Below are 69,235 nucleotides of genomic sequence, written 5' to 3'. Positions count from 1 at the left end.
AGCTTGGACGCTATGAGTCATACCAAAGCAAGGGAAGAGTTTAAGGTAGACGGGGACCCAGCTACTGAGCTAAGTGGCCGAGTAGCGAAAGCCTAGGAAGACCGGGTATGAGGGCGAACAAGTTCTCGGGGGTTAAGTTGCTCCGGTTTGGTCTGGGTTTCTTTGGCGGGAAAGGTTTAAAGGGGAAAGACAATGGTTTGGAAGGTGAGCTCGCTTCCCCTTGATTCTATAAATGACCTAAATGTAACAGTATTTGGAAAGGAGGGAGTCCAGTATTGTCACTCTACCTGCCTGAGCAAACCTCAAAGGCCTGAGAAGAGAACTGGCCTTTAAAGAGATTATTAATCAGCTGGGAGCGAGAACGACTGAAATTTACAGTGATAATCTCAGTAAACATAAAGGAGATGCCAAGAAGGACTTTACTTATGCTTTAATAATAGCATTATGCTCATTTCAGCATTGAGTTAGACTTTAAATTCCTCATCAAATTGAAGGTTTTTTGAAAGCAGAAGCCTTGCTTTAGTCAATCTATATCCCTAGGAGTTTACGTAGTCCTGTACTATGGAGGGTACTAAAGGGATGCCTTTAGGAAATGTTCAGTGGCGTTAGTAAAAGTTGCTTACTAGCTTCTAGTAAGAAACACCCATAAAATGTTAAGGTAGTAATGCATTTCCCACCTTGATATGTGGCTTTTTAATTGTTCCTAAGTCATTCTTTGGATGTGTCTTTTCTACCTTTGCTTAGAGTTTGTTCAAGATGGTATGTTTTTCCCCAGGTTGCTTATATTCTAAACTTTCCTGCTTTCCAGCCAGTCCTGGTGACTCAGTCCATAGCTGTAGTTCCAGTGAGAACTAAAAAACGTTTCACACCTCCTACTTATGAACCCAAATACAAATCAGAAAAGGAGTTTGTAGAATATTCCCGGAAAGCAGGAGTGATCATTCCTCCAGAACGTTTGGAGCGTCCCATACATCTGGCATGTACAGGTGAGGCATGGTATTTCTGAGACCTTGATGCATTCTCCTTCTGTCAGAGATAATTTGGAAAGTGGAATGATTTGGACTATGATTGACAGTATTTAACCTCAAAATCAGTTGAGCCTCAGTAATGATGTACTTTGTATACACAATATTTTATGAGGTCATCTTTGATCTTCTTTTCACACTATTCCTAGAAGGCAAAGGTGAAACTTCCCCCTTTTGTAAAAGAAGAAACTGAGGCTCTGAGAGAAGACTTAAATTATCTTATTCTGTTTTTCCTAATGTAACATGATTCCCTCTACGTGGAAGTTTAGTTCATTAGTCTAATTTACCCAGGATCCCTCTCAATTTTATATGACCTCAAGATGACTTTTTGTCAGTCTTTCAGTGCTTTGTTAATTTTCTCCTTCTCTCATCACAGCTGGTATCTTTGACGCCTATGTTCCTCCAGAGGGTGATGCTCGGGTGTCATCTCTTTCAAAGGAAGGACTGGCAGAGAAAACTGAGCGATTGAAAAAGAATGTGGCATCACAGTTGTCGTAGGTGTCTGAAACAACTAGGAGTTAATATTAGAATAAAAATTTCTTGTTACTGCTTTATTCCAGAGAGATCATCTTGCGTTAATTGGGTTGGATATGACTCCCTTAACAACTTGACAGTATTTTCTTCTCTGTAATAGAGTCCATAGCTAATACAGAATAATATGGGCATTCTGATGCTTAGCATCTCAGCCTTTTTTGGTTGTTTTTGTCACATCAATTAGGGAGTTGATTATGAAGTTTGTAGGATTTTTTGATAACATTTTTAAATTTAAAGTAATAATAAAAGAGAGCATATATGAAAAGCAGGTATTAGAATTTAAATTTCAGAGAGTAAGAAAAGCCAAAAAAGGGTCAAGAAAACAAACCTGTTCTTGGGAGCTAACTGGGCCTTAGTTGAGAAGCAAAAGCAAAAACCCTCTTCTGAGTCCCTCTTTTAGTTGAAAGGACATTTAGTAATTGTCACGCAAAGGTTCTTCAGGCTCATATGTAGATTCATTTGCACAAGTATATTGAGTTGGTGTTAATTCTTAATGTGACCATAATTTATTTTTTTCTTACAGATCTTATCACATCACCTTTCCTGCTTAAAACTCTTTTGTAGCTTCCTATTACCTAAAAAATAAAATACCAGATTTCTTCAGTGCTACTCAAGGCTTTTTGTAATCTAGCTCTTGCCTTCCTCTCCATCATCTCTTTATTTCATTTTTTTCATCCTGAACTTTAGCATGTCCAAACTAATTGCCAGTTCCTTGACAGTACTGTGCTATGCTTCTGTGTCTTTGCACATCTTTTTCTTTGCCCAAAAATATCTTTTCCCCCCTTTTTTACCTGGTAACTCCGACTCATTCCTCAGGAACCAGTTCAGCATTGTGTCTGCTTTTAAGCCTTCCCTGACTCTTTTTGGAGCTGCCTTTGCTATAATTGTACCTGTACACTTATACAAACTACTTCTAATAACTCTATTCTGTGATGATTTCCTTTTGTGTATTATCTCTCCTGGGCTGTGTATGAACTCTTTGGTGTTTGGGTACGTGATAATGATGAACAAAACACGTGGTGTTATCATGGAGTTATCTAGGATAGGGAAACATCCATGAAATAGTGATTGCACACAATTAAATAATTAGAGGTATGATGAATATATGACAAGAAAGATAATTTGGTCTGGGAGTTCAGGGAAGGCTTCCCAGAGGAACTGACATTTAAAGATGGGACCTAAAGAATTGCTTGGAGTTAGGTGGGTAGACGGATGTAGTAAGAAATAGCATTCTAGGGAGACAAAACAGTATAAGCAAGACTCTAAGGTGAAAAGAGTATAAAGGGGTGTCTTGATTTTGTCAGATGCCTTTACTGTGTCTATTGAGATGATCATGTGATATTTGTCCTTTATTAATAAGTTGTAGTACATTAATTGACTCTTGAATATTAAGCCAACCTTGCATTCCTGGGATAAATTCCTCTTAGTTACGGTGTCTCTGATTCTCTTACTGTACTTATATTAACACTTTGATCAGATTGGAACTCCCTGTTTACATTAGTATAACTAGAAGATGGTATTGACAGCTGAGGACATTTTAATGATTTTTTTCCTTTTTTACATAATATATATTTTCTTGGATTAAGTTCCTTTTTTATTTTATTTGCTTACAGAACCCCTGGTTGTATAAGTTTCCTCTCAGTACATTGAAAACATTAAATACTTTATCAGTTTCACCTTCAAGAGGAAATCCCTTCTGGAGCCTTCTTACCTGTTTTAATCTATACTCATTGCTGTTTAGGGCCACTGTACGTCTTGGGATCTACTTTTGTCATCATCCTAATATTCCTTTTGCCTTGCTTTGGTGTTGTATTCCCTTTTTCCTGGATTTTATAACTTTCTCTTTTTTGGTTTATTCTGTTATTTTGGTGGAGCATATTTTCCAACAGCTTTCTGAGAAAGGCTGCATAGTAGATAAAATGAGATCATGCAAGTCTAAGAAAAAGTTTTTCTTTTACTCTCCCACTTCATTTATAATTTACTCAGGTATAGAATTCTGGGCTAGAAATTCTTTTTTCCCCTCATAATTAAAAGCACTGCTACATTGTCTTTCCGACATCTAATGTTGCTGTAAAGAAGCCCGATATCAATCTCTTTTTTCTTTGGATTTGAGAGAGAGAGAAACATCAATTTGTTCCACTTATTTGTGCATTCATTGGTTGATTCTTGTATGTGCCCTCCCCGGGATCAAACTCACAACCTTGGTGTATCGGGACGGTGCTCTAACCAACTGAGGTACACAGCTGGGCTTATTGTGACTCTTGAGCCTTTGTATGAAATGTGTTTTTTGTTTCTTAGTGCTTATAGGATGTTTTCTTTGATGCCAGAAGTCTGAACTTTTACTGTGAGAAACCTTGGTCTGTCTTTAGAATGTTTAAGCGAGAGAAGGTTCGGTTTTACAGGACTTGACACATTAAAAAATACTGAATAAGTAGATAGACATTAACGGAAGTTAACATAAGCTGAGTTATAGAATTGAACAAAATCTTTAAAAATGATTATCATACTTTTTACAGAATACGGAAGATAAGAACATATGATGCTAATTTTAAAGTAAAAGACTTCCCTGAAAAAGCTAAGGATATCTTCATTGAAGCTCACCTTTGTCTAAACAAGTAAGTGAACTCTATCTTTTTTTTTTTAAATCCTCACCCAAGGATACATTTATTTATTTATTTAGTTTTTTTATCCTAGAGTAAGAGAGAGAGAAACATCGATTGGTTGCCTCTCATACGCACCCCAACTGGGGACTGAAACCCGCAACTTGGGTATGTGCGGTGACCGGGAATCATACCCATGACCTTTCAATGTACAGGACGATGTTCCAACTGAGCCACCCAGCCCAGGCATGAACTCCCTGTCTTACACCCATATGTTCTTCAGCAGCTATTATTCTAGGCACAGATTTATTTTTTCCCTTCAGGTAAGAGTTTTATAGTGGAGGAACTTCCTGTGTGGGAAATAATTGGACCCTAGAGCTGTCCTTGACCCTTCTCCCTGCTGTTGGGAGTTTCACCATTTGGTCTGGCTCAACTCCACCTACAGGTGTTGGGAGACTCTGCTGAATGGCTGCTGTTTTCACCCCACCTGATCCCTAATTCTTTCTGACTCTTTTTGTGTGTTTGTCATATGTATGTACATTTCCCTTTTCTTGGTTATTTTGTATAAGTTTCTTTTTTTTTTTTTAAATATATCTTTATTGATTTCAGGCAGAGGAAAGGAGAGGGGGAGAGAGAGGTAGAAATATCAATGATGAGAGAGTCATTGATTGAGCCCACAACCTGGGCATGTGCCCTGACCGGGAATCGAACCCTGATCGCCTGGATCCCAGGTCGACGCTGAACTGCTGAGCCACGCCTGGCCCGGCTGTATAAGTTTCTTTTGAAATTTTTCAACTTTTTATTGATTCACCAAGGAAAATGTCAAGGTTGCTAGGGAGATGAAAAACTATTGAGGGGCCTGGAATAATTTTAAACGCCAGTCCTTGGACTGTTGTTGACATTCTTGAGCTGTCGCTGCTATGGCTAGGCTTCCGGTAGGTCCCCAAATCTGTACTCTAAATTTAATTATTTAGTTTTACTTTTATTCCCTCCCTCCCCTCCCCTCCCCTCCCTCCCCTCCTTCCCTCCCTCCCACTCCCCTCCCCACTCCCTTCCCCTTCCCCCCTCCCCTCCCCTCTCCCCTCCCCTCCCTCCCTCCCTCCCTCCCTCCCTCCCTCCCTCCCTCCCTCCCTCCCTCCCTCCCTCCCTTCCTTCCTTCCTTCCTTCCTTCCTTCCTTCCTTCCTTCCTTCCTTCCTTCCTTCCTTCCTTCCTTCCTTCCTTCCTTCCTTTTCTCTGTGCCATTGAGTGATGCTGCCACTGGCACAGTCCCAGAACAAGGACAAAATCGAGGGTTTCAGCACCAGCTACCAAATCCTGGCCCCGCTGCCTGTGTTGCCTTATTTCTTAAATTGTTTTTTAAATTGAAAAATATTTCAAACATATTTTAAAAAGTACCATTCATGTTAATAGATGTTTATATTTTATTATATTTGCTTCGGGGTCATTTTCAGCTTTCATACAGGGTATCCTAAAAGCAGGAGTCAGAGATATATGTCTCTTTCTTTTTTAGCTCAGACCATGATCGACTTCATACCTTGGCAACTGAAAACTGTTTTCCGGTAGGTTCTCATCCTTAGAATTGTGGGATGCTGAATGGGCATATTGTAGACATCACCTTTGGTTTTCTTAAGAAGGATCCGTTTTGAAAGTGCAGGAAGTTTAAAGTAAAAGCTGAAGTTCCATTGTTTTTGGCTGAATGATAACGACTTGACATGGGCTCTGGTAAAGGCCATGCAAATGAGGAAAGAGGAAGTCCCTCAGCAAGCAGTACTGAAACCTCAGGAATGGATCCTGAGGTCAGGGTATGGGCCCCATTAGGCCAGCCTACACTTGCCTACTCTATAATAAAGGATTTAACAAGAATTCACAAGGCTTACATTGTGTGGTAACAGAGGTACTGGGTACTTTGGGAGACCCCCAAGGAGGGGGACTTTGTGATTCAAGAATAAGAACTTCCATTTCTATCAGTTCAGCCTTATCTCCCTAGGGACAGGGATAACTAACCTAGTCTTAGCAGTTTAGCCTTTATATCCCTGTAAATCCCACTCTTCTCAGCTAAAAAGGGATGGGGGGCAACATATATGCAGTCAGCAGCAATACATGCAATAATTAGCACAGTATGAAAGTGTACGGGAGGTTGGGGTGGTGAATACACAATACAATATACAGATAATGTATTATAGAGTTGTACATCTGAAACCTATATAATTTTATTAACCAATGTCACCCCAATAAATTCAATAAAAAAGTTTTTTTAAAAAGCTGGCAGTTTGGAATGTGGTTTTCATTGATTTGGAGAAGGGTCCTCAAGGAGGTAGGTTAGTCCTGAGTTGTGATTTAAATGAAAAGAGAGTTGTTGTGAGGTGGGCTTGAGCAACAGATTAATCAAAACTTGGGACAGTGAGAAAGAAGGCACAAGAAAGCATTTGGTGAGAAATGGTGCATGTTGGCTGTAATATTGCAAGAAGTGAGGGCAGGTGTGGAAGGAAGCACTAGCTTCCCTAAAGGGAGGGAAAAACTCAGTAGAACTTGCTGTCTTCTGCCCTCAGGACATGGTCTACGACATCCAATATAAGACTGTCCGCTGGAGCTTCGTAGAGTCTTTAGAGCCAGCCCAAGTGGTTCAGGTTCGCTGTTCAAGTATGGTGAATGAGGGCAACGTATATGGCCAGGTCACCGTCCGCATGCATACCCGGCAGGTAAAGGCACTAGTTTACTTTCCTTCCAGCTTTTTTTACTCTCAGGTTGGGCACCCACCTCTGGAATTCTGGCTGCAGCTGCCCAGGACTGTGGGTTCTAAGGAAAGGTTCACTGTGGTCTTCCTTGCTCTTTCACTACGCCCTTTCTACTGCTAGAAGTTAGCTCTACTAAGACAGGTGCAAGGATGTTCTCTCCCACCGTTCCTGGTCTCGACTTCCTCCCTCTTCCCCTCCCCAGTCAAAAAAACTTGTAAGAGTAAAGTGTTAGTAGTTGACCAGTTAGTCTAGGTTCAGAATTCTGAGATATTTTTTTCTACCCAATTAAAATGTTTTGTTATGGTTGTTTTAAAAATGGTTGTGTAAAAAAATAAAAAGGGGAAACAAATCAAAACAACTCTGATGACTAACAGGCCAGACTTGCTCTCATCCTTGTAGACTTTGGCCATCTATGACCGGTTTGGCAGATTGATGTATGGACAAGAAGATGTGCCCAAGGATGTCCTGGAATATGTTGTCTTTGAAAAGCACCTAACAAACCCCTATGGGAGCTGGAGAATGCACGGCAAGATTATTCCTCCATGGGCACCCCCTAAGCAGCCTATCCTTAAGGTAAGGCAACTATGTGATTTAAGAGAGCTGAGGCCATACTAAGCCAGTGGAACCCTAAGCCAGTCCTGTTGGGCGCCACCTAGTGGAGAGGGGGTGATGCAGCACCAGTGAAGGAATCCTATTGGGGTGGGCATGAAGGTGAGGGTGAATCTCCTGGGTGAGCCATGGGCTTGAATGGTGGATAACTCACCTTCCTGCTTTTCAGACGGTGATGATCCCTGGCCCCCAGCTGAAACCCGGGGAAGACTATGAAGAGCCACAAGGAGAGGCCCATAAGCCTCAGCTAGCCTGATGGCAAAAATGACTCCTGGGGTGAAGTATGGGTGATGAGGTGGCTGGGAGATGTGAAGTCATCCATCTCCATCATGCTGTGGCAAGAACTACCTTTGTCTCTCCTGTCCTTCTTGGGTCTTTACAGCAGTCTCATCCTCAATAACCACAGCTGATGGCTGGGCCCAGGTCGGTGACTGCTGTGCACAGCCCTGGACCCACTCCTTTTTTAAATTTTATATTTACTTTCTGGGCCTCAGAACATCTGACACCAGTTTTTCCTGCATCAGGGACTGTCAAGAGCAAACTGGCAGAATTTTCTTTCTATCACAGGGCAGGGATCAGAGACTGAAATAAAACATTCTTGGGGTGTTGGATCATTTGTGGTTGGTTCTGTCCATGTGCCCTGGTTCAGGCTAGAAGTAGACCAGCCTTCAAATGGCAGAAATGGAATACAGGCTTAATTGTGACTTCCAGGAAATCCAGACTTGGGGAAAATAATTGGTGTTTATAAAAGATGGTATCATTTAAGAGGGTTTTTTCTCATACACTGACTCACTGAATCAGCGTTTGTATTTCACAGAAGAACATAAATCCAAAGAAATCATTTATCCCTCGGTCTTTGGATTGTGTTCTTAATTATTAGCTGCATCCTGGTGTGATTCCAGGAAGCCTGGGGTGGGGGAAGGCAGGAGCCATGGAGAAGTTCATACATTTGGGTAATCCATCTGAAAGACTTGGTTCCCTGATTTCTGTTACCTTTTATAGAAGGCGACTATTCTTTCTAGCCGAACACTTCTTAGCCAGAAGGCAAAGGTACCAGAATATGAACCTGTGTAGAGTGAAATGGCCCAGCCCTCCTTGTTCCTTAGCTCCAGCTAGGTTGTCAGGAGGAAGAAGTGGGACTTTCACATGGCCATGTGTCCCGGGTCATCGGAAGTAGCGAATGGGAAATCATTCTGTATCAGCAACAAGCTTGGCTTATGGTACTATTGCTTTCACCAACCCAGTGTGGCCTTCCCTTAAAAAACAGTATTTAATTCTCATACTTTGTATTTTTCAAGCCTAGAATTTTCTTGTAAGGAGCCTGTAAGTTAGGGTAAGGATTAATCTGCTCTGACCTTGTCCTGAGAGTAGAATTCAAAGAAAAGAGTTGGTTGAGAATAACCTAACTCCTCAGTCTTTCTAAAATTACCATCTCAGCAGAGCAGCAAACAGACCAGGCCTCACTGGGGGAAATGGTTGTCTTTATAATGCTGCTGGCTATGGAAACAAGACGTGTATGCTTAGGGAAGAGGCAGCACTGATGGGTTAATCCAAAGCAGCCACTCTCATCATGCGACTTAGTTTCAACCCCTTTGGTTTAAAATGTACATTTTGCAGCCCGAGTGAGGTTTGGTGATAGCCTATTTGTGTGATCCCCGGATTAAGGCAAAATGAAATGGGAAGTGCTTTGAGCAGGATCCACAACAGCAAGGAGTAAAGGGAGGTAATCCAGATTGGGTAGGGAAGCAGAGAAAGCACACTTACTGGGCAAATGATACATTGATTTCCCTAAATATGTGAAAACAGAGTTTTAAATAAGCTGTTTCGCCCCATTCCCCCAGATCTGTCTCCAGGGTCTCTAGATAATCCTGAATAGCAGCTAAGCAATAGCTGCCAGCAGGGAGCCAGAGGATAAGTGCAGTTTTCATTTCCCCTTGAGATCAAATCCAGCTGAGCGAATGGCCCAGATGTAGAGGATTGGCTAGAAGGACCAGGCAGAGACCATCTGCAATGCCAGCCACAGAGCTGATGGCCTGAAAGCTAAAGTTTGTTACCTTGGGCTTTAGAGCAGGCATTGTTTTTCTTCCTGTTCTTGTTTAAAAACATTGAAAAAAGAACATCACCATGATGAATAAAGCTAGAACCAACCGCCAAGAAAAAACAGTCTTTACTTTTTCTCCAGGTTTTATTTCATGGCAGTGGGTATAGGGACATTTTTGTTCCCAGCTAGACCAGACCCAATAGGATTATTCTAAGGTGCGCAGTTAGCAAAATACACATTGGCTCTGAAGCTGTGGGGTTAACCAGCCGGAGCCCAGAGCAACAACACACTTCAGATACTTCTCTGAGAGGCCAGGGCAAGGGACCTTGGTAAGTGACAGGGCCTAGATATGGGAACAAGCGTATTCAGTCCCTGAAAATGGGGGTACTCTGTTCCTTTTTCTACTTTACAGGAATAGAGCACTTGTTACTTCTGTGATGTGCTGTGTCTGCCCAGAGTATTCACATGCACGCTCATTTCTTCCCCATTGGGTATTTGGTCTTGTTTTGCCTTCCCTCCCGGTAAATGGCATCAGTATCTATTTAGTTAGCAGGTGGGCTTACTGCCATCTTTAGAGCAGGGGCACATTTAGTTTGCTTGCTTCCACCCCCACTCACTTCTGCCATTCCTGGGACGTCTTTGACCAGTGTTTTTCTCTTTCCTCATTTCCCTCTGGTAGTATCATCTAATTCCAGCATTCTGTTATCTGGATTGCTTAAGTAAGGGTAGCCTGAACTGATTTAAGAGAATAGAGCCCAGCTAAGAATGAGAGAGCTCCTTAAGAAAGAAGGCTTTGTATTTACATGATGCCCTTTCCCCAGCCCCCAGGCCTCTAACCTGCCCCGTAGCACTACCCTTTCTGAGGGTAGTTACAGTGCTGACTGTAAACAGGACCTCCTTTCTTTCTCAGGCTTCTCAGGAAGGAGACTGATGTGGGCCTCTTGTTACTGAGCAAGTAATTTGGAGTGGTTCTCACATCAGAACCAGAGACTCACCCTGGCTCCAGTTGCATTGACAGGAGAGGGGTCCCTTTGATGTCAGCACTGAAAGGCTAGGACAGGGAGAATGAGCATGTGAGATGAACTCTGGAGACTGGCAGAAGATGGGGCAGGAGGCAGGAGAGGCCATCGGAAAAAGCTAGCAAGAAGCACACTGCTTAAGCTGGGAGACAGGGTGTCTGGAAAGGAGAACTGGACCTTGGCCAGCGTGGGGAGGACCCGGAGTTATTGCCTTTCCTCCTCTGCTCTGTCTCTGTTACTGCTTTGGGTGCCAGATGATACGGATGTAAGATGCTTGGTTGGCTCCGCTTCAGCAGTCAAGCAAGGCAGGTCTGAGGATCAATTAATCAGAAACTGGAGATCCAAAGTCAAAATGACAAGGTCTTAAAGTATTTCAGGCACCCCTTTTGAACCATTTAGGTTTTTCCTCTTTTAATTTGAATTAAGTGGCTTCTTAAGCTTCCTATGGTGACCTGTACAGCCTTCTGTGACCCTCAGTCCCTATGTAGCCAGTGCCTTGTGTGGTTTAGTTTCTTCTAAAAAAAAAAAAAAAAAGTACTTTGTAGACTTCAGAGAAGAATAGGGTCTCCCCATGAGAAAATGTGGGCAGGGCACTGCTGACTTCCTTTCATCCTTAACATTGGCTTTTCAAGTGAGTAGACAGAGACGGCTTATGTTGAGTACTCTAGCTGGAGAGGAGGATTCATTAGAAGCAGAGGGTCTGGCCTTTGTTCCCTACAGCAGGAAGAATTGGAAGTAAAGAGAGGGTACTACTTCCTGTTGGGGTTCGAGCTGCACTCTTCATGTACAGTTTGTCTTTGAGTGAGTTGACTTCTGGCCTTCCTGGAGAGGAGTGGTCAAGTGTCTTTGTTTCAGTTCTTTGGGAGCACCTAGGACTTGGAAAGGACCTTAGCTCCTGAAAGCCAGCCCCCCAATGTTTGACCTCACCTGAGTTGAAACTGGGAATTGTTACTCCCAGTCCCAAGGATAAACAGTTGGAGGGGCACATTCTTCATGTGGAGCTTTGGAAGCCACTTCTCCTTGGTCTTCAGTTAGGGAAGAATTCTGAGCCTCAGCTTCTTGGAGACTTGGCCCAAGTCCTGAAGGTCTTTCCAAAGTAAAAGAACTGCCTGGCTTGCTCACCTTGGGGCGGGGGCATTTGCTTTCTGGAAGGAAGCCACCCAGAGGTCTCTGGACCAAAAGGCATGGTGGGTTCTCAGGGACTCTGGGAAAAAATATTTCTGTCTCACTTGCTCTTAAAGCCAGGAGGCCAGATTCCTTAGATAGGGCTCCAGTTTCCTCCCAAGGACAGATGTCTGCCATGGTGCCCTTAATTTTATTTCCTTCTGGATCTGTGACTTCCCATTGACACAGCTCTGCCATCCTGCTCCCCACACTATTTGGTCCGTGGGGACTGACTTTGGCTTGGTCAGTGTCCAAAGCATCAAGCTGGGGGAAGAGCCCCCCTGAACCCGTGCCTTCCCAGGGGCAGACTGTCTCCTGATCTCTGCTGCCTTTTCCTGCTGCCTTTGACAAGTGTTCTTCATTCCCTCCAGACCCTGCCTTTTGAAGGAACAGCTCTCCTTGCCCTTGGAGGTCTCTGTCCACCTCCTGTTCTGGCCCCGCTTCCTCTGCTGCTCTTTTACACATCTCCCAAGGGCAGATTTCTGCTCTCTTGGCAGAGGAAACCTCTGCCGCTTTCCACGGACACACTTCTACTACCCTGGCCTCCGCATTGCCTGCTGCCTCACAAGTGCCTTTGCTTCTGTCAGAAGCCTGTGGGGCTGGTTGTGGAGACAGACCTCCACTATCTTGACCCTCCTGGGGACACACGGCCTCTTGCTTACCATCTGCCTTCTCTGGCTTTCCCTGAACTGCCCCAGTTTTGGACTCTGGTTTTTCTGGGGCTTTCCCCTCCTCCTCTTGAGGTTCCCCTTTTCTATTCTGTATTGACACTCCGTCAGGGATTCTTTCAGTCACCTCCCAGGGACAGACTTCCGCTTTGATGCTGCTGTCAGGCTGATGAGCATCTGGGGCAGGAGTATCCCATGGGCACACCTCAGCATGCCTGCTTCCATTGCTGACCAGTCTCTGAGAGCCAGCTTTGAGTTGGTCGGGGCACTGACTTTTAGGATGAGAGGAAGAGACTGCCAGGGCCATGCTCTCCCATGGACAGATAGACTGTAGCTCGTTTGCTTTCCCCCCTTCTTCAGTAGTGATTTCTGCCTTTGAAGATGGAGCTTTTTCTTGGGTTATGTGTTCTTGGAGGGAACCCATTTTTGGGTCTTGTATCAGGTCCCCTTTCTCTGGCACCTCATCATTGACTTCCAAGGTGACTTCTGCCACTTTGTTATTCATGCTGCTGGATGAGCCTGAGATCCTAGGGACCTGAGCAGAGGGTTCCCTCAAGTCCTTCTCCCAAGGACAAGTAGTTTCCTGCTCTTGACTCAGTTTTGTCTTCCCTTTTGATATGTCTTCCAGGGGGGTAAATCTCCCTCTTTCTGGGGTTTTGTCCCTCTGCCCTGCTGAATCACTCCCCATCTCTTGTTCCTGTCCCTTCCCTGTAGCTCCTTCATTCACCTCCCAGGGGCAGATCTTGGCTTTTTCACTGATACACGCTTCCTCCACTTCCCAGGGACACACCTCAGCTGGCCTGCAGCCTACATGGTCCAGTTCCTTGAATCCAGTTTTCGGTCTGTCAGTATCTACAGTGTCTGAATGCTGAGAGGAGCCCCCTGGATCTGTGCTCTCCCAGGGACAGGCCACCTCCCTCTCCTGGCCTGGCCTCTCTGGCTTCTTTGGAGCAGTAACAGCTATCTTGCTGGGTCTAGGATCTACAGAATCCTTTCCTGTAATGTTTGGCAATTTCCTAATGGCCTCAGTTCCCAAAGTTTGTTCCTCCCCTGCTCCAGCACTCACCTCCCAGGGACAAATCTCTTCCTTCTTAGCAGATATGGTATCCTCCACGTCCCATGGACAGATTGTGGCAGTTTGGCTTCGCATACTGCCTGACACCTGGAAACTGGCTTTGGATCTGTCTGTGTCTTGAGGACCTGGTTGTTGGGGGAAGCTCCCAGGTTCCACACTCTCCCAAGGACAGACTGCTGCCAGCTTTTGGAGCTGTCCCTCAGGTTTCTCCCAAGCTGTGACATCTTTGATCCCTGATGTTTCAGGCATTCTCTCCATGTCTTTTTGAGAGCCTCTTCCTTTGGGTGCCTGTCCTGATGTCCAGTCCTCTGTTTCATTTACTTCCCAGGGACAAATTTCTGCCTTAGCAGGTGTTACTGCCTTTACCTCTGGCCTGAGGTTTTCCCATGGATACACCTGCATAGCTCTGCTTCCTCCGTTGCTGAGGAGTTGGCCACCAGCTCTGGATGAGGAATTGTCCAGACACGGGCTGGAGTGCCCAGGGGCTGTGCTCTCCCAGGGACACACTGACTCCTGCTGTGGACTAGATGCCTGCACTGCTTTCCCAGTTTGTTCGCCCATCTCTCCAAAGAGCCCTTTCCTGAAGGTTTGACCCTCTTGGACAGATTCTCCACTGGCCCCCTGACTCAGCATTTCCTTCCCCACCACCTCATTGCCCAGCTCCCAGGGACAGATCTCTGTTTTCCTGATAGCAGAAGCCTCTCCTGCCTCCCATGGACACACCTCTGCAAGGCTCCCCAAGCACTCCGGGGTTCCTGGGGCCTCGGTAGAGATTGCTAAGGGGCCGCGGAAATCAGTCCTCTCCCATGAACAAAGAGACTCCAAGTCTCTGCCCAATTTCTGTTCTTTCCAGGAAGTTGCTTTCTTGTGATTTTTCTGCTTTTCCTGGGGGAGCTTCTTGACTCCCTCCTGGAACAGTTTCTCATTCTCTCCTCCTTCAGTTGCCTCCCAGGGACAGAGCTCTGCCTTGGCAATGTCAGGTGTACATGCTTCTGGGCCTGTGACTTTCTGCGGACACTTCTCCACCTCTCTAGCCTCCATACTTCCCCCTGCCTCAGATCTGCCCTTGATTCTCTCAGAGTCCTGAGGGGACAGATCCCTGGGATTGGCATTCTCCCAGAGACACACTGCCTCCTGCCCCCTGACCAGTTTCTCTGGCTTTTTCCAAGCAAGGGCAGCCACATCTTTGGGCTCTGATTCTTCTGGAGCTTCCCCCCTCTCTTCCTGGGAGTCATCTAGATCTTGCCTTAATGCTCCCCTCTCGGGACCTCCTTCACTTACCTCCCAGGGGCAGATTTCAGCCTTGTTGCTGTCAGGCAGACTTGTTTCTGACTTAGGGACTTCCCAGGGGCATACCTCTGCCACCCTGCAGTCAGCACTGACCAGGTGCTGGAGGCCAGCTTTGAGCAGTTCCTGCCTCCCTGCAAAGGCTTCTTTTGCTTGCTCAGTATTTTTATCCCCAACTGTGCCCTGCCTGACTTGCCTCAGTGGGGCAGGCCCTGTTTTACCTGCTCTCTCGACCTCCCCCTCCCCTTGACCCTGGAATGTCCTCTTGGCTCTGTCTTGTTCCCTGCTGCCCTCTTGGTAACAGACATGGAGCATTCTGCTGGTGTGTGCGTTCTGTTGGTTCTGGAGGGACTCCTCATCTTCACAGGGGGCTAGGGCAGCCTGCTTACTCACCGCCTTGCGCCCGCCTAGCCTGGGGGATCTGGGGCATGCCCCCACACCCTCTCCTGAAGCCCCACCCTTCTCCATCTCAGAACTCCCTTCCCCACTCTCCTTTTCTCTGTGTGTGCTCCGAGAACGGGTCAAAGCTTTGATAGCCAGTCCCAGGCTGCGCACAGAACCCTGCTGAACAGGGGTCTTGAGGCTTTGGGATTTAGAGAAGATCTTGGACCTGTCCTCATCCACATCATCAGCTTCCCGCTGGAGACGCCTGTCCTCCATGTCCATCCCATTCTCCCCAGCACCCCTTTTCTCTACAGCAACAGAGAGGGCCCTCCAGAGCCTGGCCCTAGCTGGGGCAGGGGAGTGGTTGCCTCGATCTGGCCCTGCGGGGCCTTGAGCCACGTTTTCTTTCCTGACTGGCAGTTCTGCATTTTCCCAGGGACAGATGAAGGTGAGTAAGCTGGGGCTTTGGGGGAGTATTGGGACTGGTGCTAGGGCAGGGACTGGGGCCAGAACCGGGACGGGACCTGGTATCAGAGCTGGAGCCAAGGTGGAAGTGGGAGACAGCATCCTTGGCTCTCCCAGGCAGGCCCCAGACAGGGCCATGATGGGTGTGGAGATCTGGTGCTGGATGGGTGGGTGAGGCAGCCTTCTTGCAGCCTCCTGAAGCTTCCCAGAGGTGTAGGAGCTGTCCATGCTGCTCCTGCTCTTGGCAGGGGAAGGTGGGGCTGACAGAGGGGCTCCTCGAGCTCCCTCCAGCCTCCTAGCTGATGGCCTCCGAGCTGGGCTCGCCAAGGCTGCCTCGGCCTTCTTTCTCTCCTCTCGCTCCTTTGCCTGCTGATAGGTCTCCTCCAGATAGGCCTGGCTGGCCACAAGCAGGGCCTTTTCCCTGGAGCCAGCCATGACACTAAGCGACTTCTGCAAGGAGGCTGGCCGGGCTCTGGGGAGCCTCTCTCCCACTGTTAGGTTGTGGGCGCTGGCTGACCTAAAGCCCAGGGCAGGGGGCCCCTCCACCAACTCCTGGCTCTCTGCCCGTGAGACCCTTTTGGCCAGCTTCCTCCTCAGCAGTGAGTCAAGGAGAGGTGAGTCCTGCTCCCTGTGGTAGTTGTGGTCGTAGGTGCTGCGGGACTTATGCAGGGCTTGTGGCCTCTCCGGTTTTTGGAGGCTGGAGCTGAGGAGCCTGTGGCGGGAGGAGCCGGGCAGGCTGCTGCGGCCTGGGGAGCCCAAGTCCCGGGAGTGCTGTCCGGCCAGGGCCTCGGGGAACTCAGCCAGATACCTCATGAAGGAGCGGCCCAGGCCCTGGTGCAAGTTGCCCCGCTTCTTGGGCAGGTGGGGGTTGTTAGCAGCCATTTCCTTGGTCTTGTGGACCTCTAGCTGGGCATAGAGCTTCTTCAACTCATCCTGGGGGAAGGGAGGAGTGAGGAGAGCAGAGCTCACATATGGACAAATGGGCTAGTCTTTCCATCCCCTGCCTGTACCTGTTATCCCCCCCCCACCTTTATTTAGACCATTTTCTCTGGGAGAGTCTCTTCCCCGCCAAGCTGTGTCCCTTCCTTGCTTTTAAACCTCTCAGAATTTACTACTCCATTCCTACAAGACCGATGCCAACCTGGTTCCCGGCAGACCCCCTCAGCTCTGAGGATGCAGCCCCAACTGACACTAGAGTCACCAGCTGCCTCAGTGTGCTGGAGACTCACGGGCTTCTTAGTCTGCCTTTGTGATGCCCTGCTGCATGGGAGTGGGGGACACGGGGAATGAGAGCCCTACTGATGGCTCTGCTCTGATTAACTTGTCCCTGAATGTCCTTGAACCTACCCGAATGTCTCCAGGGTCCAGGCTGCGCTCGCTCCAAGCTGAGGCGGTGCTGCTGTTGAAGTAGGAGCCTGAGCGCTGCAGGCCCAGCTCGTCTTCATACACCTCTTCCACCATCTCCTCTCGAGAAGGAGCCCCTGGCTTCCGGAACTGGCCGGGGGAAATGGGCGTGGTTGAGAAAAAGACTAACCTTGGGTCCCTGTTCACTACTCCTCCACCTGCCCCATGGATTAAGTCTTTACTTCATGAATCTTCACCACCCCCTTCTCTGATTCGGAATTCCAGGGTCCAAAGACTTTTGCTCCCTCTCACCCCCCTTGATTTTCTCAAACTTAGAGACCAGGGAGTCTCAACCTCCTGCCCCCGCAACTCTTAGCCATATCCTCAGCTCCCCACCTCTCTCTGTAACTGCTTCTGAGTTGATTTTCAGAGTCCTCCAACCTTATAGTTTTGTTACAAAGACCCCTCCAGTCCTACCCTTTATTTCCCTTGCCCAGGGGTTGGAGGTAGCTTCCTCCCCCAAGTGGGCTCCTTGCGAAGGGCCCCTGTTGATCAGAACCCACACACCTGCAGGGTGTCATCCTCACCCTGACCTAGAGAGGCACTGCTGCTACTGCAGATCCACTGTGTCCCTGACAAAGGGGCTGGGGGCGTCTACCTTACATCCAGGAGGAGGAGGACCTCACCTTAGGGATGAAGAGCAGAGCCAGGGTGGCGGTGACTGTGCAGTGAGTGTGGAAGAAGCAGAGGAGGAGGGTCCAGTCCGGGTGCAGGGAGGGAACCAGCACAAACCTGAGTGTGATGGGAGGGAGATTATCTGTAGGTGGGAGTGGCCCCTTTCCCCTTACCAGTCACACTCGTCCCAGCCCCAGTCCTGATCTCCATGGAGGTGCTGGTGGGGTGAGGAGGGCACTCCTCCTCCTTGCCCTCTCTGGGATGTAGGTCCTACCTCAAGGCTCACGTTAACACCCACCTGAGAAGCCCCCCCATACTACTACAGCCTACCTTCTCTGGCTGCCTATAGTACAGACTTGTGTGTCACAACTCTATTACAGACCATCCTGTGGATGGATTCTGCCTCCACCACAGGGCCAGGTCCTTATGGACACAGCAGGCATGCTGCTGGGACAGCTGAGGTGCGAGGTGGGACAAGGCAGAACTGAGCAAGTGTGGGAGGGCACTTCTTCTTGGGTGCTGGGTGAGACATGAGTGTAAGAAGGGTATCTATGGGGTAGGGAGAGAGCTACAGGTGGGGGGCCTTGCCCACCTTCCTGATGCATAGCAATGTTGTGAGGATGGCCGTGGGAAGGGTGTGCCCTCATCTGGGAGAAGCGAGGAGTAGTGTTAGGTGGGGAGGAGTCACGGGTAGGTGGGCCAGCCCTCACCTGGCTGCATGGAAGGCAGCAGAGAGCAGCAGCTCGTTGTGCAGGGCGATGCCCATGTAGCGCGGCTCATGGAAGGCTGAGGGCACAGCTCGGGTGGCGTAGCAGAGGAAGCTGCCCCAGCATAGGAGCAGCATCTCGGCTGTGGGGAAGCAGTGAGGGACAGAGCCGGCAGCACCTCAGCAGCCAGGCCACCCCTTTCTGTAGGGCTTGCTGTGGTGAACCTGGGCTAGGGGTCAGGGAGCAGGACCCGAGGACCCGTGGAAATGCAGAGCCGGGGCCAGGGCGAGACTGGACTCACCCACAACCATTATGTAGTCCCAGCGGTCGTGGTGGCAGAGGTAGAAGTGGCGGCCCATGGGCGTGTGGCCTCGGGTCACCAGGGGCGTGTACAGGATGCCTCGCTCCAGGACCCTCACTGTCCACACAGCCAGGAAGCCCAGTACTAGTAGCAGGAGCAGCGCCAGCCACCGCAGCTGCTGCCCACTGCTTAGATAGGGGCCCCGCTGGGCCATTCGAGACAGAAACAGCTGGAGCACTCTACAGGGGTATAGATGATGGATGGGGGAGGGGGGAGGGCCAAGGAGAGGGGGGCAGGGCTCTGTCCTCTGATAATTGCTCCCCTCCCCTCCACATCTACCTGTTTTCCCATCCCTTCCATGGTTTGCTGCCTCCTTACTCCCAGAAAAGTTATGTGGAGGGGAGGATTATAGTGATGGGGGCAGGCCTTGGGGACAAGGGAGTAGAGCTGGTAAGGATCCTACTGTGAAGAATTCCACTCCATCAATGAGCTGGGATGGCCAGAAGTGAGTAGTCTGAGAGCAAGGTCTGCTCCAGGCCCCACCTGTAAAGCTTGAGTATAATGGTGCCGTAGACAACGGCAAAACCTAGCAGCCGGACCCAGCGGAGAGCGATGCAGCGGAATACACTGGGCTTGAAGTACAGGATGAAGACCTGGTGAGGAGAGGGCAAAAGTGGCTGCTTTCCACTGCACTCCTATTATGTGCCAGGCCTATGCTAAGCACGTTATTGATCCTCCTAAGAGCAATAGAAGCATCATCTCCTCCATTCTGCATGTGAGCAGCTTAAGAATCAGAGGTGCCCTGGCCAGTAGAGATCAGCTGGTTGAGTGTAGTCCTGTGCACCAAAAGGTTGCCAGTTCAGTTCTCGATCAGGGCACATGCCCAGGTTGTGGGCTTGATCCACGGTAGGTGTTTTGCAGGAGGCAACTGATCGATCCATGTTATGTTCTCACATAGATGTTTCTCTCTCTCCCTCTCCCATCCCCTCTCTCTAAAAAAAAATAATAAAAATCAATAATAAAAAAGTGTTTAAAAAAAAAGACTCAGATTAGGTAACTTGTCCTAAGTCTTACAGTGGGTCATAGAGCTCTTTTAAGCCTGGACTGTTTGCTTCCAGAGCTCATTAGGCAAACCTGCCATTTGTCGATCTGAGTAGGGGGATTTGGAGGTCTCTGAATCCCCCCAGGAGGGCAGAGAAGAGGAAGCATTCTGGGGTTTGAAGGGCACACATTGGTACTGCGGAGGCCCTGGCAGATGGAGGTCAGCCTCTGGCTACAAACTCACAGGGAAGTAAAGCAGCAGAGATCCAAAAAGGATGGTTTCCAGCAGGACAACTCCAGATGCCCGGATTCTCTGTGAACCCAGGAACAAGAGAGGTGGGTAAGCAGGGCAGACAGAGCCTGGATGATGATGCAGGAGGGTCTCAGGCCTGTTTTAGGGGTGACTCAGTGGCCCTGGGCTAAGACTGCCCCATAACATTAGCTCCACCCTCCATCCACAGCCACGCCCCTACTCCCACCACAGGCTCTCAGCTCCCCTGGCACTAAGCCAGCTAAGGCCCAGGTTTCAGCCCCCACCAGCCTAGCCCCATTCTCCTCCCAACCCCAGCCTGGGCCCTGCTGCAGACCTGGGTTCAGATCAGAGGCTGCTGGAGCTAGAAGGTACCTCATGTATTCCTCCAAGCTTTGGTTTAAGCTGCTCCCCTTCTCTGCCCGGTAAACACCTGGTCGACTTTCTAGCCTGGCTCAGATGTCACATTCTCCAGAAAGTCTTCCCCATGCCAGCTCAGACAGGACAACTGGGTCCTTTCTCTGAGCTGCCACAGAAACGGACACACAACTCCATCCTTGCCTCTGTCTTGCTGCGCTGTCATTTTGTTTACATGTCTGCTTCCTCCATTCACTTGGGAGCTCCCTAAGGGTCCAGATCACTTCCCCTAGTTCCTATGCATTATTTTGAATCAAGTCCAGTGTCTTCATTTTACAGGTGAGGAAACAGGTCTAAGTGGTGAGGGAGGTCACTTGCCTAATGTCACATAGTGTGTTAGATTCAAGACCAGAACCGGTTTCTCCCAAATTCTAGTCTTGGGTAGCCTCTGGTCTCCAGCTGATGCTAGGGACCCAAGATGGGTAGGAAGTGTGTGCAGAAGGGAGGTGGGGAGCCTTGCTTACCTTGCTCTGGCGGCAGCGGTAGGAGACCAGCATGCTCAGGAAGACAGCCAACATGCAGCAGGCCTGGCAGGCCAACACTGCTCCCCGCAGCGCCGGGGCCTCCTCCACCAGGCACGGTGTGGCATCCATGCAGCTGGTGCAGCCCTCGGCACATGGCTGGCAATGAAGCAGCCTCCCAGAGCTGCCTTGCGGGGATCCAAATTGCCCGGTAGGCTGGGTCGCACTCTCCTCTAACCCTGTAAAGAACAAGGTGGGTGCAGGGAGAGGGGCATGGCTGGGCATCCTGAGATCCTTGCCTTCTTTCCCAGTGGTCACCACCATCACCCTCTCCCTGCCCTCCTATGGTGGCCTCTGGGATGGGGGGGGGGGAATGAGGAAGTGGGGACTGCCAAGGGAGGGCAGGGTAACAGGAAGAGGTGATGCCAAGCCGGGGCTCATCGCAAGGTCAACTTGCAGGAGATCAGCATGTTGCAGGCTCATCCTCAAACGAGATCCTGCCTGCCTCTTCGGCTTTTCTCGACCTTCTGCCCTTGCCCCACAAGTTTCCTCCCAGTGTCTCACCCAGATACCCACCTCCAGCCAGCTCAGCCTGTAAAACGCCTGCCTGGCCCTCACCACTGCTACATACCCGCAGAGAGGCTTGCGCCGTAGAAGCCAGGTTGGCAGCGGCAGAGGTAGCGGCCAAGGACAAAGCCCTGACTCCCCAGAGGGATGCACTGTGGGGACGACAAAAAAGCGATAGCTATTCGTATGGGGCTTTCCCTCCTGGGAAGAGATGGAGGATCCATCTACCTTCCTATCCATCGCCCCTGGGTCCACACTAGGGCGTCTCACCAGAGCCCTCCCGAGTCCCAAGGAGCCTTCCCTCTATGGAAACCCTACTCTACCCCACGCCCACTGCCTCTCTTCTCCAAGAGACGCCCAAGCAGAGCATAGCGCTAGATCACTCTTTTATTCAGACCAGCAGTGACAGGAGCCTCGTAGGTCCCGTTTCCCAGTGCCCAGCTGTTGCTACAGTGAGGTGGAAGTAGGGAGAACGCTGAACCCAACCATACCTGTGTGCCTACACCCCGCTTCAAAGGGTCCCATAAGCCTCCCTCTTTGGCACTCCGGGGGATTGAAAAGGCTCCGCAGAGGAGGGGCTTCCTCCATCAGAGGCCATCTGGCTTTGGCACAGGACTGCTTTCCCCAGTCCTAATTCCAGGCTAATGCCAGGCTGGTGGGATGCCAAGGCCAGCTCTTTATTTCACCTCCGCCCATTAATGTTTACCCAGCAGGGGACAGAGCAGACCTCAGAGCCAGGCGAGGAAGATGGGCACATGGATGAGGCCAGATCTGCCGTAGGAAGTGGCTAGGAGCAGACAGCATTAGCAAAGGAAAGGATCAGGAGATCCTATACCCAGCTGCACATCACCAAGGAAGGTTAGAGGGTGCTGCCCTGAAATCGTGGCCCAGCTTCCCCTCTTGCCTGGACCCCTGGAACATGCTCTGCTTCTGCCACAGTCTGCATGATCAGACAAAAGCTGCCCAGAGATGTGAATGTCGCTAGGTTTTAAAATGCACTGGACAATGGGATCCCTTCTCTGTCCCTGGACGGAAAGCTCCAAATACATGTGCCCTGAAGAGCAGTAGATGCCCAAACTGGCCCCACCTCCCAGCAGGCTTCAGGGCTCTCCTTGGCTTCAGTTTAGCTCAGGAACAAGCATGCAGCGTAACTGCAGTGTAACTACAGAGCAGATTAGTGCACTGGCCTCCCAGTTCCCCAGTATGGGGCTTGCAGGATTACCAGCCATTGCTTTCCATTATCCAGATTCTTCTGCACCCATGGCTTTGATTCCACTGGCATCTGGCCTGGGTTCCATCACCTATACCAGTCCCAGAGCTCTTCAAACTCCTGCTTTGGTTAGATTCCTCCCACACCCCAACTAACAATTCCACTTATTTCAACAAACACCAGCTGAGCATCCTTTGTGGGTCAGAAGGAGCCTGGAGCTCAGTGACATGATATGACAATGTGGTCCAGGAGAAGGGAAAGGGATGATTAACAGAGGCTCAGGAGATGGTTCTGGAAAGGGTTCCTGGAGCACCCAGTACCAGAAGGGAAAGCAGATAGGGAGGCACACTGAGATTTCAAAGAAATGAGGGTGGCTGTCTTGGTTAAAGGGTGGGAGTTGGCTGTACATGTCCCCACTTTTAAAAAGCCTGGAAACTCATTTTTAGCTTATCACTAGGAACTCCTCTGAAGCCCTGAGAGGCTGGTGTGCCTTTGTCAGCTCCTCCTGGGAGCTGGGTGGTGGCAGTGGTGGGAAAGGGAGAGGGAGGCAGAACCCTATGCTCTGCTGCCCCCTTCCTTACCTGGGTGCTGTTGAGGTCACACAGGTGCGTGTTAGAGTACCATCCCGGGCCGCTGGCGCACTGATTGATGTCCACCATCTGAAGATCTATGTCCATCTGCACCTGCCCCCTAGGGCAGTGAATTGGCAGTTAGGGGCACAGAGAAGGATGCCAAGGTGGACGTGAGTCCTTGGGCCCCAGACTGTGGGCAATGCAAGCTCTTTAGCACAGTGGCGGCAGTGCGTGGAGAGAGGGCACGCATGCCTGCCATTTCTCCAATGCTATTAACCCTCACCATCTCTGTAGGCAACAATTCCTCTCCCCCAGGTCATCTCCCATCCCCCATCCTCCCTCAGCTTTTCAACATTCTAGCATTTCCTGGATTCTATCGATTGATAGAGGGAGGGGGCATGTGAAGACCTTTGGGAGCTGGGACTTGGATAATCTGTTTGAAGGGGATTTTCACACTTCTCCACCGCATGTACCCCCCCCCCACACACACACACACTCACACACACACACTCACACTCACACACATGGGACTCAACTATTAACTACCCCTCATTCTGCCCAAACCAGGTCTGAATTCATTATAGCAAAGGAGATATGGAATGGAGGAGCCCAGAGTTAGAGCTGCCAGGCCCAAGGGCTCCCAATCCCTTCTCTGGTTGAGTGGGGAGAGAGCTGGCAGGGATCCAGGCTTCCTTCGGCCACAGGGAACCCTGCTGGGGACAATGAAGGGGGACACACAGCTGGGAAAACAATGTTGATTGCTGAATGTCTTGAAGTACTGTGCCCATTGGCTGCCTCCTTCCCACCGGGACTCCCAATCACCTCATTCTGGTAGAGGGGTCAGTTATTTGAGGGGTATCAGACTCCTGGGTCAGGACAGGCAGGACAGTGGAACCTACCTGATGTAAGAATATAGCCATTGGGAGTGACCCTGAGGACCTGGTCAACTTCTGGACAATGGTTTCAAAGGGCAATGGTTTCAAGCCTGCCCGCCCCCCCCCATCCCCCCCGGCCCATCGAGAATTTTCCCTCCCTTGGAAAGCCTCCTTTTACAGCTCTGGATTGCTAGAAAGCAGCCGGCTTAGCTCTTGGAGTGCCCACGTGGCTCCTCTAAGACATCTGGTGCATGAGTTGTCGTCTTCATCCACACCAAGCCCTCTCATACCTCTTACACCCACTACTCAGGCCTGGGAGCCGAGGCCTACACCCAGCTATACCCAAACATCTCACATCTGTACACAGACGTATGTGTATACCTATGTGTAAATACATTGATTCATACACAGTACACAGTATGTAAACTCACACCTGTGTGTGTTAACAGTTACAGATTCCCAGAGTCGACTGCAAATACACACGGCTGAATGCAAATGCACACATCTGTGTCCTCCGGACACACATGTGCATGCCAAACGGCCCGTGCATAGCCGGCTGGACTTGAGGCTCCCATCCCCACAACCCACACATGCGTCGAATCCTGCACAAACCCACTTACCTGATCTCCGGGCTGAGGTCTGGCTTGAGCCCATAGAAGGTGGCCGACAGTGTGATAAGCCAGCCTGGACGAAACTGGCCCCCCTGACATTCCAGGAAGGGAGGAGACAGCCTCACATGCTTCATGTCCCCCAGATACCCATCTCCCCGAGGCCACTTGGGGCTTCCGAGGCTCCCTAGGTCATTGGTGAGCACCCGCTTCTGCAGGGCAGGAGTGTCCGGGGCCCTGGTTAGGCTCTTTTCCAGCACCCTGTGCCCAGACAAGTCCTGAAGGATGGTCTCCTCCCCCCTTCGGGTGGCCTGTAGGGCCAGCTGCGGGTGGCTGGCCCCTGGTGGAGGGTTAAAGGTCAGCAAAGCCCGGTAGGCCTGTGGGTCCCCCTCGGCCACGCTGCGGACCAGCGCCTGGTACCACTCCACATCCTCTCCCACACTGGACTCGCGGATGTCGTTGGCTTGCAGCAGCATGTTGAGGAGATTGGCAGCCTGGGCAAGGGTGCCCGCTGCCCTCTCTAGGACCGGGGGGAGCTCAGGACTGGCTCCTGCCCCCCGGGCTTCATAGCGCTCGCTGCAATTAGTCCCCAAGAGCTGTTGGGCATCTCCAGAGTAGAGAAAAGCCAGGGCTGCTTCAGCACCCTCTGGGGGCACCCACATGGGTGCATATCCTGGCTTGACTTGGGAGGACAGTGGGGGCAGAGAGCGGAGGGGCTGGAGACTCCCCAGAGCCCAGCCACAGAGGAAACAGCAGCCCAGCAGCCCCCACACAGGAGGGGGCATGACCACTTTCCTGGGGCTCATCTTTGGGGCAGCTCTCAGGGACCCTGGGGTCCAGGCTGCCCCAGGGACTTGGTGGCTCAGGAGAGCCCAGGCAGAGAGTAGCTGCAGTCTGGGACTGCCTGCCTTCCCGCCTCCTTTCCTCGCTTTCTCTTTCCTCTCTCCCTCTTTCTCTCCGCTTGTGTCGTGCCGCCTGTTTTTTCTTCTTTCTAATGTCATCAGCTGGCTTCTGGACATAGGCGTGAGGGACCCACCTCCTCCTCTCTGTGTGGCCCCCTTCGTAAACCCTCTTAATCCTGGCACACCACTCTTCCCTCCCCCTCATCCGGTATCTAGGCTCCCCCCCCCCCCACTCTCCACCCTACATCTGTTCCAGAGAGAGATAGATGGGAGGGGAGGAAGGGACCAGTCATTCTCTCTCTCTCCCTCCCTCTCTTCCTGCCTCCCTCTGCCCTTTGCTCCATTAGGAGAGACGGGCAAATCCAGGATGGGGCGTCATAGCAACCACAGATGAGCCCGGGCTCCCCTCTCCATCCCTCTGCTCCACTCAGCCTCCTGGCAGCAATGCAACAGGCATAATAAAGGGCCAAGCTGCATCTCCTGGCAATCTGCTCTGGCTGCCTGTACCCCCTGACACAGTGCTGCTGAACTGGAATTTGAGACTGGGGACGGTGAGGGTGGGAAAGAACACGTCATATAACCATGATCAATCTCAATCACTGTACTGACTGTGCAGTTTATAGTGTTTTCATGTGCATTATCTCAGTTAATCTTCCCCACAACTATGCAAGGTGGACATGCTTATCCCCATTTCACAGATGCAGACACTGAGGTTCAGAGGCTCACCTGAGATCACCTAGCTGCTCACTCTGAGTTGAGACTCAAACTCAGAGCTCTGCTTCCCCTACACTGCCCCATCAAACCATGACCACCTCCTGGCTGTTCCTTAGAGACCTTAATCAAACCCCATTGCACAGGAGTAAATCAAGCCCAGAGAGGCAAAGGGACTCTCCTGGGGCCACATTGTTGCTTGTGACAGAGCAGGAGCCTCCACCAGGCCTCCGCCTTCCCACCCAGGGGATCCCTCATCCTGTATCACAGAGCTGCCTGCCACAGCCAATGGGGGGGGGAGCAGATGGAGGCAGTGAGAAGCGAGTGAACAAAGTTCTGCTTCCACTTCTTCCACCTTCATTTCGCCATTCGAAGCCCCGCCTTCTTCCCATCTTCTTGAAAACCATGCCTAACCTCTCCTGCTTTTCTTGGTTTCCTTACCGCTCACGTTGTTCCCGGGAGCTCAGTTAGTCTGAGGCAGCCTCCCTGGATCAGAGGGGTGTGGATTATTTGGGGTAGCCACAGAGCAAAGCCCCTGCCTTCTCTCTCGACCTCTTCCATCACCTTTCCATCGCTGATGTGCTCCCCACTCACAGTGATCTGGCCTCGCAGGCACATGCTGTCTTCAGCCTCCTTCCCTTCTCACTCTGCCCACTCCCCAACCTTTTTTTAAAAAAAAAAATCTTTATTGATTTCAGAGAGAGGAAGGGAGAGGGAGAGAGAGAGATGAAAACATCAATGATGAGAGAATCATTGATCGGCTGCCCCTTGCACATCGAGCCAGGAACCCGGGTGTGTGCCCTGACCAGGAATGGAACCTCGATCTCCTGGATCCTAGGTCAATGCTCAACCACTGAGTCATGCCCAGTCGGGCCACCTCCAACCTTTGATGCCCCAGATCACTGAATGTATGTAGGAAGGGACAGGTGGAGATTGCTAAAAACTTCCCTTCTTTACAGGTGGCCTCTGCAAACAATTCTGCTTCAGAGCCCTATGTGGGAATGTAAGGGGTGGGAGGAAAAGAGACTAAAGGACAAGCCTCCGGCAGAATCCCTAGGATGTCAGGACTAGAAGTGCCTACAGCCCAGACCATTCTCTCACAGAGAAGGAAATTAAAACTAAAATTGAATGTCGGAAAAGTGACCTTCTCCAGGCCACAAAGCCAGTGAGTGGTTACTAGGGCCAGACCTGTATCACACATCCATAGCTCTCTCCTTGGCTGCTCTGATTCTGTGTGCTAGCTAGCAGAGAGAGGGACAGAGGGAGCAAGTAACCCATCCCATGTTCTTGGTATTGCCAGGTACCATTAGTTAAGGCCAACAAAACACACTGGGTGAAGACATAATAGTAAGTTGTTTTTTCCCTTCAAGAAGCTTTTCATAGTAATAACAGCTAACATTTGCATAGCGTTTTAGCATTTCATGTAAGTTTCCATTTAATCCCCACAACAGCCCCTTTTGAGGGGGATTATTATTGACCTACTTTTGCAAATGAAACACAAGTTCAGAGATGTTTAATTATTTGCTCTTGACCATGGAGCTCTTTGCTCCAGGAAATGGCATGATTAGGACTCAAATGAGATAGCAAGCTCCAGTGGGACAGGGAAAAGCCTGTCTCACTCATCACTGTATCTCTGAAGCCTGGCCCACTGCTGAGTGACTTAAGTGAACCTCAGCACTGGTTTAGATGGTCTGAATTGTTCTTCACAAACTTTAAAAACTAGAGTCCTACCACTGCAGGGACCATTTATATAGCCTTCAGTGAAACAGGTATGTGTAGACACAAAATCCACTCAACAAACACACACCAATCCAACTCATACAAAGATATACTTCCTTTGCTTGGATCTTAATTTTTAATGTTTTTCTAGGACCTGGGCTACAAGCCTGGACATTTAAGGAAATGGAGAAAGGCAGTATTCCTTGTCCTGCCTTAGAAAGAGCCTGTGTGCATTCCCTTGTGCCTCTGTGTACTCTGGGCAGGTGGAGCTACCCGGTGACAAAGTCTCCCTCTCAGGCCAAAAAAGTAGCTGGACAGCAGAGGGCGCTGCAGAGCTACGGATTTTGCATTCCCCTAGAAACTGTTCTGGGGCTAGAGTTTTTCAGCCCTAGCCAGGGATCTTAGGTGGTCTTCTTAGGCCTCAGGTGTTCTGTGATCCTATAGCAATTTCTCTTCTTTTTTCGAGAAACCTCAATGACCTCTGAGAGCTAGCTGTGGGAGAGAGGGTAGAGAATAAAATGTTTCATATCAGACAGAGCTGGTTTTTTAAAAAAATACATGTTTTTATTGATTTCAAAGAAAGGAAGGGAGAGAGAGAGAGAGAAACACCAATGATAAGAGAGTCATCAATCAGCTGCCTCCTGCATGCCCCCTGCTGGGGATTGAGCCTGCAACCTGGGCATGTGCCCTGATGGGGAATTGAACCACCATCTCCTGGATCATAGGTCGATGCTCAACCACTGAGCCACGCTGGTTGGGCCAGAGCTGGTTTTGAATACCACTGCAACTTTTGAACTGTCTGATCTTTGGTGAATAACTGAGTTTGTTTCTTCATGGGCAAGGAAGGATATTTATTCTGTCAGGCTCAATGAGATGAATTTGTATCAGGAGACTCTTACAAGGTGTGAGGTTGAACAAGCATTCAACGCTTATTATCAAGGGCTTACTCTGTGCCCAGAAACAGAGTCCTTGACACTGGAGAATCCACGATGGGCAAATGTGGCCCCTACCTTCATAGAACTGACAGCTTAGTAAAGAAGACAGACTAACCAAATAACCCAACAAATAGAGGACAAATTTTATCTGTGCAATTAAGTGCAACAAAAAAGTGGTCCTGAACCTCAGTGAGGAGGAAGTGCCCAGGCAGGGAGATTTCCCTGAGGTAGTGAGAAATTCAACCTAAAGAGTGAGTAGGACTTTACTAAGCAAAAAAGGGGGAAAGCCTTTCAAGAATAGGGAATAGCTTATACAACAGCCATATGTGTGCAAGCTTGACACAGAGCTAGTGGAGCTGCAGGGGAAAGAGAAGGGGGGGGGGGTGGAAGACGAAGCCAGGGAAAGGCAGGGTCAGATCACACAGGACCCCAAAAGCCTCCTTATGGAGTTTTGTCTTTAGCCTAAGAACAATGGGAAACCATGAAGCATTATAATAACCAGCTATTGGACAAATTTCCATTTTAAAAAGTCTCTCTGGCTGCAGGACTCATAGCAGACCCTTGATCCCCTTCAATGCACCCTCAGGTACCAAAGTTGCTAAGTTCTGCTGATTGCTCCTTCCTCATTACCACTTGCATCGCTAAACACCTCACATGGGCTGGTGGTAAGGGTTTCCTAACTGATCTCCCTGCCACCAGTCTGACCTCCTCTCTACAACAAGCTTGATCTTGTTTGATCTTCACCATATGTCTGCAAGTAAGCAAAGCAGCAATCCTTATTCCTATTTTGCAGATGAGAAAACTGTGGTGCTATGGAGCTCGCTCATACAGGCTCGTGAGACCAATTATTAAAATTTCAGGAATCCTGCAAGCCAGTTGTTAAACACAGCCACTGTTTAAATTATACAAGTGATATTAAAAACAAAGGTAATAAATTCTCAAAACTCATCACTTCCTAATGATTTTACTATTATTAGTTATCTATGCTCTTGGGATTATGTTGTTGTTATCCGCACGATGAAACTATTACATAATGGTATGCTACTGCTCATCTCTTTCTAATTCTGTTCTGTAAAGCCAGGTTGGTAGATTGAAATCAGCCATGATGGGAGTATTTACACAACGGAAATTGGAAAACCATACAAATTTAGTGTTTTATTGCTCATCTGGGCTTAAGAAAGTGATGAAGAAAATGTTAATAATTCAGATTTAAGTTTAATGTGTTATGTCTGCATCCATTACATTGTGAATAGAACAAAAATTGCAGACATATTCAGCATTTGAAAACTGTGTTCCGATTCAGCAAAGAAGTCACTTCCATAATTGACAGTTAAGACTGTCTTTGTTTTTTTACTTTCCTTTTACATTGACATAGAGGAAAATATTAACCAACATTCACTCCTTGGTCAACTGAAACCACAGGGCTACCCTTCAAGAGCTTGGCAAAAATCAATGAAAGCATTCTGTGAGAACCAATTGGTTACAAGTAATTTGCAACTGCATATTATTATTTTTTGTAAATTGTGTGCTACGCATCTTTTACATCTGTAAAATTTATGATTAACTTAGGTACCTATACAAAAAATGCATACATCGTCTTTCCCCCCCGAGCGCCAGCTGTTCAACACTGATCAGCACACCTGAGTCTTAGGACACATTATTCACGTGTCATTACGTAAATATTTACTAGATGCCAGAAGTGACACACTCAGTGTCAGTGAAGAAATGACTCCGCCTCGGTCACACGTCGCTAGCGGCATAGGCAGGACCTGAACCAGAGTTACTCCCAAGGCCAGCAGCTCTCTGCCAGGATCACACCGAGCCCCAGGTCCACCCGACCGGGAGCAGGGGCTTCGGCCAGAACGCCCGGGAAGTGAAAAGCAAGGGTCGGGACCGGAGACCAACAGCCAGGCGAGAAGCAGCTCACGGCCAATAGCGGACCGGGCCGCGCGCAACGTCACGCTCCCCGGAGGCCGGCGCAAGCACGCCCTGGGGGAAAGGGGCGTGGCCACAGCCTCCCGGAAATGACGCCATCCGGGGGCGGTCCTCCGTGGCGGCTGCGCGCGGCCTGGGCTCGCGCTAGGCTCCGCGCGTCCCCCGCCCCCCGCCCCCTCTATGAGGCAGAGGCCGCGACGGCCGTTAGCGCTGTCGCTCCGGGGCCCGCGGCGGGCGGGGCTCCGGCGGGGCCCGGCCTAGTCCCCACCCCAGCCCGGCTCCCTGCCGCCCGCCCTCCTTCCCTCTCCCCGATGCAGGGGGCCGAGCTCCGGGATGGCGAGGCGGCGGCGGCGGCCGCTTCGTACCGCGTCCTGAGCCGCCTGCTCGGCTATGGAGAGGCGGCCCCCGAGCCAGGCCCGCCGCCGCCGCCCCCGGGCCATGGCCCCCCGCCGCCACCCTTCCTTGCGCGGCCCGGTACGCGGGGCTCCCGGCCGCCGCAGCTGATGGTGTTCCGCAACGTGGGTCGGCCGCCGGAGGAGGAGGACGCAGAGGCGGCCCCGGAGCCAGGACCCTCGGAACTGCTATGTCCCCGGCACCGCTGTGCCCTGGACCCCAAGGCCCTGCCCCCGGGGTTGGCGCTCGAGCGGACCTGGGGCCCGGCGGCTGGACTAGAGGCGCAGTTGGCAGCTTTGGGGCTCGGGCATCCGGCGGGGCCGGGGATCAAGACGGTTGGTGGTTGCTGCCCGTGCCCCCCGCAGCCGCCCCCTGCGCAGCCCCAGCCGCCTGCTGCCGCCCCGCAGGCCGGGGAGGACCCCACGGAAACGAGCGACGCGTTGCTAGTCCTGGAGGGGTTGGAGTCGGAGGCCGAGAGCCTGGAGACTAACAGCTGCTCGGAAGAGGAGCTCAGCAGCCCGGGCCGCGGAGGAGGAGGTAGCCGGCTTCTGCTGCAGCCCCCAGGCCCTGAATTACCCCCGGTGCCCTTTCCGCTGCAGGACTTGGTCCCTCCAGGGCGCTTGAGTAGAGGGGAGCCGCAGCAGCCGCCTCCCCCGCCCCCTCCTCCTCCTGGGCCCCTCCGGCCACTCGCGGGCCCATCTCTGAAGGGCTCTCTCAAAATCCGCCTCAGCCGCCTCTTTCGCACGAAGAGCTGCACCGGTGGCTCCGGCGGCGTGTGTGGGGCCGGCAAGAGGCCTTCTGGAGAGCTGGCCGCTTCAGCTGCGAGCCTGACAGACGTGGGAGGCTCTGCCGGCCGGGAGCTGGACGCAGGGAGGTGAGACCAGCTGCGGACTGACTTCCCTTTTTTGCTTTATTTCCCTTTTATTTTAACAAGATCCTGACAATTCTTGTGATATGGTCTTCATAAAGAGGCAAAGAATTGGGGCTAAAGGTGGTGACATCGTTCATTAGCGTCAGAGCTAATTATGGGAAACTGCTTTCACTCAGTTCATTCCCCTTGACACTTCTCAGTTGGTGAGCATCTCTAGTTCTGAGGTTATTTGAAACCATGCCCCCATCCCTACCCTGGCCCAGCTTTTAAAGTTTTCCCAAGGTGCCTGTCTACCATTAACTCACTCAAGGAGGTTGCTGGAAATGTTTGTCCTTTGGGACAAAAAGTTGATGTTGCATTTTGACCACTTTGCTTATTACTCTTTCTGTGTACCAGCACCCCACCCCCTTCACACTCATGCATCCAAATGATGTGCCAAGTTGTAGGCCCACAATTAACTGGGCCTCTTAATTCCAAGTTTTCATGTTTTCCTGGTTGGTCTCTTAGATGTACTTGGTATGTCAAGCCTGTGTGCTGACCACTGTCAGTGGGAATAGAAAATAGCTTTGCTCTCAAGCCCCTCCCATGTGAGAATTCTAAGTATAAAGTATAGACATTAATTGGTGTATGAGTTCTAGGCCAGTTGATGAAACTTCCAAACTTAAGAGTTTTTTCCTGCATTTCTGAAGGGTGGACTGCTCTCTAACATTCAGTATATTGGTTTAGAAAGCTGTCAGCTTTTGTGTCAATGAAATGAGACTTGCCTTGTGGTAACTGCCATTGTGGTCTGTGCTGCTAAGTAGATTCTAAGAAAGATTGGAATTGGTTTTGGTGCAGCTCATGTGATGGAATCTTGAGACACACTGGCAGCCACAACCCAAGGCTGAAGAACAGGTAGGGGAATAGATTGAGAACTTTGTGCACCAGAATCACGTGGGGAGCTTTGGGAAAAAAATCAGTATGTCTGAGGGCCCAGTTGAATATTTAAAATGCTCCTCAGTTGATCCTGAAGTATGACCTGGACTGGGAACCGCTCATCCATGGACTTCTCTTTTCAAGGGAACTTGGGTACTCTGAAAGTGTGGGGTCACTTTGACTTTGCTGCCCTTTCTGGACAGCTGTGCCAGGGGCTCATCTTGGGGATCAGACCATACCCAAACTCCCTAAAGAAATCAGTAGGTTGATGCATGTTACCCCTTCAGGTAGACCTATGTTTCTGCATTTGCCTCCCAATGAACTTACGCTCAGGTCCTGAAAAGTGTGTGGCTGCTGAAACAGCTTTTTTAGTAGGTGTAGTAGGCTCTGCATCCGATGCTCCACTTAACCCGTATAGATGAAATTTTCATCATATGGCGGGGGGGGGGCGGCGCAGGATCGAATCTGTGGGTAATGACATAGGATAGATTGCTAATTTTCTTGTGATTTGTCTTGCCTTTGTTCCATATTGACCAGGACTTGGTCTAAGATTCCAGAGACGCTAAAAATGAGGTGTGGCGTGAAATTAGCTGCTCCGTCTAATAGATTAGGAAGAGGAAAAAAGGCATATAACATTATACGGTTTTTTGCCTTTGGAAGCAGAATTTAATGGTCATTGGCTGCTCTGTCACCAACTCTCACGCTAAGCACAATACAGATTTCTGCTGCAGAGCAAATTGGGCTGTAGCTCTGCAAAGCTTAGTTCAGGGCACTGGAGAATTACATTTTTTGGTCCAAGGGCTTTTTCTGATGAATTGGAGAAGAGCTAGGTATTTGTGTATGAATGGTTGGTTGACTGCTGTTAGGAGGCAGCTTGTTGGACAGAGAATGTGAACACCTCGATTCCATTTAGGACTCCAGCATCAGCTGTGGGATGCTGGCCAATTTTGTTTTCTTCATGCTTCTCTTTTTATTCTTCAGTAAATGGGACTGATTCCTGTCTTCTTCCTGTCCTTGTAGGAATGGAGTGAAGACAAGAAAAGTGGAGATGGAATATTTTGTGCTTTTGGAGAAGTAATAAGATTGAACTGATGATTTTTTTATTTTTATTTTTTTATGCTTAGGATTTGGTCCTGTTAGATTTACTTGTTAGCTTTTACACAGCTTACTATGTGCCAGTCTTGCTGGCAGCCTCACAGCTGTGAGAAACTTGGTATGTCTGGCCAGGGTAGTTGTGATTTCTATGGATCTGCACCTCCTAAGTAAGTCCGCTCTGTTGGAAGGAAGAATGAGTTTGGATTTTTAGCTTGTTCTCTTGTGTTGATTGGTAGGACCTGGAAGCTGTGAGAAATCTCAGTCTCTTGCCAGAAGGTATATGCCTTTCTCCTTACCCATGGTTGGAGTCTCTGTAGTTTTTGCTGTATAATTTGGGGCTTTTATAGCAACCTCTGGGCATGATTCTCTTTGGTCTTCTTAAGATCTGCCTTTCCCACAGCTATCACTAGAAAGTACTTCTTATAATCATTTTATAAGGTTATCAGCTTCCATATTTTAACATTAAGCAGAACTTCAGTTCCTTTCAGATGCTTTAGAGTGTGCTAAGTGGACCTACCTGGATGTTCTGAGTCTTAAGTCTAGTATGAATTAGCTTAGAGAACTCTTGAAGCAAAGGTTGAAATGGGCTCACCATCTAATCAGGTTTCTGTTGTGGAGAACTGGGCTAGGTCTTTAACACATATGTTGAATTCACAGAGCTGGGCTTGATGCCTGTGGGCTTCAGTGTAATATAGAATTGCTATTTCAAGGAAAAACCAGTTAAGTTCCCTTTTCTGTTTCACATATGTTGAGCTGATTGTCTTCCCTTATATTTGGTGAGAAATGGCATTCGATCTGACTTTTTTTGAATGATCACATAATACACACTTGGTTGGAAATGGGGACCTTGTTGATTTTTTTAAGGTTTTTTTTTTTTTCCTTTTTCTGAGTTAACAGTTGAGGCTATTACTGTTGATCTTCATAGTTGCAAGGTGGAAAAATGGAGAACAGTTTGCTATCTATTTGTTTGGGCAAAGAGATACAATTTTGGAAATAGAGGCAGGCTGCCTTGGCATCAGTTTGAGACCCTGCTGTTGTGGACAGACTTGGCAGACATGAGCAACCCTTTTCTCTATTTCCTTGGGTCTTCATGTCCAAGGGGGTAGTTTTAAGAAATAGCATGGCATGCTGAGAACAAAATGATTTTATGGTGTGATGAGGAAGTTCTAACTATGTTTGAATTTTGGGTCCATACTCTATTGACCTTTTTAACTATTTTTCACGAAGTGGTTGTGGTTGGCAGCTCTCATTTGGAATGAGCAGCCTGGCTTCAGAAATCTCTATCCATTTGAATCTTGTATCTTTCACTCCTTAATATTTTCTCTGCTAACATCATTCCTAAGGTTTTAGACCTTGGACTACACCTTTTGGCTTTTTCCTGGAAGTTCCCTCCATAGGTTCTTTAGTTGGTTTATGTGGAGTTTTGGATCTGACCTTGCTGCACAGATGTCTGTGTATTGGAACTAAAAATGAACACATGGTTTTTGTGCCTGTAGCACATGAACAGACACTGGCTTATGACGCGTTGGAAATGGCACAGGCTGGCTGACTTGGCACTGTGTGCTTTAGCAGGGGCAGGGGTAACTTGCGGCTGTAAAGCCTGATATTTGGACATTCTTGTTAGTAAGTCACTTTAGAAAAGAACATGTGTAAGTCTTAGGACATCAGTAGAGGAGGTTAATGGACAAGAAAGGGAGGGCATTGCTATTTCATTGTTTATATTTTAAGTTTCACAGAATTGAACAGTGGCCAGTGGTTATATCAGTGTGCTGTGGGCCTTTCTAGTCTAATGCTTTTAACTTTTTTATCGCACAGATCTGTTGCCATACAGTTAGCAATTTGCAGAATGGAAATGGACAGAGGGATTCTTTCTTTGTTACCTGTAGCACAGGCAATGCTTAGCTGATGCAAAGGACTGCTTAGCCTCAAAGAAGACCTTATGCCACCCCTGTCCTGTTCTGCCACCTGAGGCATAGCCCATCAAATCCTACCGCACCCCACCCCCCAAGTCTTTCTGCTACTCAGATGCATGTGGCCCACTGTCAAAGCTACAGTGGCGTAACTTTGCACCCTAATGCTCATCAAGGTGATCTGGAGATGAATAAAGTAACATAGGAATGTGGTATAGAAAGGTTAGTTAAAAATGTTATCTGTATCATTCATGATGCTCTCCAAAAAACACACAACACACAGCACAGCCAGCTTAGAATGGGCTTTTATCATTTTAAATGTTTCATATATACAAAAGGAGGTGTATAAAGTGTGTGCACTATAATAATAAATGCACACCTAGATACTCATCTCTAAGCGTAGCAGATAGAATGTTATCAGTTACCTTTGAAGACCCCTGTGTATTGCTTCCTGATTATATCTCCACAGCTACTGTAACCACCATCCTCAATTTTATGTTAATCATTCCCTTGCTTTGTTTTTTTATAGTCATCTAGATTGGTCTTTTCATGAGTGACTACCATTAGAATGCTCTCAGGATCCTTGAGACAGAAACTGCTTTGGATTTTTAGTTAGACAGCATCTCCCCGAAGAGAGAAGGAAACACTCATTTATTATTAGCCTTTCAGCCTCTTAGACCTTCTACTTCTCCAAGCTTCCAGCTCTGAGGCCCCCTTATTTGCCAGAAAAAAACCATCCCAGGGCTCTTAAATGGCTCTGCCTGGGTTTAGATTCATATGTATTTCTTTTTCCAGATCCTAGAAACTATGATTTTCTTCTTCAAAATGCTGGGGGCGGGGGAGAAGATGAGGTGGAGTGAGAAGGCCTCCGCAAGCTGTGTGCATTTGGGTACTGCCGTTCTTCAGTACTTGGCACTGAAGAGATTCGTCCCCAGCATGGGCAGATGGCAGAGTAATGCAGCTTCCTTTGAAAACAGGCACATTGCCAAGTGGCTGAGGTGTGAACCCTTTGAAAGGCCAGTGCTTTAGGTTTCTACTTGCTGAGTTTAATGTTGTACCCACAGATATCAAATAAAAATCAGTTTGGAAGATCTTCAGTCTTAAAGTTCATGTCCAGTGGAATTAACTATCCATTCCAGCCCTCTGAAATGTTGGAACCAAGCTGCAGACTGTCACGAGCAACTTTTATAAACAGAGGGACCATGTGTGCTTGTGTCTTGTTTTGATGCAGGCATCTCTCCCATGGGTGCCATGGATGGGGCATTTACAGTAGGCACCATCATTAGACTTCTTAAGTCTCATGGAGGAGATTGCAGAGGGAGTGTGAGATAGGTTGGGAGAGGAAATCTAGCATCTTGGCTATTTCTGAATAAAGTCTTTACAGTATGGTTTTGAAATTTTGTTTGAAGTGCGTTCTGAGAATCTTAGATATCTATGTTAAACCATAAATGCGTTAAGATCTTCCAAAATCAAATAATTTTAAATTGGATTTTCTTTGTTTTCCCCCTCCTCCTCCATTGGTGCAGTTGAAGTTTCATTTAGTCCTTTGGGTGAGAGTACTTTTGGAAGGTGAGCCAGCTACAAGACTCAGAGTCAGGCACTCAAATCAGTGGTGGGAGTTCTTTTAAAAGTCTGGTTTGTTGAGGTATGATTTACATACCACCTAAGATTCACCTTTTTTAGGTGTCCAGTTCTATTAATTTTGATAAATACAGTCATCATGGCCTCTACCACAGTCAAGATATAGCATATTTTCATCACCTCCACAAGTCTTTTCCCTAGTCGCCAATTCAGTCATCCTAAGGTGAATTTTTTGAACTTAGCACATTTCTAGCCAAAAAGTCTTTGTCGCCGCAGTCTTCAGATTTCTTTCATTTCTCTCTGAAAAGCCAATTGAAATTGGTACAAAGCAAAGTTACCTTTTGTGCATCTTTTCACAGTAGATCTGGGTTTTCTAGCTGGCGCCCTGGGTAGCATCAAGGAGAAGTCATGGGGAGAGCTACGTGACTGGCATTTCAGAGAGGGGAAGGGGCCGTCTCGTTTGGGTGCCAGGCAGAGCCCCTAATTGAGAAAGCCCCCTTGTTAGTTAATGGTTTTAACCCATGGCTTGGGGACATTTGTGCAGAAATCAGAGGTCTTAGTGGTTAAAGATTACATGTGCATCCTGTAGTGCTGGTCTCAAGTCCAGATATGTTCCCTGGCTCACGTTGGGACCTCCTGCTCATAGGGGAACACCCAGAGGGAAAGCTGTTGCTCTGAGATGGCACCTAGTCAGATCAAGAGCCTTTTTCTTAGTTCCCATATGAAAATCAACTGTGCATCTGACTTCCTTCCTCTAGAAATGGACTTGCTAATTACCACTCAAGGTGTTTTACTCTTTTAATGTGCTGGGTGTGGAGAGATCCAAAGGGATTTCTCATTGCTTTGTAGGCTGGTGAATTCTGTAGCCAGATCTATGTAAGGAATTGTCTTAATTATTTTATTCTCCCCTGAAATTTTAGGCTTTATTACAAAAGTGTTGCTGACAATGACCAGGGTTTGCTTTGTTTTTCAGTGCATATGGAATTGAGTATTGTAATGATTTAAACACACCCCGCCCTCTTGTTCTCTCTCTGTGCTTTCTCACCCCCTAGGAAACCCAGGTTGACAAGAACTCAAAGTGCCTTTTCTCCAGTCTCCTTCAGCCCCCTATTCACAGGTAAGGGTGATCTCTTTCTTTTTCTTCTGACATCTGAAAGTAGGAGTGTTCTGAGACCTGTCAGGAAACACTTACAGATGCATCACAGAGGGAGCTTCAGGCATGCCTGCAGTTATTTTCTTCATTCCCTGCCTGCTGGGTTTGGGGTGAGGCTATTTTTATGGTGCGGAATGTGTTCTTGACTTTGGATGCTTTATAGTTTGAGTAGTGACTGCTTGCTGGTAATTAGTTGGCCCGGCAGTTATGCAGTGCTTAGTTCAGGGTCATCACATATAAATTAAAAGGAGGAATTACAAATTTATAGGCTCGCAGTGCATGAAGGACTCTTGAGAAGTCATACAATTCCTGTCCCTGCTGCCAAGGGAGTTCATGGATTATCTAATAAACATGACCCATGGTTATCTGGTCTATTTTTAAAGACTTTGGGCAAAGGGGATTAAATGAACTCTTGTCTTACCCATTTTAGGGGCTAGCAGTTCTTGCAGCTGTTAAGAGTTCTTCGTTGTATCTAATTTAAGTTTATCTTCTTGCAGCAAGGAACACAGTTGCTAAAGTAGAAAAGCGGTTGAATGTCCTTTGGGCAACTGCCTTCTCTTTAATGGAAACTTTTTCAGAGGGAGCCCTTTTGTAATGTCAGTCAGATGTGAAGCTCCTGCTTGAATGAGCTGTATGAAAAGAAGGTCTTCACATGGCCTCAAGTCTCAGAAACTGAGGACTCATTGGTTGTGGCTGAGAAGGCTTTAAAAAAAAATCCTAATTTCAAACTCTTTTGGTATTGTGTCTCTCAAAAAGATTGGAAGAATTATGATTAGGGAATAGACATTTCCAGAAGATATTAAGTGGGCTAGTGGGACTCCCCCACCCCCTTACTGCATTTACGGCCATGAGCTGTGAAAACAAGAGTTGGTGCCTGTAATAGGCACAGGTGGAGAAGGCGGTCTCTGTGCTTACCCCAAGCCCAGAATTAAAGAATCTTATCCTGTAGTAATATCTCTTTCTAGTTAATAATTGTTTCCTCTCTAATGTAAGGAACACCCACATTTATAGTTTCTGGTTTGGTGTTCTGTTTGATGCAGCCTTAGGTCTTTTGAATTACATATTTTTATTGAGGTGCTACACCTACAATCTGGACCTCTCTGACCCTTCAGGAAGCACACTTGTCTGGGTTTAATGCATTGCTCTGGGCAGCTAGGCTCTCAGTTACTAAGCTATGTGATGAGTCTAGTACATCACATAGAACTTCCAATGATGATTTTTAGAAGAATTTTTCTGCTTATCTTAATAATTAGTGTTCAAGAAATTTATTAAACAAAAACAAAAACCCCCACAAAAACCAAAACTGTGTATTAGATTCTGAAAGCCCAGCTCCTGACCTTTTAGAGACATTGGTCTCTAATAATAAAATCTAGCTGAGGGATTAATTCAGCCTCCTGAATAAAAAAAAAGGCGTTGGAAATAACACCCTCAAATTAGAGAAATCTGGAGTTCTGACCTATTTTTGGCTGTTAACCTTAGTTAATAAAATACCCTTCATCTTCTGGTGACTCATTGGAGAGAGAGTAGATAGGGCTGGGTGGCAAGAAGGAGTGCAGCCTGGCTGGACGTGGCTCAGCGGTTGAGCATCAACCTAGGATCCAGGAGACCACGGTTCAATTCCTGGTCAGGGCACATGCCTGGGTTATGGGCTCAATCCCCAGTCGGGGGCCTGCAGGAGGCAGCCGATCAATGACTCTCTCACCATTGATGTTTCTCTCTCTCTCTCTCCCTCTCCCTTCCTCTGTCTAAAATCAATAAAGATATATTTCCAAAAAAAAGAAGGAATGCATATGGCAGAGAACAGAACTGCATGACATGCCGGGAAGTAAAGAGAAACCACAGGCTACTTCCCCCTCTTCACTCCCCACTGAGAAGCTTCCAGTAAGCCTACCTGACTCTTGGCTGACTGTGAAAGTAGTTAATTATCAGGGTTGTAAATGCACCTTTCAACCTTTGTAGCCTCAGCTATTAGGAATTAGTTGATATCTGAAATGGGTTCTCAGAGTGAATATTCTGAAAACTCTAGACATGGAAAGCCATTTAGGAAGAAGTTGGGACTAACTTTGGAATCTTTATTTGTATTCAATGTACCATGCAGTTCTTACTTTTTTTCTGGCACTTGCTTTCTATGTTCATTTGGGCTGGTAACAAGCTGCCTGCTTGCTCCCTAGGGCAGAAATTGGTATACAAGTCTGTAAAAATAAATGGTGTGGTTTCCATTTGAGTAAAGAAGACCGCTTGGTCAAGGTTATATTGTCAGTGGCAGAACCACAATTAGTTGTCTTTTCCACTGTCGAGGCCATGTTTTTGTTCTAAAGGATCCTTGACCATTAACAGGGCAGAGAAATGGTAGAATTTAAAATTGACTTCCCAGGTGTTTGGGGGGTGATTTCAGCCCTGGGAGTATTAGATTTTGAGCTTTTTAAGAGCCATGGACCTCTAACCTCCCTTGCTTGCCCTTCGCTTTCCTTTGCTCTGGCTTCAGCTTTGGGCATGGTGCTCTATAACATGCTTGCTCCATGAATCCTTCAGGTGAAACAGTGTCGCTTGTGGATGTGGACATCTCACAGCGGGGCCTGACCTCTCCACACCCTCCAACTCCCCCTCCTCCTCCGAGAAGAAGCCTCAGCCTCCTAGGTATAGTCTCCTCTACTCTTTGCCTTCTTGCCCTAGTGGGAGGGGGAGCTCTCCGGACCTGTTGTTCTTTGCCAGGAGCCAAACAAGCTCCTGGGTTTCTAATGATGAACCAATTATTTCCTGTCCCTTTCTCAGCACCCCTACCATCTCCCTAAGCGGTTGAATGGGTCTCTTACCTGCATGCTGTTATAGCATTTACTATCCATATGTTGATTAGATCTGCATTTATCTTGCCCTGAATCTACCTACAGCTAGAGGGCTGCTTTAGAAATATCCTCACTTTCCCTGCTTTCAAGCAGAGGAAACCAGATTAAGATGGTTGTTGCCCTCTGTGCAAAAAGACAGGGTGAAGGTTGGGCCATCTTGCCCCAGAGGGCAGCGTGATGCTCCTTCTCCCTCTCCGCTGCTTCACCTTGCTCAGTCTGTGCTCATATTTCTGAACCTCTTGCTTTTGTTCTCTCTTCTAGATGATATCAGTGGGACGCTGCCTACATCTGTCCTTGTGGCTCCGATGGGGTCTTCCCTGCAGTCTTTCCCCCTACCTCCGCCTCCTCCACCCCATGCCCCAGGTTAGCTTAGCTTAGAGGCAAGATTTGTAAGAGTTGGGAGTACAAAGTGATAAACTTTTGAAGGATGGGAGAAATCTGTTTATGAAAATACAGAACTTATGGGAAAGCTTAAATTTTATCCCCTTGACTAGACCAGAACTCCTTGGAAATGAGGCCAAGAACTAATTTTTCTAACTTGTTTTATTTATGGAGTTGAATCTGATTTTTGTTAGAGATAAAAGACTATTGAATTTTTTCATCTTTTTGCTGCTGAGACTGTTTTTTTAATCCTTGAGTAGACATCACTGAGGAAACTACTGTAATTTCAGGACAGTGAGGAGGTTTAATATGTTGCTGGTTTTCAAAGTTCTGTGGTTTTTTTAAGCTTTTAGTACTGACTGCAGCCTTGTAAATAAGTAGCAAGCATTTAGTAGCCCATACCTGCTTTGCCAGCCTCCGGTACCCAAGGAATAAAATGAATGAAATCGGCATTCTTTTCTGCTTGCCTGGCAAAATCGTTACACTTCCTGGGCAAGTAAGCGAGTCACTATTTCCAAGGCTGCTTTACCGGCACTTCACCTCGAGGTGGGAGAAGTTGGAATCGCTCTAGGCTGGTGAAGGCCCTGAAGTAGTCACCTTAGTCAGGTTAGTGAGCAGCTCCCCCCCTTCCTGGGGTTCAGTGCCCCCACCCATCCTTCACAGCTTACACAAGCCCACACAGCTTTTTGTTCCAGCCCATTCAGCTCTTTCCCACTGCTTTGGCTTTCACCCTTTCCAGCTTAGCTTCTAATGCCTTGCCCCTCTTCAGTTAGCATCTCTGTTTTGGGGGGAGGGTCTACTTGTGGTTGGGAGCATTGAGGATAACCAAGTCACCACTACTCTCTTGCCCTGCAGATGCATTTCCGCGGATTGCTCCCATCCGAGCAGCTGAATCCCTACATAGCCAGCCCCCCCAACACCTCCAGTGTCCTCTCTACCGGCCGGACTCAAGCAGCTTTGCAGCCAGCCTTCGAGAGTTGGAGAAGGTAGGTGGCACCTGAACACTGGAGGCTCACCTCCTCTCCCACTTCCTAATTCTGCATCTGGCTCTCCTTTTATTATTTTTAGAGGAAAAGTTGTTTTCTTGTCTCTACAGTGACAAAACAATATGCTACTATTATCAGTTCCATAAAAGATGTTGTAAAATTGAATCTTGGGGAAATGTTTATGTAGTCTGAGCTGATTTTGGTAGATTTACTCACACGGGTCCCTCTCCTCCTCATAGGGCCTTGGCAATGGCATTGTAGAAATCTTCTGTTACTTTGGAGGACTAGAAGTATAGTGAGCCCAATGTTATTGCTAATGGTTGAGACACTCTTACAGCTTTTCCCTCCTGAAATGTTTTGGAAATGAGGGGTTCTCCTGTGATAAGATATATTGTGCTGAACACTTTAACATTTCAGTTCCGTTAACCACTTGACCGCTTTTTATCTTTGATAGTGTGGTTGGTATTGGGGACCAATGAATTGGGAAGATGCAGAGATGAAGCTGAAAGGGAAGCCAGATGGTTCTTTCCTGGTACGAGACAGCTCTGATCCTCGTTACATCCTGAGCCTCAGTTTTCGATCCCAGGGTATCACCCACCACACTAGAATGGAGCACTACAGAGGTAAGAGGTGCTAGTGTTGGAGGGAACCTTTCTCTGCCTTTGCTATTTGACTTTTCATAGGAAGGAGTCATAGAAGTAGAATTGTGAATAGGAGCAAAGAGCTCACAGATTCAGTTGAATGCTGACATGGCACTGGTTTCAGTCACTAGAAGAAAAATTGGCGGGGTAGGGAAGAGAGCAAGGGCTCCATTTAAAAGTATTCTCAACATCTTGCTTCCTAAATAGGAGGGCCTGAACAAAACTGTTCAACAGAACAAAGCCAATAACTCTCTTGGTAGGAGGAAGAAATAACCTAGACAAATTCTCCCAAACTTTGTTTGTAATTAAACTTAACATCTAGAGATACTTTCTATTAAATCAGATAGACAAAGAGGAGAATTTAATGTTGATCCTGGACTGTTCTGTTCTGAATTTCTTTGCCTGACAGTCACATCAGCTTTTCTGCCAGTCAGCATGGTGATGATAATTCTCTCTTGGTCAGCTTTGCAGTCTCTTAGGAAGTAGTCATCAGAACTCCGAGAGTTTGCAAAATCAATATGCTTTAGACTGTCTGCCTGCCTCCCTCTGTGGTCACGTTGTGTTTAATGTTGCCGTCATGTCTAGAAGATGACTTGTTAAACACCACTGTCTGGATTGACTTTGCAGCAGTGCATTCTGTACTTGACTTGGGCCAGAAACTTGTGATGGTCATTGGTGGTAGGGCTGGATAATACATCATTTGTTGAAATACCTGCATATGCTATAAATTTTAAAAGTGTAGAGAACTTTTGGAAATTTTGGGGACTTGCCCTTCCCATCCCTCACACTCTTCCCACATGTGATCACCTTAAATGAGTTGTATTAGACATTCATCTCAAATAAGAGTCTCTTTCATGCTCTTCTGAGGCACCACCATGTCTTTCTGCTCTCAACCATGTTCTGCTGGATTTATTTGGTTTGCTTCTCTTGTGAGTCAGAAAGTAGCTGTTAAAGAGCGTAGCTTTGTCCATGGTTTCCTCTGCCTCCACCTTTGCCTTAGAGATACATGAAGAGAAAGGAACTTCAGTCCAAAGACCTGAGAATTAGTTAGAAAACTGTGAGGTAGACTGCTGCCCGTTTTCCTGCTGTTCCTAAAAGAAAAAAACCAAACAAACAAATGCAAAACAAAGCATTTCAGAGTGAAGTATTTTTATAAGCCTATTAAAGTAAATGACTAGGCCATGGGAATGATGAATAAATGCTTGACCTCTAGGTTCCTGATAGGTGAGATGCCAGGAATGAGAGAGCTTTTTCAAATGGTTCTCCAGTTACTTTTTGTTCAAAGGGACTTTTCTTCCTTGAATAAATGGAATTTTTAATAGAAGCCTTGAGGGCCTTTCAGTTGCCAGTTTGCAAAGGAGCGTTTGTCTTCCTCTTTTTAAGTGATACTGTAAGAGTAGCTATAGAGACTCAGATCTGCAGTTCTCTTGAGTGATTTAGTATCCCCTTTGTGGATGATTCTTTTAGATTTAGAGCTTTAGTTTTGAGGGGGTTTTATTGTTTTTTGAAGTCATGGGAGTTCAGATTCTCTTTTACTTTTGGGATCCTGAAGTTTGGGGTGGGATCTTTGTAACATGTTGGAGTCTGGAATTTAATTTTATTATTATTATTTTTAATCCTCACTGGAGGATATTTTTTCTATTGGTTTTCAGAGACAGTGGAAAGGAGAGAGAGAGAGAAGCATCGATGTGAGAGAGAGACACATCAATTGGTTGCCTCCTTCACGTGCCCCAATCAGGGTTGGGGATCGAGCCTGCAACCGAGGTACGTGCCCTTGGTCGGAATTGAACCCGGGACCCTTCAGTCCATAGGCTGACTGTCTACTCAGCCAAACTGGCTAGGGTGGGGCCTGGAATTTTAGAAGTTAAAGAAAGGACATAGAGTTTGATTTTTTTGTGCCCAATACATACATGAATGGGTAATACCCACAAAGCCACTCTTCTTGTCTTTCTTCGACTGTCTCATGAATACTTGAAGACTTAGATCTTCTTGAGGGGAATGTCATTTGAACTAGCTTTTGCTATGGCAATCTTTGTTTAAAATTTTTCAATTACAGTTGACATTCAATATTAGTTTCAAATGTACGGCATAATGATTATACATTTATATAACTTATAAAGTGATCCCCAATAAGTCTAGTACCCACCTGACACCATACATAGTATTACTACGTGTATATATATTTTTAATCCTCACCTGAGGACATGCTTAGAGAGAGGAAGGGAGAGGCAGAGAAACGTCAGTTGGCTGCTCTCTGTATGCTCCCCGACCAGGTATCAAACCCACAACCCAGGCATGTGCCCTGACAGGGAATTGAACTGGCAACCCTTCGGTGCACAGGATGACGCTTAACCACTGAGCCACTCTAGATGGGCATATTACAATATTTTTGACTATATTCCCTGTGCTGTACTTTACAGGCCGTGATTATTTATAACTACCAGTTTGTATTTCCTTTTTTTTTTTTTTTTAACCCTCACCTGAGGATATGTTTTTACTGATTTTTTTTTTTTAGAGAGAGAGAGAAACATCAACGTGAGAGAGAAACATTGATCAGTTGCCTCCCATGAGGACCCCAACTGGGGATCAAACCCTCAATCTAGGTATGTATCCTGACCAGAAATCAAATCCTACAACCTTTTGGTGTATGAGATGATGCTCCAACAAACTGAGCCACTCGGCCTGGGCCAATCTGTACTTCTTAATCCCTTCACCTCTTTCATCCAGCCTCCCAGTCCCCCTTCCCTCTGGGAGCCATCAATTTGTTCTCTGTCTATGAGTATGCTTCTATTTTGCATTTCCATTTATTTTGTTGTTTAGATTCCACATATATGTGAAATCATATGGTATTTGTCTTTCTCTGACTTATTTCACTTGGCATAATACCTTCTTGGTCCATCCATGCTGTTGCAAATGGTAAGATTTCATTCCTTTTTATGGCTGAGTAATATTCCATTGTATATATGTACCAGTGTTTCTATCCACTCGTCTATTGATGGGCACTTGGGTTGCTTCCATATCTTAGCTATTATAAATAAAGCTCCACTGAACATAAGGGTGCATATATTCTCCCGGATTAGTGTTTTTGGTTTCTTCGGATATATACCCAGAAGTGGAATCTCTGGGTTATAAGGCAGTTCTATTTTTAATTTTTTTGAGGAACCGCCATACTGTTTATCATAGTGGCTGCACCAATCAGCATTCCTACCAACAGTGCACAAGGGTTGCGTTTTCTCCACATCTTCGTCAACACTTGTTGTTTGTGGATTTATTGATGGTAGCCATTCTGACAGGTGTGAGGTGATACCTCATTGTGGTTTAATTTGCATTTCTCTGATGATTAGTGACATTGAGCAACTTTTCATATGTCTGTTGGCCATCTGTATGTCCTCTTTGGAGAAGTGTCTATTCAGGTCTTCTGCCCACTTTTTAATTGGATTGTTTGAGGTTTTTTGGTGTTGAGGTGTATGAGTTCTTTATAAATTTTGGATATGAATCCATTATCGGATGTATCATTGGTGGATATCTTCTCCCAGTCAGTAAGTTGTCTTTTTGTGTTGTTGGTTTCCTTTGCTGTGCAAAAACTTTTTCGCCGATTTGTTTATTTTTTCTTTTGTTTTCCTTGCCTGAGGAGATAAATCAGAAAAAAATATTGCTAAGAGAAATTTGACAAAGTATTTTTATATCTTTGTTTGTGACTTGAATTTATTATTTACTTTAACAAAAGGCTTGTAAGACCTAATTTATGTCTTATTAAAGGCATTATCTTTCTTGTCATTAATTCTAGAACAAGCAGGAACAGGTGGCTTCAAGGACCTTTGTCTGACTCAGCTTGCCCACAAAACCTTGCCCTCCAAAAAGTGAGAATCATAAAAATGTGCAAACCAGTCTCCCAGATCTTTTAAAAATGTTTAACATTTTTACCTCTTCTTAATTTTCCATGGCAGGAACATTTAGCCTGTGGTGTCATCCCAAGTTTGAGGATCGCTGTCAGTCAGTGGTGGAGTTCATTAAGAGAGCCATCATGCATTCCAAGAATGGAAAATTTCTCTATTTCTTGAGATCCAGGGTTCCAGGTAAGGCTGTAGTTATTATAAAATTATTTAGCTTACTTGGGTATGGTCCAGTATAGTACCAAAATGCACCCTCCCTCCAAAAAAAGGCCACACTTGCTTAAAGCTTTTTATCCTGGCTCTTATAGGAAATACTCATTCTAGAGTCCAGTGGTTAATCCCCTCCCCTTGTACATTAAGAGAAGGAATTGTCTTCTCTGACCACATGAATGAGAAAAATTGATCCTTCCTCTGGATATCCAGGCATCATGTGAATATTTTACTCTCAGAGATGTCTCCTTGTCCCTGATCCAGGCATCTTATACTTACCTGTGAAACAGAGATGAGAACTTTCAGGTCATTTCCACTGGAACAGGGAAGGTAAAAGAGTTCACTACAAAGGCAATGGTGAGCGTCAAGGAGGCTGAATTCTGTGGCATTCCGCTCTAGATTTTGTCCATGTCATACTAAAATTTCTGTTAAAGATTAGATAGTTTTTGTTGTGTCTTGTATCCCTACCAGTGTTGAATACAAAAACTTCTCTCCACCTGGGAGCACTAGGCAGTTCCCACCTTTGCTGGTGTGATTATATGGTCTTCCTGCCCACTAAGTAGGGAGGTATCTGTGTAATAGCTGTTGGAGAGGGAGAAGGGTTTGGAGGAATCTGCTTTAAACTATTGGGAAAAGTAAAATGACAGACAAATTAATCGAGGCATTTGTAAGATAAAAACAACTTAAAATGAGAATGTCATGCTTTTCCATTGAATCAAATTAAGATTTTTAAACAAACAGTGCCAAGAAATTGCTCTGAAATGAAGTTTCATGGGAGCCTCGGGCAGAACATCAGTAACAGGTCTGAGCTAGGTTACAGGAATGTGTTTTATAATCTTGGTGATTTAAATAAGGCATGACAGGATTTGAACTGTATTAATTCTCACTTCATTTAGTATTTGCCTCAGTGCTGTCAGCACAGTTGGGTCTAAGGCAGTTGACTTGATTAAAGGGAAAAGTTAGAATTCCTTTCTTGTAGGAATTGACTTTGCTTAGCAATTTTTAAAGTTTGTATTTTTGGGGAGTTTTTATTTAATAAACATTTATTTTGTATCTCAGTATCAAAAATAAGCCACAATTCTGCCTTTAGAAAGCTTGTAGCCTCAAAGTGGGACTAGGTGGAAAGGTAAAGGTAATAGCACATGTTAAGTTCAATACGAGGCATAGCAGTGATCAACAAGGGCAGGCTAGTAAACTCTGTGGGTGAGCCAGGGAACCCTCTCAAAGGATTCTGGAGTCTGGAGCATGTATCTACTTGTAGAGTATTGAGAGACTTCATGGAAACTTGGACTCCTTTAGCTCATTTTATTCCACAATGTGCCCTGTCTGCAGAAATTTTAACTAAGGTTCTTAACATTGTTAATGGCTAGAGAGTATAATAATTGCTACTATTTATTGAGTGCCTTTTATGTGCCAGGTACTTTGTCAGGTTTTTTATTTATCTCTCTCTAAAGTTCTTTAGCTAATAGATTGTTATTTATAGATAAGACTTTTCATATTGTCAGTGAGTAAACTGAGGTTGAGGCTCAAAAGTGAAGTTACTCTACAGGTCACTTAGCTGTAGAGAGAGCCAGAATTTAAAGTTAGCGTGTCCTCAGTTAGGAGAATCTTCATCTGTGAAGGGCATGAAGATAAAATACCTTTTGTTTTTTAATCATACTTGGAATTAACTCGAAGGAAATGAGTCACTTCGTCTTTTGTAACCATCCTTGAGCTTATACTTGTTCAGTGACATGTCTTTGCTATATCCAGAATTTCTCCATTTAGCACTATTTACTATTTTTTAAAATTGATTTTAGAGAGAGAGAAACATCAATTTGTTGTTTCACTTATTGATGCATTCATTGGTTGCTTCTTGTGTATGCCCTAACGGAGGATGGAACCCGCAACCTTGGCATATTGGAACGATGTTCTAACCAACTGAGCTACCCCCATTGACATTTTGGGCGGGATAATTCTGGTCTCCAGGGAACAGTTTGGTGTCGCAGAAAGACCTACATGTTCAGGTATTAGACCTGAAAGAGATTTGTCATCCCTAACTTGGTACTTTTGGGGGGAAGAGAAAATATTGAAATAGCTGGTAGCTGGATTTGTGCCCAGGACCCCTGGCATGAGGACCAGAGGAAAGTTCCTGATGATCCCTGTTCACCTCACCCTTTCCCTTTCAGCTACACTGGTGTCTTGTCTTGGCTTCATTTCCATTTTCACCTCTTCTGTTAACAAGCTCTGGATGTGAGAGCTCCAATCTTTTGCTAAGTTTGGGGGCAAATGGTAAACTGTCAGGTCGACACCAGGGAATGTCTGAGAATTAACAGGTTTCAAATTTCTATTTGTGAACCTAAGGCTAAAAGTAACACAATAAAATAGGCAAGTATATATAGTCATTAAAATTTAAGTAGGTAAACAATCAGATAATTGTATGCTGCACATTATCCTGATCTCTTTAGACACAAGTCCTGCATCTTTGGGAATAAATAATTAGATACATAAGTTACTTTTATCTCTGAAACATCATGTTGAATTTAGCAATATTACAACGAACCCCCAAAAGCTTTCTGTTTGCCATAGATTAATTTACTAAAGAATATTTTAAAAACATATGAGAGAGAGTAAATTCAAAGAGGCATTTAAACCCCAAATCATTTTTAAAACCACTTGAGTTTAAATATATTTAAGAGAGAAATCCATGTTTGAATTCTTTTTCTTTTTTTAATGGTGTACGAGTAGTAGAGGGCCTACCACGTGGGTGGAGTGGGGCTGCAGTGCTTCAAATATGAACCGTAGGCTTGAAGGGTAGGAGTGAGAAGGAGAGGACTAGGAGACTGGTCATATCATAAATCAGGGTGCTGACTGTCCTGGAGAACAGCCCTGAGAGCTTCCCTGGGCTAAATCCCTCCTTGGGCAGCAATTGTTTAAGGCAGGACAGCTTTGTGAGCAAGTTCTCTAAGCCAGATAGGCCTCAGTTTCTTCATATGTGAAATGTCTTAAAGTATAGTTTTAAAGACTAAATGAATTAAACGTTTTTAAGATAAACTTACCTGTTTAGTAACAATATAATAGGTATTTTGATTAAAAAAAAATTTTTTAAAGAAAGTCAGTTGTCAATGACCATGAAAAGGCTTTGGAAGGCAATCTGCAAACTGTAATTTTTTATTCTTGTGCCTTGAAACAAAATTTTTAAACAATTTGAAATTAAACTCCAAAAATAGAAGATATTTTATTTTCCAACATATTGTGTCTACGGAATTTCTTTTGCTAGGATAATGGCTGAGAACGACTTTCAAAGATTTTGCAACTCAGATTATTTCTGAGAGCAGTTTGCTTATTTACTTTCCATAGCTCCTTTGTTTATTGAAACCAGGATATCTTTGTTCCTTTGAACCTGTTTCAGTGTCCCTGCTGTTCTGGGTGTCTCCATTTTGTGGCACTGACCCTTAGGGGTTGGAATTTCCAACACAGAGCCTGCTGATATTGGTGAAACGTAAGGGTGTGGGCCTCGCATTGGGCCTGGCTGCCATCAGTCATTAGGCACTTTTCACTGAATAGTACTAATTCCAGCTTGCCCAAGCTACTGTAGTTTTTTTTCTTTTAATAGCATCATCTTTTTTTTCTGTTCCTGTACCCAGCCTAAAATTTCAGAAGCAAGAAGGGTGGTTGGGGGGTAGGAAATAAGAGGTAGCTAACCCTGATTGTCCTGACTTAAAGTAAGTGACAGGAGTCGTAGGCCTGTAAACTTTGATCCCACCTGTTGCCTTCTGCTTACCAGCCTCTCAGTTGGAATTTGGTGGGAACCCCTCTGAACAGCCTTTCTGAGTCCTTACCTTCAGCATACTGCTAGATGTGCTGAACAAGTATCCCCATTCCTAGCAGGGATGCCTTTGATTCTTACCCTTCCCTGAGAGCCGCAGGCCTGGGAGTGGCCACTTGGCTCCCAGCACAGTCTCTAGCTTGGCATTTTTCATTGGGCTGTTCTGAAGAGCAAGATTCTCAGCTGTTAAGAGTGATGCTAGGAGGCCCTTGGCTAGGAAGAATAGATTCTCTTGAGTGAAATATGGCAGTGGTGCTTCTGCAAATGGAAATCGGCAGTCCTTTGTGGAAGGAGGCTTTTGCACAGAACACATAGATGAACTATAAAGAAGAAGCCCATTTCCTTTCCCCGGACTCTCTTCATAAGGGCAATCATAGTTAGCTGCAATGTTCCCTCTGAATATTTCTCTTGGTTTTCATTCTTGAAGGACTGCCACCAACTCCAGTCCAGCTGCTCTATCCAGTGTCCCGGTTCAGCAATGTCAAATCCCTCCAGCACCTTTGCAGATTCCGAATCCGACAGCTCGTCCGGATAGATCACATCCCGGATCTCCCACTGCCTAAGTACGATGCGGTCTTTAGGGTTGGGGCAGGAAGGAGGGTTACTTACAAATGTTAGTGAGGCCTGCAAGCCAGTTGCACAGACAGAGCCTGGCAGTGTTCACAGGCATCCTCCTCTCACTCCTCTGTGTCCTGGTACCTATCCCTAGAACTGTCACATTGCAGCCAGAAGGGAGGAAGGTGTGTGTATGTCAGCCTCCCTTCTGCAGTCTCTATGAAGGGTGGAGGGAAGGAGACAGAACTATAATAAGTGAGAAAATGGGAATTTTGTTAGGGTAGCAGAGTCTTTGGTATAGTCTCAACCATATAGGAATTGGAAAGAAGGAAGAGTTGAACAAAGGTGGTCTTTCTTTCATAATCTACATAAATGACACCTTGTGTGTATCCCTCTTGTGTGTGTTTTTTACAGACCCCTGATCTCTTATATCCGAAAGTTCTACTACTATGATCCTCAGGAAGAGGTGTACCTGTCTTTAAAGGAAGCGCAGCTCATTTCCAAACAGAAGCAAGAGGTGGAACCATCCACGTAGCGAGGGGCCCTGCTGGTCACCACCGAGGGTATGAGCTCTCTGCCTCTCTGTCCAGTTATGTCTTCCTGGGCAGTTGTTATCATGCACGGACCTTGTGCCTCCACCCCTGCCATCCCATTCATGTACCCCTGATCCAAGCATCCACCCATAGAGTTACCACGTCTGATAATGGAGTCCCCAAGGGGCCTAGGGGGCACCCCAATTAGAGAAGAGCAGATAGACAAGGTAGGCTTAGAGAATATTTTTGCCAAGCAACATGCAGGCTAACCACTGACTATGAGGAAGGAGGGGGACACACACGTGGAGCTAAGTGTGCAGCCTTCTCTCATACTTCGACTGAGCTCTCTGACATTGCACAAATGACACACAAAGCCGGAACCCAAAGTGGAAGGAAACTTCATCAAAGGAGACACAAACATGCCTTTAGTTGCAGTCGGCATGCACTTCAGTGAGAGCTCCACTGTGTGCCATGGCTCAGATTGCGGGGTTGAGGAAAACCAGCTCACTCCTCCCTTTAGAGTTCCATTTGGGTCATTGACAAGGGAACCATTCAGTAGAATAAGTGAATTCACTAAGGAATTCGTTTATCTAAGCGGCTTCTCCCATTACTACACCGAGTTCTATTCATTTAGTCTCCCATAAAATATTGTGGAATAGTGGTTTGTGTGGATGGGGTCTAACTAGTCTTTTACATTTCGTCAATGTGTGCATTGAAAGGTGAGTAGGGAACAAATTCCCGCAGAGTAGTGATTTTGGTAGTGCGGGTTTACATGCAAGATCTCAGATTCTAGTGATTGGGTGCGTGACACCCGCCCCCACCTTTCCTTAGTGTGCTTTCCTCGTTAAGCACTGAATACTTCTCTTCTAACCTCTGTTCCCCAGTCCCGATCCCCACACCAAACAAAGGGGGAGAATCTACAAGAGCAACCACCTTGGAGTGAAGAGGGCTTTAATCTCTGCTCTCTCCGTAATGGGAGAGTGACAGTTGGTGTGTGTGTCCCATGGGTTTTCTTGAGCATTGCTAAGGTGAACCCAGCTCTGTGTCTCCCCTTGATTCTGGAAGTCTTCGATCCTGTGTTACTGGGAGAAAGTATAGGAGGGGAGCCAGGCTAATAAAGATTAACAAAGGGAGAAGGAATGAAGAGGAGAGATCAGCAGAAAACTCTGGGAGGCTGCAGAATTTTAACTTAAAGGATCCTGGATTGGATGTACAGTATCTTAGCCTGTCTTCAATTATATGTAAATTGTATGCCCTTGCAGGTGTCTCATAAAACATCTAAACGCCTGAATGTGTAGTAGCATTTCTCTGCTTGGTGGCTTTGTGGTTGAGATTAGGGTGGGAAGGAAAAAGGGAACTCAGGAGGCCCACCTACCAGACCACACCCTGAGGAGTAATTAGGACCCTTCTGTCAGAGCACTGCTCTGTGGCTGCTGTGCCCTCAGAAGCACGCATGTGAACAGGAGCACGTTCAGAGGACGACTCGGGATGGTGGAGGGTTCCAGACTTCATCATATGGGGAATAAGTGGTTAACATGAGCGGAGAAGACTTAGGGTGAGAGGGACTTGATAGCTGAAAGAAGTATTTGATGGCTTTTTCTAAGGAAGAATATTAAGCGTATTTTGTGTGGTTCCAACGGGTGGGACAAGTTCCACAATGGATGTTAGAAGGAATTAGATTCCAGTCCAACTTTAGAATAACCTTTTTAACAAAGGCCCAACAATGGAATGGGTTTTCCACAGGAATTAGTGAATTGTCCACTTTTTAATTCATTCAGCAGATGTCCATATATAAAGCAGCCAGTGTGAATTGGGAATGGAGTGCTGAGCATGATAGTCAAAGGTCCTGTCCTCACTGAGCTGCAACTCTGATGGGGAGAGACAGACAGCAAAGCTGTGAGTAAAGAAATAGGCTCATTTCAGCTGCCTGTACATGTTATGACGAAAGTAAAACTAAGTGAAGTTTGTGATTAAGTGCTGGGACACTACTCAAGTTTGGATGATTCTGGTGAGGAGGTGATATTTCAGCTGACTGAATATCAAGGCGTCAGCCATGAAAGGGTCTGGAAGCAGAGCATTCTGGGCAAAGGGTCCTGTAAGTGTAAAGGCCCTGAAATGGGAAGGAGCATGATATGATCAGGTACAGGCCAGAGGTAGCCATTTGTCACGAGCGGGGGTCAGTCATGTGTTGGCAAAGGATTGAACTGAACTCCCAGGGTCTCTTTTTACTGTGACACTGGCCATGTTTTCTGGGTCAAAGAATTAGCATCATGCTGTACTCACTTCTGATTTAGAGGCTAAAACTCCTTGAAAAAAGGGAAGTAACACTTCTCAAGGGAAAGGTCTTTAACGGGTAAAATTGGGTCCTTATGACTTCTTGTTGGGCTGATTTTAATTTGGGATTTCTGAGTAGACTACTTGGTCTATTACCTAGGGAATTTCATGCCAGGATGTTTGGAGTCTTACAGCTTAAATCAGCTTTGTGATTATATGTCCACCCTCTTCAATAGCCGGAAGCTACAGAGACCTACAGCTGTTTCTAGCCAGGTTCTCAACGGGCTCAGCTCCTTTTATATTTATTTTATATTTATTTATTTATTTTTTAATCCTCACCCAAGGATAGCTTTTCCAGAGTGCGGAACAGAGAGGGAGAGAAACATCATGTGAGAGAGATAACAATTGGTTGCTTCCCATACACACCTGGACTGGGGCTGGGGATGAGCCTACAACCGAGGTATGTGCCCTTGGCCAGAATCAAACCCGGGACCCTTCAGTCCATGGGCTGATGCTCTAACCACTGAGCCAAATTGGCTAGGGCTCAGCTCCTTTTTGAATCCCTAGAGCAGGTGGGCTTCGGGAGAAGTTGGGGAGGGAATAGGTGGAAAATTAAGGGGTAAGGGAAATGGAAAGGGAAGTTAGGCAACGTGGTCAGATATACTTACTTTAGAAAGTTTTTTGGCATCCAGGTTGTAGGCTGCTCAGGCCTCCTGACAAAGGCTGTTGCTCCATCTCCAGCCAGCTACAGTGTTTGTGGAAGTGTTTGGCCAGCCAGACTCCATTCTCCTTTTGAGCTGTACTCCAGAGGCTGGGCTATTCCGTCACTCTATTTTGGTTCCACTCTGCTGAACCAACTCTAACTTTAATTTTTCCATTTCCCCCCTAGGCATTTGGTTGCCAAGCTCCAGTTTTGAAGAACCAAATGAAGGTATTATGAAAAGAGGAGCGGGGAAAAGCAAGAGGAACTAGGAAGGGTTGGGGTCCTCTGTGCAAAGACTTTGATTCCCCTCGCCACCCTGGGGCTTGGAAGAAGCACACAGCCATGCTGTTTGCGTGGGGAGCCACCTTTCCCATGCCGCCCCTCTGGTGTCCTGGAACTGGATGAGCTCCTAGAAAACTGGAAGAAGTCTCAACACTGTTTCTTTTTCACACGTTTTGTTTTGGATATTTACATTTCTTGGTGTGGAAAACTCACTTTAAAGGCAGCTGGGGTTTGTGCCCATTGGGTTGGAAGTGGTGCGAAGGGTGAGCAGGTCCAAAGGAGGGGTGGGGAGGGGATTGCCAGTGCCGGTCAAGCAGCTGGTGCCAAAGGCAGAGTGTGAGTCTTCACCATTGACCTTGAAGAAGGGAAGAGAAGGAGTCAGAGGGCAAATCAAGTTAGGTGTTTTTGAGGGAGCTTCTCTTTAAGCATGGGTAGCTTCAGTAGGAGCAGGAAAGAAAGGAGGTGAGTGGTCTCAGACAGAAGATTACTGGACAAAAACTGGCAGATGGCCTCTGCTGGGGGAAGCAGTGACTCCTCGCATCCTTTCCTTCTAAATTTAGGAACCTGATTTCAAAATCACCTCTCATAGAAGCTAGATTCATTTTGTTTAATTTTTAAGCTCTGTGACCTCAAGTTAACCCTCTTCTTTCTCCACCCTCAACCTGTTCCCCAAGATAACTGTACATTTCACTCTGGTCATGGTAACGTCATTCCTCTTGCTTCCGCCAGCTGTCAAGGCAATAGTTTTTTCATCTCCTGAGCAGTGGAGCTCCAGTCATGGGGCTGCTAAGGTTAATGGAGCATGCCTCCAGATTCTTAATGGCAAACTGTACCGAGACTTAGGAGTCAGTGTCACTCCATTTGCCTGTCAGCTAGTGAGAGGGAATGTGGAGGAAGGTGTGAAACAAAGCTATCATGGTTGTGCCCTTCCTATTGAAAGCTCTCCAGTGTCAGCCTTAAGGGAATGTCCTTCGATCCGAGAGGAGGAGAGCACTGCATTTCATGGTTTTAGGTTTATCACTGTCCCACTTCTGGAATGGGAGCTAGCAAGGGCTTCTTAATTTTCCTGTGTTCTCTCTGGCAACCCAAACATTTTCCTGAGTCAGATCCTGTTTGCCCTCCTTTCACTGGAATTCTGTCAGATGCTGATTTCAGAGTTGCCTGTCGTCCAGGTGGAAGTGAGGAGAGGAGGGAGAAAAACTCCAGTGCTTTTCAATGGTCTTTAATTTTTTCTGAAGCAGGCCATTGTCAGATCTTATAAGATTATGCATTTGCTTTTCTGTAGAGCTACTCTGGGGAAAAGTTTGCTATTAAGATGTGAAAATTGAACTGTTTGGTCTTTATTACTCATTTGCAGTAGTGTTCCATTAGACTGCGTCTTTTGCTTCCCCTATGCTCCATCTCATAAGGTAGATAATACTATCAAGTTTGTGGTTTCCTGATGGCTTGAGGTAAGGCCCTGGTGTCTGGTTAATTTTTAGGACTGCCTCATCTGGAAGCATTGGCCTCTGCCTTACGACCTGCGTGGAATGACCAGCTTCCTCCTTGTGGCTGAGTAGGGAGGAAACTTGAATTGTTCCTTGCTTGTAAGAGGTGGCCCATAAATTAAGCTGTGTAACAGAAACACAGCCCACCTCTCATTTTTCAGGAGGTACCTCTTCTGTCTGTGGCTTCCATGGTATTATTTACCATGTTAAGATTGTGATCTCAGAAATTGGCTTAACCTGTGAGTCTTGCCTCTTGAGGGTACAGATTAACTTGCAATCTTGCAGAAAGGGCCACCCTCACCCCCAACCCACCCCCACCACTGTAGAGCCTGAGGTCTAGAATCCATTGGGATCCTTGAGTAGCTGATGTGCAGCTACCTGGGATTTTTTTTACACCCATTTTCACTACCCATAATTTTAAAACGATTTTTTAGTGTGTGTTTGCCTGGCTCTGGGCTAGATACTGTGGAAAACACAAGAAGCAGAAGACATAGTATCTGCCTTCAGGACCTTTTAGGTGACAGCCACACATGAAGCAATTGGAGAATGACTCAGCGTAGCACGTAGCAGAGAATCAAGGGCTGTGTTTAAAGAAATTTAGAGTGGGTAAGATCAGGGTAGACCAGATGGTGTAGGAAAGCTCTGAGGCAGTGAGGCTTTGGATCGTGGGCGAGGGCAGGACAATGAGTTGAGAAACACATGAACCAAAAGCATGAAAGCAGAAATCTGTGTGGTGTAACTGAACAGTGCACAGCCCCAAGTTAGAGCAGAAGCCCTTAAGAATCCATTTTCAGTGCAGTGTGGTCTAGACTGAAATTTCCCAGTCATGGGCAAGTCTGAGGGTTTATGATAAAGTGGAGTCCATAGCCAGAAGCCAGCTGGGTTCCGGCCCATGGCCAAGGACTTCACTGCTGTCAGTGCAGCCTGGGTGAGGGAGGCAGAGCCCTAGAGCCCCCCTGGCACCAGGGTTTCCACTGGATAATTCCTGTGCTCAGGTACAAATCCTAACCTGCTGAGATGGCCCAGCCTCACCCCTGCCCTTTCTCCTGGGACGGGTGGCGTTTGCCTATGTCCAGGATCTGTCTGTGCTTCAGTCGTAGCCAGGCTGCAGCCTAGTCCTTGCTTCAAGTGGGCTGCAGGGCAGACTTGTGCGCGGGGAGACAGGCTCCACCAGGAGGTGTGGAGGAAGAGGTGCGGCGGAGGTGCCGGCCTGGTCAGAGTACACGAGGAGCAGGAGTACTTCCCCCTCACCTCTTCTGGCTGGGCCCACCCTCTCCTTTGCCGGTCCTGCGCAGTGCTAATTGAAATGCAGTCTACAGAGGGTACTTATTCCTTTTTGGTTGTATTTTAAAGTCACAAACTGGAAAGGGCGCTCACTCCTAGGGACCCCTCGTTGATTTCTAAGTTGTGGATGGGTGATGTCAGCACCCTGGGGTGCTGCCTGTGCAACCCTCACTTGTTTATGGTTGACCTGCTGTAACCTTCCTCAGGACAGCTGAACCACTGTGAGCTAGTGACAACTACTGCCACAACTTGCTATTACTGTACTTAAAACTCATGTGCTGGGTAGGAGCTCAGGAGTAAGGAGGGTGGGAGCTTTGGTATAGGGACTAGGTAAATGGGTGACCCTGGGAGTTTGGTACCATTGGTGATGACCTTGGCCTGTGTGCCTCGTTACAGTGAATGCATATTCACTGGAATGTGAGCCGAGGACTGCAGCCATCAGCCTCCTGGGAGGAAAGGGAGAGGAAAGGCAGGCGGGGAGCTCTCCATGCCACACTCGTCATGCCACCCAGTTTATACTCCTCGGCCTCCTTTCCTCCTTTTCACTTAGCTGATAATGTAGCCCCCTTATTAAGGTTGGGAATGCTGTTGAGATAGCTGCAAACACCCCTACAGTGCACATCCTGGGGGAACTGGGGAGCAGGGAGGACGGTCAGTGGTCCCAGATCCAGGTGTGAGAGACTGGAATGGAGCTGGATGCCCTGGGGTGCCAGCCCATTCAGGCCTCATCCCAGAGCCCCCCCAGAAGAACATGGCCTGCTAGGAGCCCTTAGGGCCCAGCAGGGTGTGGGGATGGGAGGAACTTTTCCTTTAGGTTCCATCTGTCTGCCCTATTGCCTCTCCCTTGGCCTTGAGCCCTGACGTTGGAGGACTGAGCACTGAGATAGAGCGCTGTGGCTGCTGGAGGGCAGTCTGAAAGGTGTGTGTGCATGTGTGTGTGTCTTCATGTGCAGAAGTCTTGCCACCAGTTGGGGTGCTGAGAGCATCTCCATTGGGGGGAGACTTGCCATTTGTTTTCCACTTTTAAGAGAATGACATGCCCCCTGTCCCTAAGGGAGGAGCTTTTGAGTTAGACATTTTCCCTATGGGAATCCTCTTGGGTTTGTCTGTGGGAAAGGGGGGAACGGATAAATGATTTTTATCTCTAATCGTCAACACAGCTGTTCTTACACTGAATTTGTGCTATTGCATACATGTAGCCATCTTTCTTTTCACTGCAGCAGTGTTTATCAGTAGTTCAAAATAATTTATTTGCTCCTGGGGAGTAAAACCTTTTTTATTAAAAAAGAAAAAGAAAAAAAAAATAAAGTGTACCCCCCCACTTCCCCCCATGATCACGATAAGATTTTTGGGCCACAAAGCTCAAGAAGGCAAAGGCAAAGTCAAGTCTGCCCCGTTCCCATGACCTATCCTGTTTTGATATTGGACCTTCTTGCTCAGCACAAAATGACAGGAGGCCTGGAGAAAATGTAGAGCAAAGCCTTGGGAGGAGCGCGGTGGGGTTGGACCACAGAGACGCACTGGGGACTCAGGTGCTGCAGTTAGAAAAATAGAATAATGAACTGTATTTAAAATACTGACTCTAATCCGCCAGGGAAAAACCTTTCTTTACATCCAGATTCTACGTTGTCTTGGTCCTTGTCATCCCTTGACCTGCCTGGTAGGTGCTGTCCAGTTTCTTCCTGTTTCCCTTCCTATCCTCTCTACCCCTTCTCCCGTCCCTTCCCAGCCCCATCTGCCTCCTGGAAAGCCAATCCTGCATGCCGAGTCTGTGACATGCCTTCATACCCATTTCATCTCATTTAGAGGGTACCTGGAACTGCTCCCTCCCCCTCTCCCACCCCCTCCTCCATCATGCCAAGAGGCATCAAGGGGCAGGCAAAAATCAACCAGCCATGGCGGAAGACATGAATGTCTGGTTGCAGCTGGACTGCAATCATAGTTACTCCTGGAGAGAGAGTGCCAGGAAAGCTTAGGACACTCAGTCAGAACCCAGGGTAATCACAAACCGCACATCCCCGCTCAGAACTGCATCCTAAGCCCCCTACAGCTCAGGTGCATCGGGAAGGCTGGTCTGACTACTCCATCCCTGGTGCTCCCTTGAACAGGGACCTTCCCCTCACTGTTAGGCCCAGAACCTATTCTAAGGGACAAGCAAATCCTGGCACCACGATGCGGGCAGGCCAGGTATTGGAATGCCTGAACTGGTGCTGCCCATGGCTCAGCCACTGCTGTACATTTTTTGGTTGTTTTTAAGAAACTCAAGAGGGGTGTCATTCTGGGCTTGCGTGGTTGCCAATTCTTCACCAGAGGGGAGCCACGCCCCTTGCAACCACTTCTGTCCTTCAGCCCCCCACTCCCCTGTACTTCTTCCCTCCAAGCCAAAGCGTGGCCTGGCTTTTCCCATTTCGTTTTCCTCCTCTCCTCTCCCTTTTTGTGCTTAATTTATTAAAATAGTTACTGTATAATTTATTTTCATAAACTATAAAAAATTACTAAATGGTTAAAATAGACTTGCAGGCCAATCTTAAATGGGGTGGGAGGGTCTGAGGGTGGGGTGGGGAAAGATGTTTTGATATAAACAAAACAAATGCACTTTGGGTGTGTTTTGGTATTTTTCTGGGGCGAGAGGGGTGGGCGTTGGGATGTCCCTGTAGATTAGTTCCAGAATGGGTTGTCTGTATATATTGTATTAATAGGCATGTTTGACTCTTGTAAAGGGACATTAGTAGCTGCTGCAGGTCCTGTTTGGAACCCCATGTACAATTCCCAGTTTTTTGTAAGTGTCAGTGCGGGAGACATTTGACTCTTGTGTTTGTATCTCCTTTTTATGGTTGCTGTACTGACCCATGTCTTTTTGGGGAGGGGTGAAAAGAGATTTGAAATAAAAATGTTTAGAAATTATTTCATCATTTGAATGTGATTTTCAGTCCCTCTTCCATCTCATATGACTCTTCACACCACACCCCCTAGGGTCAGATGACCCACTCCTAGGGATTGGGGAACCCCTGTGACCTCAGCCAACCAGAGTGCACCCAGTACTGGTCTTGTCAGAATTTAGAGATGTTGAAAAATTCTTGAATCGAATGGTTGTTCCTCAAAGCTCCCTTCTTCCTTAGGACATGCAGAATTCCAAAGAGCTTTGTGGGACCAAATGCCTGAGCCTTTTTGCCTTGGTGAGCAATGGTGTGAGGCTCTACTTAGGGAGAGCTCATATTTTGTCTTAGAAATCAGTCATTCCTTGTATTTACCTAGGCTGGCAGTCAGGGTTTTTTCATAAGTTTAATTTGTATCCCTCTGTCTTTCTAGCCATTCTCTCTTGAGCTGTGCTCTTTGGAGAGGAAAAGACCAGGTATCTTTCTCTGACAATTGTATATACTTGTAGCCACTCACCAAGTTCCCCACTGAGAAAGCCAATATACCACCTTGGCACATTTGGGGGAGTTTTCTGCAATTTCTCTGCATCCTTCTTGGTGGGAAAGCATGTGAGTAAAATAAAACCAGAGTTCTCAGGAGTTGCATTTCCCGAGAACCCACTAGAAGTGCCTCCAGGAGGAAATGTGGGAATCCCTCGTCCCCAGTCAGCTCATTCACAAGTCCCAGGTTCGCGTGATGATGAAACAGTAGCATATCAATATAACAGCATTAGCTCCTGATTAAAGTTTTCTTCCCTTTGGGAAGAAAAGGTGCTCCAAGCTATGCATTGTGAACTGCATTACAAGGGGAAATGCTTAACTCAGAATCAGCAATTCAAATGCTCTAATGGCCATCAGACACCCTTTGTCAATCATAGGGAATCTGCTAACATCAGTCAAGAGTGTTAGTGCGCATCTCTGAAAGTAGGGACATAGGTTTTCATCACTTCAAATTCACATCATTCTTATTAATGAGGATTGTTTGTTTGGAAAGATAAGTACTAGTCCCTTCTGACTTAGGTGATAAAGCCACGGAAGGAAAGGCATTCTTTTGGAAACAGCCTAAAATTAAACTACCACCTCCCACCCTCTTTACCCCCCAAACCTGAAACCACTACTTCATTGCCTATGTTCCCTGTGTTCTCCGTTTAACCACCACTTTCATTCTCTCACAAAGGCTGTTCCGTCTCACCTCGGTGGTGTCTCAACATGCACGTACCTAACTTACTTGAATTCAGTTATAAGCACGTGGCAAATAGTAATAGTGCAGGGGATTCCCTCCTCCATTTCTTTGTGTGGCCCCCTGATTGAAGATGAGATGGGAAAAGTGAATTGTCTTTGTTGGTTCCCTCCAGCCTCTCCCAGTGTGAGCAGCTTGTGCATAATGATTCTAGTGCCTATTTGTGCCACGTGGGCTCTGAAGACCAACCATTTTCACCTGGTGCTCAGCCAAAGCACAAGAGCTCTGAAGAGGCACTAGCTGGGTTGTCCTCTAATAAAGCCCCTTCCCAAGAGATTGATAAGAGGAATTTTGACTGTGATGTTATCCCACGCGCTGGTCCCAATTTAAGCTGTGATTTCATCGTGCATCTCTCCTTAATTGCCATGTCCTAGTTTAGGCAGTCCCCTTTTCCACCTGAACAACTCAGTTTCCCAACTCATCTTCCTGTTTCCCCTCTCCAGTCCTTCTTAAAGTTCTTCTAAAGTAAAGATATGCTCAGGTCACTTCCTTAGTTTAAAATCTTCAATGACTTTCAACCTGCAGGAGAAAATCTTGGCTCCTCAACTTGACATTCAAGTCTCTCCTCCTCTGCCACACAAGCTGCCACACAAGCTGCACTCTGGTCACGATGAGTGACTTGAAGTTCTCAGATCATGGTGCCCCCTTCTCCTGTCACTCCACCTTCCTTCATGCCATCCCCTCTGCCTGGAGGACCCTTACCTGTCACCTTCTACCTGCAAATCTTCTCAGTCTTCAAGGTTCTGCTCCGAGGCCACCTCTGGAATTTTCACCAGTCACTCCCAGCCAAACAGATGTTCTTTCCTCTGTTAAGATATTTGTTCGTGTGTCTGCCTGCTTGCTCCACTGTGAGGGACAGAACCCATGTCCTGCTCAGCTCTCTTCCTGCCCCCAGGCCTGGAATGGTGGAGTAGATGTGCCAAGGTGGTGGTTGAAGAAACGTGAGATCAGCCCCCTTCCTGGGAGTGCTGCTTGCTTTCCTTGGTCTCTAGTCAGCAAACCTTGAACCTGGATTTTCACCTTTCACACAGGACAACTTGACTGTATGGGGGAGGGGTGGCCACTAAATGTCAGTCTTCAGAATTTTTTCAAGGGATAGAAGTTTTTGGTGGTCGGACTAAGGGTGGGTGGGATGTGAACCGTGGACCACTTCTTGGTGCCAATGGCATCAGGGAGAATGACAGAGCTGTACTTCACATCCTGGGCTTCTCATCTCATCCCTTGAGGTATCAAGGCCTGGCTTTCACCCTGCCTAAGAAACTTGGCTTTGTTTCTGGGCCTTTATTCTGCAGATCGAGGGGTGATGGGACAGGCAGAAGAGTAGAACAGGCTAGCTGGGAGAGAAAAAGGCGTGAGAAGGTAACGACTGAGCTTGGGATGGTTTGGAAGGTTTGGAATGGGACAGGAGAATCTGGCAGCAGCTATCCTGTATGAGGGATTGATACAGTTAAAGATTTCAGGGACTTTCTCTGTGTATTGGGTGTCATCTCCTGGCACCCTTTCCCTGCAGCTGCCACCCTCCCCCATGCCTGGGTGTTGTTGAAGAAAATTATAGTAGAGATATCTTTTTCTCCTGGATATGAGCATATGTCTTTGAATGGGGCACCAGATGTAGAAGTGACTGCAGGCCCAGCTTTAGACATGTTAAACTCTTATCGCACCTGGAGAGTGGGCTCTGGGTCTTGTTCATCTGCTCTGCCCCCCAGCCCACAACCCAGCACTGGGCCAGCACACCAAGAGACACCCCCATGTTTGCTGGGCACGATGGAGTAGGTCAGACAGGAGGGAAGGTGGTGTGTGTGGGGGTCCTGTGAGTGGAATCACCCTCAATCCTGAATGTGGGGGTGGGGTGAGGTGGGGTAGAGTAGCCATGTGGAATAAGAACTCTGCTGGTGGTGAGGGGAGAACCCAGAATGCCATGTGCAGTTTGGAGGAGAAGCAGCAGGGCGGGGTGCAGTGGTCTCAGCCAGGACAGGAGTCTTGTGGGACTGAATCACTTGGACAATCTTTTCAAACCCCACACTCACCCTTAGACTAAGACACCCTCCTAGAATCTCAAGGAGTGGGGTGGGGGAGGAGGAGGTAAAGAAAGTGGACACAACTTCTTAGGTGCATCTGATGGGTCCTTTGCCTCCTGCCCACCCTATACCCACAGTACTCCTATGGAAGACCACCACCCAGCATTTGCAGACCCAGGTTTGAGTGCTGGCTCCACCCCTTGGCAATCTATTAATGTTTTCTCAGTCTGTCTCCTCTTCAAAAGAGAGAGAGCATTCTTATTTACCTCAAGTGTGAGTAAATGAGATAATGCATGTAAAATACCCGGTACCTCTTCAGCATTCAATAAATAGCCACAGGCACTACTCATTATCTTTATTAGCAGCATTTTGAGGAGAAGGACTGGAAGCTTTTTGCCTTCCCAAAGGCAGAAGGAAAATGAAAAGATTTCAAGCCTTTTCAGGCTGCAGAGAGGGGTGGGCTGGAGGGAAGAAGGAGGAGGGAGGAGAGGTTGTTGAAAGTAGGGCTGTGGGGTGGATGGTGGGAGCTGGCAGGGCTGGATGAATTGTTGGGCTTTTCCTGCCACCCAGTGGTCTCTCCTGGGATAGGCCACGCAGCTGTCTTCTCTGGTCTGGTGGTGATGGGGTGAGGCTGGGCTTAAATATTCCTGAACGCAGTATCTCCAGTCCAATTCTACTGCCCCCATTCAATGCTCTGGCCCTTTGGAGACCCTGGTGGGTGACACATCCTCCACATGGCCCTGGTGTATGGGACAAGTCCCCTTTCTCCTAGTGGAGGGACTGGGAGAAGCCTTTGTTTTCTTGGCTCCCAGGCAGAGTGGGGAGCTGAGGCAGACACCCCAGGGGCTGTTGGAGGCCACCATCCTGTCTGTCCTCAACCCCACTGGCTTGCTTGATGACTGCTAATGGTATTCTTGCCCAGGGGTTGTGCCAGGGCCTCCTGGCACTAGGACTCCAGACCTGCCTCAGTGTCTGCCTTGGGTTTTATGTAATCTATAAGAATATTTTATTTTGTGTAGGCACTGGATTAGGGTTTTCCTGAGCCTCCCCCAGAGGACTTTGCCCTTCATCTCCAGGATGAGAGGAACAGGGGGCAGAGAACTACAGCCCAAGGTCTGCTGCTAGAGGGCCCAATTGGGGCCTCTGAGTCAACTTGGTGTCTGGGCCTCTCATCACCCCCTCCCCCAAGGGGAGCTGCCATCCCCTCTGAGGAGGCTGCCTGGAATGATGTCCTAATTGCATCATGTCCCATTCCAGCTATGACTTGTCCGAGAGGGGTCTGACCCTGGGGCAGGGGCTTCAGGAGTAGGCCAGGAGCCACATGAAGGAGGTACATATTGGGCTGGGAATTCAGGATGGGCAGTTTGGGAATCCACAGGATGCCTGGTGTCTGCCCTGCTGCGCACTGCCCTCCCCACCCTGGACACCCACTTTTCCTCCGTGCCTCAAAGCCTCAGTTGCACCAGGCCAGGATTGCATCATTCTTGGCTTTGTTTGCGGAGCAGCAGGTGGAGGACTGGGGCCTGCTGCCCGCCACCCTCCTTCCCTCCCATCTCCTTCCACTCTCTCCAGAGTAATCCTCCTTCTTCTTCCCTTCTCAGGCCCATGCACCCCAGGAATTGTCTGCCTTTCCCGAGGCTGTCAGCTCCCTTTCCATGTTCTGCTCCCTGGGGATCCCAGGAGGCTACAGGCTACAGAAGCAAAGGGAAGGAGGCTGGGAGCCATGATCAGCACCAGGCTAGAAACTGCCCTTTGTCATCTCTGTTCCCCACCCAGCTGAAGGCAGGTGCCACCCCTAAAAAGAACACCTGGTTGTAGCCAAGGTGTGGCCTCCAGAATTTGGGAATGAGGTCAGAAATTGTCACCTGCTAAACTAAGGCTGATAATAATCAGCATAAGATGAATTAATTCAGCTCTTTGTGCAAAGTACTATAGAGTATTTATGTGCTTGGTCAGAGGACCAAGCATTTTATATTCACGTCTCATTTAATCTTCTTTCATCAACCCTGTGAGGTGGTGCTATTATCATTCCTGGTTTATGGATGAAGAAGCTTGAGCTCATCTAGTCTGCTACTAGATGGCAGACCTGGGATTTGAATCTTGGCTTGTCTCCCTCCAGCGTGACTTGAAGCCTCTCAAAGAGACGGTTGGAAAATACAATGCTGACCAGGCTTGAACATTTTTTTTTTTACCCCCTAAAAGGAAGTTTTTGCTCAAAGACACTCATCAAGAAACAAGACTGTCCTCTTTTAATCTCATGAAGGAAATAAAGTAAGATATATATTAAATGGCTCAGGCTGAGCCCTGCCTCCATCCCCCACCGCTACCCCTCTGAATTAAGGCTGCTGCTGAAGGTTCTGGCCCATGTGGGGTGTAGAAAAAGAAAACAAACAGCAGGAGCTTGTGGGGGATCCAGGCTGCCAGAGAAGACTGGGGGGTTGCACATGTGGACCCCACAGGCTGGCAGAGACGGAGGACAATGCCATCCCTTCCTTTCCCAGGGACTCTCTGCTTGTGGCATTCCTGCAGGGCTCAGGGTGTGCTGATAAAATAGCTTTGGGGTTTAGCAATCTAGCCACCGTGACTTTGGCTGGCAGGAGTCTAGTCCTAAGGGGGAGCTCCAGTATCTTTGAGGACAGACAATTCTTAGCCTTGCAAAGTCCAGCTCCAGACCATAGGCCTGGCCAAGCAGCAACTGTTTCAGGAGCCCAGCCTGGGTGGATGCTGCCCCCTAGGCCACCTCCTCCTTGTTTTCATTCCCCAGTGGGCTCTGAAAGAAAACCAGAAGACAACCAACTGGGAAGAATGGAGTCTGCCTTCCACCACCACCGTGGTCGAAGGGGCATGCTTGCTGGCTGGCACTCTTCTCTGTCTCCTGTCTGTTTAGCGCAGGACAGACTCCGTCTGAAGGGACAAAGGGCCCCATTGACCCTATAGCCTTATGACCCCACCCAAGCCTGTCCCTCCCCTCCCCAGGCAGCCAGCAGGGCACTCACTCGGGTAGCAGACAGGGGCCATGAGGCCGCTGAGAGGGCATGACAGGGAAGCCAAGAGAGGCTGCAGTTTGCTGGCCTGGGAAGACTGGGAGTGCATGAGCAGTGCCCACCAGATCCCTGAGAGGAGGGGTGGCCAGGGATGCAGGGCTGCCAGTTCTCCTGGCTGCAATCCTAGGAGCAAAGCAGCAACTACCCCGCAGGGCCAAAGCATGGGAGGGCAGGGGGAGTCCAATCTCAGCTCCAAACTGGGCTTCCTGGGAGCTCAGGGCCTCCCTGGACTGCATTCCTGCCTCCCTGCCCCCAGCATGCCCCCCACACCCAGCCTATAAAGCCCCCTTTGTCTGGGCCCACTGAGGATCTTAGCTCCCATCTCAGCTTCCTGCCCCCTGCCCCTCACCCTCTGGTGCCTAAGGAAGAGGCCAGGGCTCAGTGAGAAGTGGTGAAACCCCCTTCATGCCAGCTTGGGAGCTGGCCTAGGGGGGTTTGGGCAGTCAGCTCCTGAACACTGATGCCCCCACCCCACTGCCTGCCTCAGGGCAGGTTAATTCCCACCCCTGTCCACACTGGGCTCCACCCTCCTGCCCTGGGCAGCATGCCTGCCTCTCACATGCCTGCTCATGTGATGCCCCCTCAGTTTGGCCCTGCCCTGGCAGGGGCAGGACAGAGAAGGAGTAGGCAGCTAGGAACCAGGCCTGATGGGGGTGGGGGGCTGAGAGAAGGACGCAGTCTTTTTGCCCCCTCTCTGGTCTTCACCATAGTGGGTGGCCCCACAGCCCGCAAGTCAGGTTCTCAGATGGTATCTGGGGCTTCAGATGACCCTTCTCTGGTGGTGGACAAACAGTTCAGCCGTCCTCCTGCTTGGCACATGCCCGGGGCATGCAGGTGGTGGGCGGCAGGAATCTCCATGCTGTTCCCCACACCCAACCCAGGGCCTCAAAACACATTTGAATAGAGGCTGGACCCTAGGCACAGGGGGTGGTCCCTCCCCACCACGTCCTGTCCTTACAGGGTCACAGGGTCCGACCCCTGTTAACCCTGGTGTGGGCCACCCAGTGTCTCCTTGTGTACCAGGCTCTGTGGATGTCTCTGTCCTGCTCTCAGCCAACCCCTGAGGTGGGGCATCAGCCTGGGAGGCTGTTCTGGGCCATGGGGTCAGCTCTGTCATCAAGCTGCCGTGTGACCTTGGGCAAGCCCCTCTGTGGCCCCTGTAAAATGAAGGGTGGGGGCCATCTGATTCTGATAAATCTCAGGAATGAGGAGAGGGGTTTCCCTTGGAAGGGGTCTTCTCTGGACTAACAGTGCCCCCAGGACAGGCCGATCAGGGGGTGCTGGCAGGGGTGAGCCCTTGAATGTGGGAGGAGTGTGTGTGCATTGTGTTTGCGTGTGACAGAGTGTGTGAGCGCGGTGCCTCCACTAGCTCGTGTAGAGGAC

At 47.6% G+C, this 69,235-nt stretch overlaps 3 protein-coding genes across 6 annotated transcripts in view; 2 read left to right on the top strand and 1 right to left on the bottom strand.

Moving 5' to 3' along the window:
- MRPL45 (mitochondrial ribosomal protein L45) overlaps window positions 1-8,120 on the top strand; it is an 8,343-nt gene extending 223 nt beyond the window's left edge. Inside the window, exons 2-8 of the mRNA XM_016202307.2 lie at window positions 809-986; window positions 1,402-1,519; window positions 4,076-4,174; window positions 5,671-5,719; window positions 6,710-6,859; window positions 7,295-7,468; window positions 7,674-8,120. Of these exons, the coding sequence (XP_016057793.2) occupies window positions 809-986; window positions 1,402-1,519; window positions 4,076-4,174; window positions 5,671-5,719; window positions 6,710-6,859; window positions 7,295-7,468; window positions 7,674-7,760 (855 nt within the window). The 3' untranslated portion in view covers window positions 7,761-8,120. The remainder of the gene's footprint in view (window positions 1-808; window positions 987-1,401; window positions 1,520-4,075; window positions 4,175-5,670; window positions 5,720-6,709; window positions 6,860-7,294; window positions 7,469-7,673) is intronic.
- Window positions 8,121-11,512: 3,392 nt separating this feature from the next.
- Window positions 11,513-25,441, bottom strand: GPR179 (G protein-coupled receptor 179). Of its 2 annotated transcripts, XM_087825621.1 has the most exons (12): window positions 24,648-25,441; window positions 23,162-23,270; window positions 21,435-21,522; window positions 20,807-21,042; window positions 19,920-19,988; window positions 19,178-19,287; window positions 18,635-18,873; window positions 18,337-18,475; window positions 17,638-17,743; window positions 16,955-17,101; window positions 13,860-16,540; window positions 11,513-13,769 (listed from the first exon to the last, which is right to left on the bottom strand). In XM_087825621.1, exons 1-12 carry the CDS (start codon window positions 25,439-25,441, stop codon window positions 11,513-11,515), a joined length of 6,975 nt encoding a protein of 2,324 aa, XP_087681747.1. The 2 variants fall into 2 exon arrangements, with proteins under 2 accessions (XP_087681747.1, XP_016057692.2); XM_016202206.2 differs by having other exon boundaries at window positions 11,513-16,540.
- Window positions 25,442-31,148: 5,707 nt separating this feature from the next.
- SOCS7 (suppressor of cytokine signaling 7) lies at window positions 31,149-58,186 on the top strand. Of its 3 annotated transcripts, XM_087826157.1 has the most exons (10): window positions 31,149-32,104; window positions 38,655-38,719; window positions 41,288-41,392; window positions 41,860-41,961; window positions 42,835-42,965; window positions 43,420-43,588; window positions 47,554-47,682; window positions 51,945-52,080; window positions 52,487-52,635; window positions 55,769-58,186. In XM_087826157.1, exons 1-9 carry the CDS (start codon window positions 31,149-31,151, stop codon window positions 52,605-52,607), a joined length of 1,914 nt encoding a protein of 637 aa, XP_087682283.1. In that variant the 3' UTR covers window positions 52,608-52,635; window positions 55,769-58,186. The 3 variants fall into 3 exon arrangements, with proteins under 3 accessions (XP_087682283.1, XP_087682281.1, XP_087682282.1); XM_087826155.1 differs by lacking the exon at window positions 41,860-41,961; XM_087826156.1 differs by lacking the exons at window positions 41,860-41,961; window positions 47,554-47,682; window positions 51,945-52,080; window positions 52,487-52,635; window positions 55,769-58,186 and adding an exon at window positions 47,394-47,527.
- The last annotated feature ends 11,049 nt before the right edge of the window (window positions 58,187-69,235 follow it).

This window comes from Miniopterus natalensis, chromosome 17 (assembly GCF_054644295.1).
Source record: "Miniopterus natalensis isolate mMinNat1 chromosome 17, mMinNat1.hap1, whole genome shotgun sequence".
Classification (NCBI taxonomy): Eukaryota; Metazoa; Chordata; class Mammalia; order Chiroptera; family Miniopteridae; genus Miniopterus; species Miniopterus natalensis.
The sequence above is the reverse complement of the archived record's forward strand: the minus strand, read 5'-3'. Positions and strand labels throughout refer to the sequence as shown.

Bases quoted from the DNA above. Each gene is read 5' to 3' on its own strand.
- GPR179 (XM_016202206.2), bottom strand. From the start codon at position 25,441: ATGAGCCCCAGGAAAGTGGTCATGCCCCCTCCTGTGTGGGGGCTGCTG. The intron at 19,288-19,919 runs GTGAGTTTGTAG...TCTCCTCACCAG, and splicing joins CTCTGCTGCTTTACTTCCCT to GTCTTCATCCTGTACTTCAA. The intron at 17,102-17,637 runs GTGAGGTCCTCC...TCCCCCGGCCAG, and splicing joins CTCTGCTCTTCATCCCTAAG to TTCCGGAAGCCAGGGGCTCC.
- SOCS7 (XM_087826157.1), top strand. From the start codon at position 31,149: ATGCAGGGGGCCGAGCTCCGGGATGGCGAGGCGGCGGCGGCGGCCGCT. The intron at 42,966-43,419 runs GTAGGTGGCACC...TATCTTTGATAG, and splicing joins GCCTTCGAGAGTTGGAGAAG to TGTGGTTGGTATTGGGGACC. The intron at 47,683-51,944 runs GTAAGGCTGTAG...TCATTCTTGAAG, and splicing joins CTTGAGATCCAGGGTTCCAG to GACTGCCACCAACTCCAGTC.